At 39.7% G+C, this 72,089-nt stretch overlaps 3 protein-coding genes across 6 annotated transcripts; 1 reads left to right on the top strand and 2 right to left on the bottom strand.

The window, feature by feature from the left end:
* The first annotated feature begins 33,235 nt into the window (after positions 1–33,235).
* Positions 33,236–37,082, top strand: LOC122038222 (heat shock cognate 70 kDa protein 2-like). 3 transcript variants are annotated; one of them, XM_042597865.1, is made up of 3 exons: positions 33,236–33,473; positions 35,440–36,678; positions 36,844–37,082. In XM_042597865.1, the coding sequence occupies exons 1-3, from the start codon at positions 33,260–33,262 to the stop codon at positions 37,080–37,082; spliced, it is 1,692 nt and encodes a 563-aa protein (XP_042453799.1). In that variant the 5' UTR covers positions 33,236–33,259. The 3 variants fall into 3 exon arrangements, with proteins under 3 accessions (XP_042453799.1, XP_042453800.1, XP_042453798.1); XM_042597866.1 differs by having other exon boundaries at positions 35,440–36,404; positions 36,795–37,082; XM_042597864.1 differs by having other exon boundaries at positions 35,440–37,082.
* Positions 37,083–40,299: 3,217 nt separating this feature from the next.
* On the bottom strand, positions 40,300–45,219 carry LOC122038223 (telomere repeat-binding protein 4-like). Its single transcript, XM_042597867.1, has 10 exons — positions 44,971–45,219; positions 44,308–44,453; positions 43,357–44,230; positions 43,069–43,206; positions 42,849–42,911; positions 42,637–42,716; positions 41,987–42,231; positions 41,374–41,697; positions 41,222–41,285; positions 40,300–40,925 (listed from the first exon to the last, which is right to left on the bottom strand). Exons 2-10 carry the CDS (start codon positions 44,401–44,403, stop codon positions 40,767–40,769), a joined length of 2,043 nt encoding a protein of 680 aa, XP_042453801.1. The 5' UTR covers positions 44,404–44,453; positions 44,971–45,219; the 3' UTR covers positions 40,300–40,766.
* A 14,610-nt stretch (positions 45,220–59,829) lies between these two features.
* Positions 59,830–61,859, bottom strand: LOC122038224 (uncharacterized protein C24B11.05-like). 2 transcript variants are annotated; one of them, XM_042597868.1, is made up of 8 exons: positions 61,525–61,859; positions 61,387–61,452; positions 61,227–61,324; positions 61,111–61,148; positions 60,932–61,034; positions 60,542–60,817; positions 60,408–60,473; positions 59,830–60,317 (listed from the first exon to the last, which is right to left on the bottom strand). In XM_042597868.1, the coding sequence occupies exons 1-8, from the start codon at positions 61,547–61,549 to the stop codon at positions 60,162–60,164; spliced, it is 828 nt and encodes a 275-aa protein (XP_042453802.1). In that variant the 5' UTR covers positions 61,550–61,859; the 3' UTR covers positions 59,830–60,161. The 2 variants fall into 2 exon arrangements, with proteins under 2 accessions (XP_042453802.1, XP_042453803.1); XM_042597869.1 differs by having other exon boundaries at positions 60,932–61,019; positions 61,525–61,702.
* Positions 61,860–72,089: the final 10,230 nt, after the last annotated feature.

The following is a 72,089-nucleotide window of genomic DNA, read 5'->3' on the forward strand; positions in this document are numbered from 1 at the left end:
CGTCCGTGTGCTTGTCTATAATAGATTATTAAACATTAAATTAAATTAAAATAAAATAAAAAAGTACAAGGATAACAAATCTTGTTTATACACACTAAAAGAAATTGTAAGAAATAGAGATTGAATTTATCCATTGATATTTCGTCGTTAAATACATTTTGTGATGGAATAGTGATGAAAAGCGTCCTGTCATGCATATGTCAGTCCTTGATGCTATAACGACAAATATTTATATTTCCATCGTCATATATAGTGATAGATATTTTAATTTAATTTCTATCGTTATTAGCCAAACAAAACATCTCTGTTAAACTATTTGTAATAAAAAATTTAAATATTCGTCACTATTAGAGATAGATATTTAAATTTTCCGTCATTAATAGTGACGGATATTATTATTTTCTGTCGCTATTAGCATTGGATAGTGAAAATTTTCATCTCTAATAGCGACGGATATTTAAATTTTCCATCACTAATTGCTTGGTTTAGATATCAAAACGTATCGTAAAGGGTATCGTATCCATGATAATAGTGATGGGCATTTGACTTTCCGTCGCTAATAGCGACGGTTTAAAAAAATCTATCGCCATTAGTGACGGAAAGTCAAATGTCCATCGTCTATTTTTTTTTGTGTTTTCCCTATTTCCATAAAAACCTAAATCACTCCGACCATTACAAGTGATGGTTTTCACAATAAAATCATAATACTTAATGATATGGGTTATAGTGAGCAGATCCAGAAGATAACATGGTAATCAAAATCAAGGTGATGTGACGGTCAAAGTCAGGATAGAGGAGCATTCTGTACTTGGTTATGTTGATCGCCTAGCCCCAAAGTTTTTAGGTTTTGCCCGCACGGCCTTAAAGCAGGACGCTCAGATAAGGCTGACCGGCTACAAATCCGGTTGGATATAAGAACTCTAGGATTTTACTTTGGAATTAAATAAATAATACGCTTAAGCGATAAATGGCCAGACGGGTTCAAAAGAGCCCGGCCGGAAGAAAGGTCGATCAGGCTCTAGGTACTTAAACCTTCTTAAAACTCTTTATGCTTACACGGCCGAATGAAAGCTAGTCGAACATAAGACTTTCTGTATACGCCTGACCAGGCAAAAGGTCAGTCGAGCAAAAGGTTGGCCGAGCTTAGCTCCCTTAGCGTAGTAAAGATCTTAATATACGATCACCTGGATAAGGGTCGGTCGAACATAAGGCTTTCTATGTACGGCTGGCTGGGCAAAAGGTTGGCCGAGCTTAGCGCCCTTAGCCTAGTAAAGTTCTTAATATACGATCGGTTGGATAAAAATCGGTTGAACATAAGGCTTTCTGTATATGCCCGGTCGGGCCAAGTCCGACCGGGCTCAAAGACACTTAGTCTTATAAATATCTTAATATATGATCAGTCGGATAAGGGTCGATCAAACATAAGGCTTTCTGTGTATGTCCAACCGGATAAAAGGTCGACCAGGCTTAGCGCTCTTAGCCTAGTAAAGTTCTTAATATATGATCGACCAAATAAAGGTCGATCGAACATAAGGCTTTCGGTATATGCCCGGTCGGGCCAAGTTCGGACCAACTCAAAGATACTTAGCCTCATAAAAATCTTAATATACGATCGTTCGGATAAGGGTTGATCGAATATAATGCTTTTTGTGTACGCTCGTCTAGGCAAAAGGCCAGTCGAGCTTAGCACCCTTAGCCTAGTAAAGTTCTTAATATACAATTGATCGGATAAAGGTCGGTCGAACATAAGACTTTCTGTATACACTTGGTCGAGCCAAGTCCGGCCGGGATAAAAGATACTTAGCCTCACAAAGATCTTAATATACGATCGGTTAGATAAGGGTCGATCAAATATAAGGCTTTCTGTGTACGCCTGACCAGTCAAAAGGTCAGTCGAACTCAAATACACTTAGCCTCACAAAGATCTTAATATATGATCGGCTGGATAAGGGCCAATCGAGCATAAGACTTTATGTGTATGCCCGGTCGGGCTTAACTCCCTTAGCCTAGTAAACTTCTTAATATACGATTGGTCAAATGAAGGCCAATCGAATATAAGGCTTTCTATGTACGCCCGGTCGAGCAAAGTGTTGGTGCAATCGACCTCCAAGGTTTTAATTCCGACAAATATGTTTAAGTATGTTTAATTGAGCTTGATCATGGGAAGCCCTAGTCGTGGCTAAGTAAGGGTGGGAAGTTAACCGAGTGACTAGCCCTAACTATGGTTAGGCAAAAGAAGTCTTAGTTGCAGGCTAGGGAAATCTCGGATATCATGGAAGCCAGGTGGATTCAATAGGTCTGGAGGACTTGATCTGTGGGTAGCCGAATACTGAGGCAAGGGAAATCTCAGTAAATCGTGGAAGCCAGGTGGATTCTGAATGATCGAAAAGAATTTAGATATCTCCACAATGGTATGATATTGTCCACTTTGAGCCTAAGCCCTTATGGTTTTGCTCTTGGGCTCTACCTAAAAGACCTCATGCCAATGGAGATATCTTTTTCATATAAATCCATGATCTTTCCCATGTGTTTTCAATGTGGGACTATGTTTGCAACCCCAACAATCCCCCCTCAAACAAAGGACCACAGTGTAACGACCCGGCCCCTCGGCCCCTTGGGTGGCCCATTTGGCAGCCCCTTGGCGGTCCCTTGGGAGGCCCAACTTGTGACCCATTTGGCGGTCCCTTGGGAGGCCCAACTTGTGACCCATTTGGCGGCCCCTTGGCGGTCCCTTGGGCGGCCCAACTGGCGACTCCTTATGTCGTCGACCGATCACCCTCGGCCATGCCATTACTCACTAGGACTTCCCACCCCTGACCATTGGATTTTTGCCTTCCCCAGGATTCGAACTCTAGACCTCCAGGCTAAGTACTAGAGTTTATGAATCCTGGTAGCCAAGTGAGCGCCAAGGATTCATAAACTATAGTATTTAGCCTGGAGGTCTAGAGTTTGAATCCTTGGAAAGGCAAAAATCCACTGGCCAAGGGTGGGAAGACCTAATGAGTAATGACACGGTCGAGGGTCGTCAGTTGATGACATAAGGGATCGTCAGTTGGGCCGCCCAAGAGACCGCCAAGGGGCCGCCAAATGGGCCGCTAAATGGGTCGCCAGTTGAGCCGCCCAAGGGGCTGAGGGGTCGGGTCGTTACAATAAAAAGGCTTCTCAAGTCAAATCCTCGACCCACTAGGTTTTCCTATCCCTCGGTCCACCCGACCTACTAGGACTTCCTTGCCTAGCCACAACTATGACTTCCTGCCTGGTGTCTGGTCCTCTTTATTCGGATACGAGAGCCCCCACTTCCTTTCTTCGAGGCTAATATTTTACTCACATGGCTCAATTAAACCATATCTCTTATGCATAGTCAGCGGTTAGACCTTCTGGCAGTCCGGGTTCTGATACCAATTGAAGGATCGAAAAGAATTTAGATATCTCCATAATGGTATGATATTGTCCACTTTGGGCCTAAGCCCTCGTGGTTTTACTCTACCCAAAAGGCCTCATGCCAATAGAGATATCTTTTCATATAAACCCATGATCTTTCCCATGTATTTTTAATGTGGGACTATGTTTACAACCTTGCAACCCCAACAGATTCGATAGGTCTGGAGGACCTGATCCCTGGGTAGCCAAATACTGAGTCTTGGTGAGTGAAGCCAGGTGGAGAAAACCCTAGGGGGTGGTAACCTTAGGTGTTGGTAAGTGAAGCTAGATGGTGAAAATCTTAGGGGGAGATAACCTTAGGTAGCGAGAAGTTTTGGAGAAGTGAACTCTAAGCAAGGTTGATCGCGCGGTCGACCGGACCAGTGGATCTCTGTAAATCTAAGTTTAAGTTTACCATAGTATTCTGTATTACTATTATTGATGTTGGCTAATATAGTATTGCAGAAAAAGTCTTAGTGGATCAGATGATCAGACATAGAGCAGACAAAGTCCAAACATGTCTGGAGGATCAATGTTTGGCAGGTAAGTTGAGGTATGCAACTGGAGGAGCAACAATGAGGTCGTGTTCTTGAAAGGAACAACCTAAGGTCGTTGATCCAACTGAAGAAATCGGGAAGGTTTTCAAGTTGAAATCAAGACAATTCTACTATCTAATATTACTCATGCATTATATATATTACTGTGTTAATCTTTGTGTTACAGAAATACTCTATTTAACTCCATGTTGCAGGTTCGACCTGATCAATCGACCGAACGTAGGGATCGATCGACCAAACCAGCTTGACTCAGATTAGAGATCAGTTCAGACCAAAGCAAAGCACGTTCTGATCTAAGCTTGATCGATCGACCGAACCAGAGGATCGGTTGACTGAACCCTAATAACTCAGAACAGTTCAGATCTAGCAGAAGCAATGAAGGAAGAGCGACTGATCGGTCGACCGAATCAGGGGATCGGTCGACCAAACAATCATCACTTAATGGCGCATTAATTCTAGATCTTGACGAACATGGAAGGATCTATGTTCGGTTGACCGAACAAGGGGATCGGTTGATCGAACACTTTAATATCATTAAATGCCAAAGATTGAATCATCATCAGATCTCAACGAAGATGGAAGGGAGATGATTCGGTCGACCGAACCTGGGGATCGGTCGATCGAACGTCGACGACTCTTATAAAAGAGAGCTCGAGGTCTGAGGCTGCCAAACACAACAAAATCTATTTTGGTTCGATGTTCATCTATGTGCTAGCTACGACTATTCGTGCTACTGCTCTACAACTCATGCAAGCAACTATTTCGTTCAAGCGTTGACCGAGCATCATCTTCCACATAAGTGTCGGTATATTTTATTTTTAAAATGCTTGCATTGTACTTAAACTCACATAAGAGAGTAGGTTGTTACTATCTTATATTCCTGCATATTGTACACACTGCTTCTTTCCGAGGTTTTCGGAAAGAAGAGTCTTAGTTGATTGCCCATCTATGCGATCAAGGATCACGGGCCTTGGAGTAGGAGTCAATCTAGGCTCCGAACCAAGTAATCGAACTTGTTGTCTACTTTTCCGCTGCACGACTTTGATTTAAACGAGTAAAAGAAAAGTTTTTAAAAGCGCGATATTCACCCCCGTATCACACTCTTACGATCCTACACAAAGTTCGGTCGGGCCCAAAGACATAGCCTCACAAAGACCTTAATATACAATCGGCCGAATAAAGGCTAGTCGAGCAGAAGACTCTATGTGTACGCCCAGTCGGGCAAAGACCGGGCGAGCTTAAAAATACTTCTCCTTAGGAAACTCTACATATATGGTTGACCGGGCAAAGGTCGATTGGGTTTAAGTTACATGATGTTATATTGTTCCTAAAATAAATAAAGACTCTAACATACATAATTTATCATATGGTTCCTTGAATAAATCTTTGGCATATTATGGGCATCATACTAGCCTCTGAATATATCTTTATAGTATTTAGCACACGACAGAGCAAATTGATACTAATACAGGTTAAAGATGCTTCATTTCATTCAGTTTACTATAAGTGCCTGGCCAAGTGAAAGATCAGCCTAAAACAGATTCAATGAAAGACATTCCAGTTAAGTGGTCAGCTTAAGGATCAACCGAGATATATTTAGCAGACAAGCAGCAGACAATATTCTAACAAGATATCAAAGTTATCGGGGAATATTCTTTGGGAATTTCCTCACTAATTGATCTATTACAATAGTATATCTCAACAACCTTAGCAAAGGCCTAAGGCATAAGCGACAAAAAAGGTATATATGTGGGTAGAAAAAAGATTCCTCGAACTATCATTGCAGATCACCCAGGCTGTACTCTTTCCATCACCTAACAAATTCTGACACAAGGGGTTATCTCATGATCACAGAGGTTGTGATAGGTGGTATATAAAGGAGAATCCTCTTCATTGACAAGGTACACAATTTGCATCATCTAGACCTTACTCTAGTGCATATCTACTACAGTTCTTCTTCTTAGCCCACTAATCAGAAAGTGTACTGGCTTAAATGTCAGAGGGCCTTGCTAGAGACCCCTTCCCTGGTATTTGGTCACTAATGCTTTGTTGGATCGTCTGACTGTGTGCAGGATTGGAGGACGACTCCACTCTAAGCTAAAAAAGTCTTCTGTCGATCAACAAATCATCCACTAGAACCAGCGCACCATCTCCCTAGCCTTCAGATAGGATCACTTAACAACAAAACTCAAAATAAATTCACTACACATCAATAATTAAAATACAACAAACTCACAACACATAACAAACGCACAACACATCACAAACAACACAAAAATCTAGTTGAAATAAAATGAACTAGATACATAATAGTAAATCCAAACATAGGTCCGAATCTAATACAAGATAAAGTTTGTCTAATACAAAGTAATCCAATACAATACATCATAATCAAAATAAGGAACAAAATCATCTCTGCGTCCTGCATGAAATTTCATTGAGATTAATTGTGAATAGAAAATGTGATATTAAACTACCAAAGATATAACTACTTATCTTAAACTAATAAGTAGTTTAGCTAATAGACATTTTTTTAAAAATACATACCTGAATCTTTGGGATAAAAATATGTCAAATATGAAAATAATTATAGAAATATATAAGACAATCAGATATGCATATACTTATTAAAAAATAATATTATTTTTGACTAAATTAAAAGTTAAGATAAATGATACATACCTCAAAATAATCTACTCTTTAGGGGAATCGTCACGATCATAGGTGCCCTGAGACTCCAAACGATGTGAGATAGTCATCTGTGAATCTGGAGAGAATATCGCTACAAATGCTTGCATATGACGAACTTGTTGGGACCGAAATGTAGCTAGAGGGGGGGGTGAATAGCTCGTCGCGTGCTCGTGTGCTTCGTTGCTTGTTTCTTCAAAGATGTGCAGCGGAAATACAAAGAAACAAAAGCATACAACGCTAACAAATGGATTTTACTTGGTATCCACCTCACAAAAGGTGACTAGTCCAAGGATCCACGCACACACACACCCTCTACTATGAATAACACTCCTTTATGGTAACTACCAAAGGTGGAGAAGCCCTACAACACTCTTAATATAAGAAGAAGGAAAGGGAAACAAAATACAAGCAAAAGCTTACAAGTTATGCAGTAAAAACCCTAACCCTAACTTTTTGTTGTTGCCTGCCTCTTGATCTTGGATCACTAGCAACCTTGCTCCAAGAACCCTTCAAGAACTGGCGGTGGAGTGGAGAATAAATGTGGAGAGCTGCTGGAGAGGATCGGAGATGAATCGTAAAGTGTTGCCGAAGGAATCGAACGCTTGCGGCTTTTATCGACGCTAACGGTCGGATCCCGATCGATTGGATTGCTCCCAATCGATCGGGGAGGCTTTGGATCGATCGGCTGATCGATGATCGATCGAGAGCACCTCTGTGCTCTCGGTAACTTGCCTAGATCGATCGGTCGATCGATCCAGGGCTTATCATGCGAAATCGCAGCTCCCAATCGATCCACTGATCGATTGGGGTATCTGGATCGATCGACCGATCGATCCAGCATTGTTCTGTGCGATCACGTACTTGTCCCAATCGATCCACTGATCGATTGGGAGGAGGTTGTCGCGAAGACTCGCCCAATCAATCGGCCGATCGATTAGGCATGAGCCAATCGATCGGCTGATCGATCCAACTCGTGATTTCTCCCTAAAATCAAGTCTAAAGTCTCCTTAACCAACATCCGGTCAACCATGACCTGTTGATTCATCGTGCCTAGTATCCGGTCACCCTTAACCTGCTAGAACTCGCTCACCAAGTGTCCGGTCAATCCCTTTGACCCACTTGGACTTTTCTCCTCTTACCAAGTATCCGGTCAATCCCTTTGACCTACTTGGACTTTTCTCCTCGTGCCAAGTATCCGGTCAATCCCTTGACCTACTTGGACTTTCACCAGATGTATGGTCAACCTTGACTCATCTGGATTTTCCCCGTGCCTGGCTTCACTCACAAGGACTTCTCATCTGCCTGGCTTCACTCACCAGGACTTCCAATTTGCCTAGCTTCACTCACTAGGACTTTCACCTGGCTTCACTCACCAGGATTTCGTTCTACCTAGCTTCACTCACTAGGTCTTTCACCTGGCTTCACTCACCAGGATTTTCTCACTGCCTAGCTTCACTCACTAGGACTTTAACCTGGCTTCACTCACTAGGATTTCCTTCTGCCTAGCTTTACTCACTAGGACTTTCCACCTTCTGCCTAGCTTCACTCACTAGGACTTTCCACCTTCTGCCTAACATCACTCACTAGGACTTTCCACCTTCTGCCTAACATCCCAGTTAGGACTTCCCAGTCAAGTATCTGGTCACTCTTGACCTATTTGACTCTTCTACAACCAAACCTGATCAAGCCCTGATCAGTGGAGAATTGCACCAACAACCTCCCCACCATGAATAACTGCACCTGCATTGTTCATGTGTTGTCTGCATGTATTGGTAAAAATCGAAACCATGACCAAGACTCAAGCTTGGTCAACCAGGTCAACCTTGACCTAAGGGATATTTCTCCAACAGAACTATCGCCTTAGTCTGAGCCTGTCGTTATCATATTTCTCGTATCTATACGTCCCTCCCAGCCATCATTTGCTCCAATGAAGATAGTTGAGTCCGCAAGTCCTCATTTTCCTCTCGCAATTCTTGTACCTCACTATATGAAGAGGAGGAAGTAGGACGACCCCTGATCCATAGAGTTCTCATACGCTCATACATAACTTTGGCCTGAGAGCCAAGCCCATAGAGGGATGTCTTCTTCTTTCCACCGACGACATCATAATAAATGTCATTAACTGCATCGGTGGAAAGAGACTGTGACCCCTCTCCCTCTGCCCTAGGTTGAGACGCCTCAACAACTCTAGTGGACATTACTTCCTGTATTAAAATAATAATTTTAGTAACCTTCACATAAAGTATATAAATATATTCACAAAATTTAATATTCTTACATTAATTATTGAGAAACGCTGATTGACAAATGACTCATCTTTCTTCTTATGAGTTTCATTAAATATCTCCCAATAAGTTAGAGGTCTCTGTAATTCAACGGTCTGTGTACAAAAAATGTAAATACATTAAAACTAATAACAAAACATATATAAGAAATATTTATATAACTTAATTTTAAATATATCAAGTGAGAGGCATACTCCACCATTGAACAGGATCCGGTGGTATGCTTTATGGATCCGATGCTTGGCCTGGTAGGCTTTGAATTACGATTGTTGCTTGCAATCGCTGAATTATCCTACTAATGCTAGGCAGCCCAAATGACACTCCAAGACTGTCAAACTACATCAAGGACCTCAGATGGCCTAGTGCTCATCTGCCTCCACTTGTTTAGCATGTCCTTGTATAGTTTAGAGCAGTAGGCATTCCAAATTTTTTTAAACATTTCCTCCTGGTCCTCCGAAACATATTTATTCTATAATAATATATTTTAACAATTAATATCATGTTAGCTACAAATATGTTTATATTCTAATTACTTACCAAAAAATCTTCATAATAAAAATTCTTCATATCTTGGTCTACGAGCCACCATGTAGTACCAGCAAGAAACAATCATTCTTTAAACTTTTTTGATATATATGTTATTGCCTAGTGACCATCTAGGACAAAATTGCATGGAAAAATATTGTATTAGATATGTTTGATTATTAAACAAAGCCAAAGTAATGAAATAATTACTAAATACATAATTACTTACCAGTCACCAACAACTTGCAAAACAATCTGCCCACCATGAGGTCTCTATGCTGGTTGTATGACTATATATGCAAAATCATAGGATAAGATATACACAGTTGATATAATAAGGGAGATGAAAAAATAAAAAGAAAATTCATAAAATATACCATGACATTGTTAAAAAATTTTAAGCACCTGATATCATTTTGAATCAACTAAATTAACATCTTGTAAGTTATCATCGCTAGACTCCATTGGTATATCAATTTCCTCACTACTAGACATCTCTCCATCATCTATTTCCTCATAAGTGACATTAATATCTATAAGTAATTGTGATGTAGATTGTATTTCTAAATCAACTGAGTATATCTCAACTTCATTATTTTGATATGCATCATGGTTTTGGTTAGTTATGGTGTTCAACATTTTTATGGTTGACCAAGGTTTTATCTGACACATTACTAATCATTCACTAGGTGTTCTTCTCTTTATTGTGTACTCAAGATAGAATAACTGATAGCTTGTACCATAAAGATGAAGGTCTCAAACTTATTGAATCTTTTATTTATGTTAACCTTAACTAAATTGTAGAAACGATGCATTCTGGTAACTATTCTTAGAGTTGGATCATATCATGAGCATATGAATAATACACATCTTTTTAAAGGTAAAGCTAGATATTCAATCTCAATGATTTTCTCAAGTCTACCATAATAATCAAATTGAGTATCATTATTATTTATGGATCCTTTTATGCAAATATCAGAATTATACGTATGCCTTTATGAATCACGTTGGACCACATGAAATTTAAAGCCATTAACATAATAACTTGAGTAGACTGTTATATTATGGAGAGATCCTGATGCAAGATTTTTTAGTCTTTCATCCTACACATTTAATATTCTATGGTCATTCACCTATAACATTAGTAATTATACAGATTAGAGGCATGTATAATACAATTACATTATAAAATAAATAATTTAATCGCTAACTTATATAAATTTAAAACAATATGCAAACTCATCCTCTAATTTTGTCTCTACCTCACTTGCACTTATTGATAGATTTTATAGATGTAGTTGTTGTTTGTACAAGCTATCAAAGAAGGTAATTTCAAGACATATTAGATATCATGTCAAATATTCTTCAATACTGTATTATATTTATACCTGAACTATTACCTTATGTATGGTTTGATCTTTTCACAGTTCAAGAGTATATATGTCCTCGTAGTATGATATTCTTGTTCATTTAACCGTCTAGTAACAGTTGCACCCATTGTCTTACCATGAAACTTGAAAATAAAAAGCATCTCTTGGGTTTGTTGGTTGAGTATCATCAGAATTTTGAGGGCACTTATGATGTCTCATTTTCAGATGATCAACAAAATAATAAGAGCAGAAAAAAGTTGCTTCTTCAACCAAATATGCATTACATATTGATCCCTCAACTCTGACATCAATTGACATATTTTATCATAACATCATTCAAAGAAATGATGTTCTACCTTCATGTTTAGTAATCTTGCAATAACTGATAGTTGAGAATGACCAGAAGAAATGTCTTTCCACAATTCTCTCTCATTAGCCTTCAACATGTCATACATTTTATGAACTTTAGATGCAGGTGTTTCCTCTATACTTGATTGATCATATGCATTCATTCCGTCATAAACCATTGATTGCATTGCATTCACATGCATTGATGATTCCTCTGGAGCAATTGGGCAAGATGACAAAGCAACGGAAGGTCCAATTTCTTCAAATACATATGACTCTCTATGACAATACCAGTTGTATTAATTTGGAACAAACTCATACCTACATATATGAGTTTTCACTGTATTCTCATCACGGAAAGTCATATTTCTAAATATGTACTAATTATATAGATACTTTAACTTGGCACCATTCAAACATTCTGAATGAGACTTAGCAAAGTTCACAAACCTTCAACCCTAGTAAAAAATTCTTGACTGATAATTCTATTGTCTAACCTATCATTCAAGTCTTGTTCAAATACATTGTATCCTAACGGGAATAAAATTTTAATTTTAACATGGTTTATCATGTCAAACTAAGCATAATCATATTTTCAAACATGGTTAATCATGCAAGTAATATCAATATGATTAATCATATGAGTAATATCAATCTGATAATTATATTAATATTCTAAATCTGATAATTATATTTTTGAATGATGCAAATATAATTATACTTTTGCCCGATCAGTGTTGGACGCAGTCGAGTAGTGTCGGTCGAACCCTGGCACTGATCGATTGTGGCCTGGCAGTGCCAACTGCGGCCTGGCAGTGTTGGTTATGGCCTGCTAGTGGCTACCGACCGCTACGTGGTAGTGGCGGCCTGCCGCGCCCGTAGCTTAGCAGTGGCTGTCGAGGGAGGAGAAGCCAGAGGAGGAGGAAATCGCTGGAATAGTAGGAAATCGTCGGAGAAGCCGAAGGAGGAGAAATAGCAAAGTTTGCATAGGCAAGATCAGCCACGAGCGATCCCTAATATCTCATATATAGCGATGGGTTTTTAATCTGTCGTTATTAGCAACGGATAATTAATTATCCATCGCTAAAAAGTGACCGATAATATAATAATCTGTCACTAATAGCGATAGATAATTAATTATCCATCCTGTTAGCGACTGATAATAAATTATCCGGTTTACAGGCAAAACTTAAGTCTACATACCTATAAAATATAGCGATGGATAATTTATTATCTATCACTATTGGCGATGGATAATTTAATAATTCGTCACTAATAGCGACAGATAATTTAATGATCCATCGGCAATAGCGACAGAAAGTTTAATAATTCGTTGCTATTAATGACAGATTATTAAATTATCTATCGCTATTAGCAACAGTCGTACATCCGTCGCTATCCCGACAGCAAAAGTTAGAGTTTATTGTCTAATTGTTATTAGTAGCGACAGATATTTTAGGTCCGCCGCTATTAGTGACGGTAAATAATAAGTCCGTCACTACATAGAGATGGAAATTAAACGTCCATCGCTAATAGCTATTTTTTTTCTAGTGACATCTTAGCATCCTAGCGATTGGACCACTATCTTTTCTCCCTCTCGAATACCTTCCAAAAGTAGAGAAATTTCTTACAAACTTATTTTTACAAAGCAACACAAAATAAAAACAAAGATACAAATAACAATGAATACAATTGAAATAACAAGTTTATACTAATGTAACTTTTCTTTGAGCTCTTTTAGTTTCCTTGGATTTGCCTCTTAAAGGTCTCGAATCCACAACACTTTCCCTCACAACTTTGAAAGAATTAACATTTGAAATGCTCAACAAAACCTCTTTTATAAGCTTGAACTCATGGCTAGAAATTATCCAACAATCAACTGCTAACTTGAATAAGTCAATTGTTCTTTCAAAATTCAAATGTTGTATCTATAGAATGACTCTTTCCACTTAGAAATGACCATAAAGTCGACAAATTTACCCTATCAATCAATTATTGGATTAGCAATCAAGTTTTCAAATCAACTCAAAAACTTTGTTCAATCTAATAGTGTCATCAGTTAATGACTCATAACCAACAGTCGATTGATATATAACAAATTTCTTAAACCTCACAAACTCTAAATTCACGGTTTAAGGGCTTATCGGTTGATAGTACTAATCCATAGTAGTTGATTGACACCTCTATTTCAACTTTACTAAAGTTAAATTCTCATTTTTCCTAGTATCCGATTGATTTCAACCTATCAGAACTTTCTTGTCCTAGCATCCGAACAACTTTGACTTGTCGGAATTTCCTTTGCCTAACATTCAATCGACCTTGATCTGTGAGGATGTTGCCATTACCTAGCATACAGTAAACCTTGACTTGCCAGGACTTCTCATTTCATGTCTACATTTGATTAATTTTGACAAGGAAGAACTTATCTATTGCCAAATATTTGATTCTCCTTAACATGTTTGAACTTCTCTCATTATTAAGTATTCGATTAATCTAGACTCATTTGGACTACATGTTTGATGTTAAGTGTTTGGTCCTGCATGACTTACTTGATCTTCACTTCTTATGACAACCCTATGTTGTATTTTCAATCACCAAATATTTGATTAACTGTGACTCAGTTAGACTTCTTTATTATCAAGTATTTGATCAACCATGACCTATTGGACCATCGGGAATTTAGAGGGAGGTGAATATCAATCGCGATTTCTTGTTTTTTATGTTGTGGTTGTACATGTATGAATGTGATTGATCATGTTGCTGCTCGAGACCTTCTTATAAAGCCCATTGAGGGCACCTTCAACCTCCTTGAGGGCGCCCTCAAATCCACCGATTCCGCAGCGAAGATAAGGGATGAACAGGTCGCAGCCTATCCTCTTGAAGGTGCCTCGATCTCCCTTGAGGGTGCCTCCAATGTCGTCCGAGGTGCCTCAACACTCCTTGAGGGCGCCTCCAGCTTGGCTTCCTGCGCAGCTTCTACCAAAGCATCCGAGGCACCTCCAAGCTCCATGGAGGCTCCTCGAACACTATTTATCCGGGTTTTAAGTGTCTCTTTTGCTTCCTGCAAGATACGTTAGTCCCAAAATACCAAGAATATCCTGCAACACAAAGTTAGCATATAATAATAAGAAAAACAAAGATATTTGACAGTCACCAAACTGTCCAGTTTTGACTTCGGATTTTTGACCAGAAATCCTAGGTCGAACCGACACCTACTGCTCCCTCAACAGGGAACACGTCCTCACCTACTCCACTCAGGAGAGTATACCTGTTGTCAGTCGGTCCTCCAGACCGATTGGACTTTTGCTCAGCGCCCGAGTCTTTAGGTCTTTCCGCTGGACGTCTGCTCCACGACTCATCCAGACTTTCCACCTGGTTCGTGATACCAGGACTTTCCACCTAGAGTATCCGACTCTAGGACTTTTGCGCGAAGACCTCGACCCGCTAAGGCTTTCCGACTAGGGTTACCACCCCTAGGACCTAGGGTTACCACCCCCTAGGGGTTTCTTGCCTACCTAACTATAGTTAGGACTTTTGCCTAAGATACCTTAGGACTTTTCCGACTAGGGGTTCTTTTGATATATGGCAAAGGGGAAGAGCATATGAAAATTCAAATATTCAAAAAAAAAGAGGAGCCTTAATTAAGGAGGATTTTTTCACTTAACTTTTATTAAGGGGGAGCTTTGCATTTAAATTTTTTTTCCTTAAGCTTTTATTAAGGGGGAGCTTTGCTTTGCATTTAAATTTTTGTTGTACTGTCATTCAGTTATGTTTGCGTTGTTCTAAAATTCTTTACAACATTATTTCTTTATTTTTTATGTCCTTTTACTTAACTTTGAATTTTTGTTGCCATAATCAAAAGGGGGAGATTTTTTGGTGCGGGAAGCATCCAACGATTGAACTTGGATTTTGATAATGATAGACTTTTGCTCAGCGCCTGACTCTTCAGGTCTTTCTGCTGGGCGTCCGCTCCACGACCCGTCCAGACTTTCCACCTAGTTCGCGACACCAGGACTTTCCACCTAGAGTATCCGACTCTAGGACTTTTGCCCGAAGACCTCGACCCGCCAAGGATTTCCGCCTAGGGTTACCACACCCTAGGACCTAGGGTTACCACCCCCTAAGGGTTTCCTGCCTGTCTAACCGTAGCTAGGACTTTTGCCTAAGATACTTTAGGACTTTTCCTACAAGCTCATTCAGCACATTAGAAAATAATCTTAACTTTGACCGCCTAGGGTTACCACCCCCTAGGACCTAGGGTTACCACCCCCTAGGGTTTTCCTGCCTGTCTAACTGTAGCTAGGACTTTTGTTTAAGATACCTTAGGACTTTTCCTGCAAGCTCATTCAGTATATTAGAAAATAATCTTAACTTTGAATCATTTTCAATTATCAAAATTCAGATTTGATCGTTGGATGCTTTCTGTACCAACACAAGTTTCCTTTAGATAAAGAATCTCGACACTTTTCTCATACTTATTATGCTCAAATGTTACCAAATGGTTAGTGTACTTGAAGGAGTTGGACAAAGTATTTTGTATTTGTTGTAAGTTGTTTAAAGTAATATACACCAAAAGTAATTTAGTAAGAGAAGGAGTTAATGACTGGAAACATTTATGTGAAACTTAAACAATATGAAAATAGTGTTGAACACCTCACTAATCTAAGAACTTTTGTTGAACTACCAATGAGATTAAAGAAAACATTAATAATTGATAAGAAAATGGAAGAACAAATTAAAAAGGGCACAAAACATTGGAAACACATTATGCTAAAAATAGTTGATGTTGTCAAATGTCTTGCTATACATAATTTGGTATTTCGTGGTACACATGACAAAATTTATGAAGATAGTAAGGGTAATTTTTTAGGTCTACTTGAAATGATTGCAGATTTTGATCCAATAATGCAAGAACATTCTTAACTTATTCAAGATAAAAAGATTCATTATAATTATCTTTGTCATTAAATTCAAAACCAGTTAATATCTATTCTAGCCTCCAAAGTCAGGAATGCAATAATTAAAAAAGTAAAAGAGACAATATTTTTCAATAATTCTTGATTGTACACCGGATGCAAGTCACAAAGAACAAATGACTCTCATATTAAGATGTGTAGATGTTTCAAAGACTCCAATTAAAATAGAAGAGTATTTCTTAAAATTTATAAATGTAAAAGATACAACTAGTTTAGGTCTTTTCAATGAATGGAAATTTGTTTTACAATTTTAGAACTTGATATTGATAATGTGAGAAGGCAAGATTATGATAATGGATCTAATATGAAAGGTAAAAATCAAGGTGTGCAAAGAAGATTGCTTGACATTAATCCTAGAGCATTTTACATGTCATGTGATTCTCATTCTCTTAACTTAGTTGTTTATGACATGGAAAATTCTTGTGCTAAAGCAAAATCAATTTTTAGAGCATGTCAATGTATGTACACTGTGTTCTCTAATACAACAAAAAGATGAAATGTTTTTCTTGAATATATTGATAGATTAACTTTAAAATCATTATCAACTACAAGATGGGAAAATCATATTGAAACAGTCAAAGCAATACTATCTCAAGCTTCCCAAATTAGAGAAGTCTTGTTCAAATTAGCAGAAATAAGTGAAGATAGCAAATTAAGTAGAAATGTGAAAACGTTAGCATCTGGTGGATTTTTAAGTTTTGAATTTATATTAAGCCTTGTTATTGGCATGATATTTTGCATAAAAGTAACTTAGTAAAAAATTACAGTCAGAGGATATACGTCTTGATGTTGCTGTAAAACAATTGTCTGGTCTTGTTTCTTTTTTTTGAAAAATATAGAGAAAATGATTTTGCTTCTGCTATGGTTGATGTAAAAAAATAACATTTGATATGGAAATTGAGCCTGTATTTCTACAAAACATAAAATTAGTAGAAAGAGACATTTTGATGAAATTGCTAATACTAAAAGGGAAAATCAATCACCGAAAAAGTCTTTTCGAATAGATTGTTTTATCTTAGTGGTCGATATTGCTCTTGGGCAAGAAAAGTAGGTTTGAACAGTTGTAATATTTTGAATCTATATTTAGTTTCTTGTATGATGTTGCAAAATTAGTTTCAATGGATAATGATGAATTGATGAGTTCTTGTGTGAATCTTGAAAATACTTTAAAAAATGGTGACATTTCTGATATTGATGCTAAATATATGTTTTTAGAATTACAAGTTTTGTAAGTTGATCCCGTTCGAGAGTTGAGGTGATGGATGCTGGGGGGCGTGGTGCTCCTGTTGACCATTGGTGGATTCTGAGTTGGAGGGTCCTGTAATCACAGCAGTGTCAGTGCTGAGCTAGGGAGGGGTTCCCCGACGATGGCCCTCCAATGCTCAAGTCAGTTTCCGGCGAATGGTAAGCAAAGAAACGGAGAAGTGGAGTAACAATGTAGCTACAGTAGAGATTATGCATACCTCCGTTAAAGCTTGGGGCCCTTTATATAGGGCTCCGAAGGCTCGTGTGCACGCTCCTCGAGGCATACACGCTTCTCAAAGCTTGCCCTGAGAGGGCATGTCAGGAAAGCGTCCATGACACCATACCTCAATGACTCGAGCATATCTCTGATATAACAGTGGAAACTTTCGTCATACGATCCTCCGCCTGGCCATGCCGCCAATCATGCCGTCTGTCGGTGGCACAAATTCCCATAAGGATATCGACCGATCCTCCTTTTGTCTATTACTGGGCCGAGCTGGATGGACATTCGGCCAGCCCTCAACCGTCCGGATGGTCTGGCCCTTGGGCCGAGTAGAGTGACCGCTCGGCCAACATTCCACTATCTGAGCTCCATTGTTGTGACAACCTATACCTAGGTGTGACTACTCGGTTGCGATCCCGTTTCGCCGGTTCCAAGGTTCGATGTAAGTCCGAGCAAACTGGTCGCTCGGCGTATGCCTTGCTAGAATGATTTTCTGAGCGTCGGGAGCTTGGTATATGACCGAGCTATGGTAACATTGGGTTGATATCGGCTTGGCTATCCTTCACCCCAGTCGGGCAAGTGGGTTGTCCGACCAGCCAGCGATGCAGGACCGTTGACCGCCTAGACTTTGACTTCCATCATGGCAACGACCCCCTGAGGGGTGGGCCCTTATCATCGGATGTGACCAAGCTGTGGTAACATTAGGTTGATATCGGCTTGGCTATCCTTCACCCCGGTCGGGCAAGTGGGTTGTCCAACCGGCCAGCGATGCAGGGGCATTGACCACCTAGGCTTTGACTTCCATCGTGGCAATGACCCCTTAACGAGTGGGCCCTTATCACTGGATCACATGCCTCCCCCTCAAGTCTAGTCGAAGGAGGATGCAAGTCCGACTAACTGGACAAAAAGAAGCATAGATCTCAGCTGACCAATCGGCCATCATACTGGTAGGACTCCAATCGGTTCGCTAAAGAGTGTCGGTCAGCCCTAAGACTGACCCTGGGAGCCGATCGACGCTTCGAGTATTTGCACTTGGGCTTTCTCCCTCAGTGTCTTCGGACGTGTGCGGTCAATGCTGACATCACCCGAATCTCTTCGGAATTCATGCAAATCACCACCGTTAAGGCCGAGCACGCGCCCATTAAATGTACACCAATGAGGGAAAGCCACGTGTCATCGCCCGAGTCGCCACGTGTCATCGCCCGAGTCGCCACATGCCCGAAGTGACAGGCTCTGATGCGACGTCTGACGGTTTGAATTCCACGGCTGGATATGCGTCTTGAATTCTACGCCCTAGATCTGACGACTCTGCTTGGCCGAGCCGCAGGCTTATAACCCCGTAGTGCCCCCTTCTCCCTCACCTTTGCGTTCCGCTCTTTCTGCTCCAGCAATTCCCCTGTGATCAATGCTCCAGCGGCTTCCCATCTTTTTCTGCGGCAACTCTCTTTGCTCTTTCTGTATGCTCTTTTCAACCTTTCGCAATTCTTTTGGATCCTCGCCTCTTTCCCATGCTCGTCATGCTTTCTATCCATTTTTATCGCAATCCCATTTTCTTGTTTTTCGGCATGGCTAGCTCTTCTCAGTCATCTGACCCCGCTCTTGGTCTCTGGTACAGTACCATGGAGACCAAGTTTAACGCAGGCGATGCTGAGAGCCTTAGGAATGTCTTTGATATCCCCTCTAATCATGATATAATCTTAGCCTCCCCATCCAATCAGCCGAATAATCCACCGACCGACACTATCTATCTTTTCTGAGATCAATTTGGGACCGGACATCTATTCCCGATCCACCCCTTCATCATCAAAGTTTGTAACTATTTTCGTGTTCCCCTTCCACAACTCGTACCAAACTCTTTCTGTTTGATGTGCGGCGTCGTAGTTTTGTTTCGGCTGCACGACATTTCCTTAACCCCACGTGCCTTCCATTACTTTTACTATCCTAAGCAGTCCAAGTTAGGGACTTTCCTTTTCTAATCACGATTCGGGCTGGTCTTTTTTGACAAGATGTCTACTTCCAACAAACATTGGAAGGAGTATTTTTTTTCTTTTTGCGTCTTCCCGAGTGGCCCTGTTTTCGGACGTGCTGGCAGGTCAGCTTGCCCCCTCAACCCGATCTGAAGAAGTACAAGAGCCAGTCGAACTATCTTCATACAACAACCATGCTGGTCGGCCAAAGATATGACATCCATAAGTTGCTGTTGGAAGGTGTCATGTACATCTTTGGCCTGAGTCTAATCTGATCCCATCTCCCGCGTGGCTTAGGTAAGAAACTTCTTGGGCTCTTTCCTTTGAGTCTAACTGATTTCCTTTTTCCTTTTGTAGCTCGAACCATGATGCGAGCACGAGCGACCGACTGTAACAAGCTGAAAGATGCTTAGATCGAGGCAGTCGCTGCAAAGGAGCTGGCGAGCCACGACTTAGCGTCGGTCGGCTCCCAAGAGGGCACGCCCGCTGGGAGCGGGGAGACGCCCACTGTAGGTGAAGGCACCGCCGGCCAGACATCTAGCATTGAAGCGGCTAGTGACCTGCTCCCAACATCTGAAGCATAGCCAACCGCTTGGACCAGAGGCTTCGAGTCTTCGGGTGATGAAGTGCCACTCACTAGGCGCAAGAGGCGACGTACAGACAATCCATCCCGCTCCGCCACCTCGGCTGTGGGGGTTGCTGAGCGGGTCGGCACCTCTTCTCTTGTGACTCTCCCTACAACGACGGAGGTTACTTCGTCCGACCGGACCCCGTCTCTGGCCGAGCTATCACCCGAGGCCCTTGATGCCCAACCAGTCGCATCTCTACCGCCAACCCAATGAAGACCATTGTAATCCAAGATCGATCCTACGTTTACTATTGCACCTTCCAGTCCGGCAGCCTCCTCCCTATCGGACCCGAGCGGTCGGCGGTCCTCAACCTTCCAACAGAGGACTATCTCGAGCAGAGCGTCCATCCGCGTATCCCCGAGCACTGGATTTTGATCCACGGGACACTCGCCGACGTTTGGGAGGACCCGAGGGCCCGAGTAGTAATGATGTCGCCAAGAGCGCTTGGCAACAGCCACCTACAGATGTCCACTGGGATACGTGTTTCATTAACAATTCATAATTTACCTCTGATCGGCGCTCAACATTTCCCTGTATCTGCAGTACTAGGTGGAGAGCGTTGTCATGTGCCAAAGACTCGCTCTTGTGGAGGAAGAGTTGAAGAAGCTCAAGATCTCAAGCGGCGCCTCTTCCTCCCAGGGGCCATCGGTCACCGAGTTAAAGGTCGATCTGGAGAAGACCCAGAAGCTCCTTGAGGCCGAGCAAAATAAGTCCATCGATCAGGAAGTCCGGCTGGGCCAGCTCGAGGTGCAGGTGAAAACCTATGAACAAAAGATTGAGTTGGCCACGACAAGGAAGAAACGAGTCATCACCGATCTAGAGCTCAAGAACCAGGAGGCTCAGCGGCTCTTCCAGAAGCTATCGGAAGTCGAAGACTTCCTGATTACCGAGCGGGCTTGTCGCTCGACCGAAGAAGCCTCTCTAAAGGGGAAGCTCAAGGAGGCTGAGGACACTCTGGAGGCCTCTCGCTCGGCTCTGGTGACCTACCAGGAAGCTGAGCCGACTAGGTTCGAAGCGATGAAGCAGACATACCTTCGCTTGGACCAGTTTACCGACAAGGTTGTCTAGTGGATCACCCGTGTCTTCGAGCTGGCGATCGACAGGACACTCCAGCAGCTTAAGACGGATGGCCACCTTCCTTCTGAGACAACGGACATCATCATCAGTCGTAGTAAACTGAACGACTCGATGCCTGACGATCTTTATGATTATATATAGCGAGGTTGAGCATCTATCTTGTAAAAGTTCTTTTTTAAAGTCTCCTTGTATGTGCGTCGATCGGCGTTTCTTCAATGAACTATCTACCCGCTCGGCGGGTCTTTTCTTTGAAATGTTCCTCATTTGTTTGCATGTCTAGTCTTGATCCTCCCGTTCGGTTGTAACCATTGTCTATATGGTTTATGATCTCGATTTTAAGGTTGTCGCTCGACCGTCGATGGAGACAGGGGTTTAACGTCACCGCTCGACGATTTGACGAAGACTTGAGTTTAAGGTCGTCGCTCGACCGTCGATGGAGACAGGAATTTAACGTCGCCGCTCGATGATTTGACAAAGATTTGGGTTTAACGTCGCCGCTCGATGATTTGATGAAAACAGGGATTTAACGTCGTCGCTCGACGATTTGACGAAGATAGAGGTTTAACGTCACCGCTCGATGATTTGACAAAGATAGGGGTTTAACATTGTCGCTTGATGATTTGACAAAGACAAGGGCTTAACGTCGCCGCTCGACTATTTGATGAAGACAGGGGTTTAACGTTGTCATTCGATGATTTGACGAAAACAGGGGTTTAACGTCGCTGCTCGACGATTTGTTGTGTCGTTCGACACAGTGTTCGGAATTTGACTCCTTTATTTCTGCCTTGCACACCAAGGGCACAGGGATATAAAGATACATTTGACTATTACATCAGTGCACCTCTCATCCGGCTCGGTAAGGCTGGAGATAGTTTGTGCTCCATGGCCGTTTCAGTCGTCGCCCATTCTCATCCTCCAAGTAGTAGACGCCCGAACGGAGCTTCTCCATGACCTTGAAGGGTCCAACCCATGGGCTTCTAGCTTGGTGGCATTGCCAACTGGCTTTACTTTCTTCCATACCAGATTGCCGACCTGGAATGACCTCGGTATCACCCTTTGATTGTAGTTCTGCTTCATCCCCTAGCGGTAAGCCATCAGCCGAAAGGCGGCCTTAACACGCGACTCATCTACCAAGTCTAGTTCTAGCAGCCTCCACTCGGTGTTATCTTCATCGTAATGTCGTAGCCGATCAGACTCAACTCTGACTTCGACGGGGATGACTGCCTCACCGCCATACACCAGGTGGAAAGGAGTTGCCTCGGTCCCTTCCTTAGGAGTCATGCGGAGTACCCACAGCATGCTGGAGAGCTCGTCAACCCAACTGCCTCCCATATGATCGAGCCGAGCGCGCAGGACTCGGAGGATTTCTCGATTGGCGACCTCCGCTTGCCCGTTGCTTTGAGGGTAGGCCACTGAGGTGAAAGCTTGTTGAATGTCATATCCCCCGCACCATTCTTTGACTCTCTAACCGGCAAACTGCCTTCCGCTATCTAAGACGAGCCGACAAGGGATGCGGAACCGACAGATGATGTGCCACCAGATGAACTTCATGACCATCTGCTCGGTTATTCTTGCCAGCGGCTCGGCTTGCACCCACTTGGAGAAATAATCCATTGCGACGAGCAGGAACTTCCGCTGACCTGTTGTCATGGGGAATGACCCAACAATGTCCATGCCCCACTGGTCGAATGGGCAAGAGCTCGTGGGTGCCTTCATTTCCTCGGTCGGTCGGTGTGATAGGCTATGATATTTCTCGTAGGATAGACAAGTGGCCACCATTCAAGGGGCATCCTCCTAGAGGGTCGGCCAGAAGTATCCAGCCAGTAGGATCTTCCTCGCTAGTGAGCGGCTGCCCGGGTGTCCTCTGCAGGATCCTTGATGTACCTCCTATTGTATGTAGTCGACGTCTTCCGACCCGACACATTTAAGTAGAGGCCTAGAGAAGACCTTCTTGTAGAGCTGATCCCCGATTAGGGTGAACCGACCAGCCCTTTTTCTTAATAAGCGAGCCTCCTCCCGATCAGACGGTGTAGCTCCCGACCGCAAAAACTCTGTCAACGCCGACATCTAATCGTTTGGGAAGGTAAGCCCCTCCATCCGGTCAATATGAGACACTAGGGATACTTGCTCGATCGGTTGTGTTATGACGATCGGTGATAGCGAACTGGCTAGTTTGGTCAGCTCATCTGCAGCTTGGTTTTTCGATCGAGGGATTTTATGTATGACGACCTCCCGAAAGTTCGCTTTTAGTTTTTCGAAGGCTTCAGCATAGAGCTTGAGTCGCGCGTTACTTATCTAGAATGTCCCGGTTAGCTGCTGAGCAGCCAATTGAGAGTCTAAATGGATGAGGACCTTGATAGCTCCAATGTGCTGGGCAGCCTGCAGGTCGGCTATGAGTGCCTCATACTCAGCTTCATTATTCATGACTTTGTAATCCAACCGTACGGATAGCTGCATCCGCTCCTCGTGGGGTGAGATGAGTAATATGCCTATTCCGCTGCTCTGTCGAGTAAATGAGTCATCCACATATATCTTCCAAATGGCTTCCAGCTCAGGATTTTGTACCTCAGTGACGAAATCCGCCAAGGCTTGCGCTTTGATGGCCGTTCAGGGATGGTACTGGATGTCGAACTCGCTAAACTCTGTTGTCCATTTGATTAGCTGTCCAGACACTTCTAGATTGAGGAAAACTCTCCCCAAAGGACTATTGGTCATCACGATGATGGAATGCGCAAGGAAGTATGGGCGGAGCCTCTGGGCGGCGAGAACCAACGCATAAGCCAACTTCTCGAGATTGGTGTATCGAGATTCAGTGTCTTTCAATATATGACTTAAGAAATACACTGGTTGCTCCTCGCCTTTCTGCCTAACCAGTGTCGAGCTGATCGCGTGCTCGGTCGAGGACAGATAAATTCGAAGGGGCTCGCCAACAACTGGCTTAGCTAATACAGGTAATGAGTTGAGATACTCCTTAAGTTCTCCGAACGCCCGGTCGCACTCCTGATCCCATTGAAACTTGGTGGCTTGCCGCAATATCTTGAAGAATGGTAAGCTCCGGTCGGATGATTTGGAAATGAACCGAGACAATGCTGTTATCCGACCGATGAGACGTTGGGTTTCCTTCAAATTCCTTGGCGGTCGTATGTCTTACAACATTTTTACTTTGTTGGGATTTGCCTCAATGCCCCATTCGGTGACGATGTATCCCAAGAACCGCCCACTCTTTGCGCCGAACAGACACTTGTTAGGATTCAGTTTGATTCCGTATGTCCTGAGTGTCTGGCAGGTCTCCTCGATATCTGTACACAGGTCAACTACTCGGAGGGATTTGATTAATATATCGTCAACATATATCTCCATATTGCGGTCGATCTATCATCGGAATACTTTATTCATCAGTCTCTGATAGGTGGCTCCGGCGTTCTTCAATCCCAACGACATGACATTATAACAATACGTGTCATCGGCCGTAATAAAGCTGACCTTTTCTTGATCTTCCCTGGCGAGCGGCATTTGGTGGTGTTGGAACCCCAAGGTTGTTTTGATGTGATCAAAAAAGTTAAGTTAGGTCCTGTTTGGTTTAACCCTTGTGTTTAAGTGTGCAAGAGCTTAGGAGCACAAGAAGTCGAGCGGAAGACGCGGCTAGCGAGAAGGACCGCACGGGGAGAGAGCTGACGGGCTCGGTGCGTCCGAGGGACAAGGTGCCGTAGAAAAGTACACCGGTGGATGAGAAGAACGTACGCGACGTTCAAGGGACAAGAAATCGGGGAGAAAGGCTGCTCGAGGAGAAGGTCGGAACTTAGATTCGGGTGAGCCCTTTTCCAGATGGACGAGATCACCCAAGCAAGCGGAGCCAGAGCGGAAGACCCGGATCGAGGTGAGGTGAACCAGAGCAGAGGGCCTAAATTGAAAAAGTCAACACTGTTGTCCGGGAGCCCGGAACCAGTCCGGGAGCCCGGAACCAGTCCGGGGCGCCCGAACCTGGATTTTATCCAGATCGCGGTCAAACGTGATCTATGCGAAAAGGGATAAAGTTGTATCTCCTCCCAGGCGTCTGGAACCCTTCTAGGTGTCCCAACTAAGGCTATAAATATAGTTTTAGTCCAAGAAGCTGAATAACAACTTGTAATCCTTTTTTGTTTATTCTACTTTTCTTTGTATGTTGTTAACGCTATAAGAGGCTACTCCGCCTGAAGGAGATCTTCATATAGTACGCTTCATTCTCCTTGGATTAGCAATCTTCTGATTGCAAACCTAGTAACTTCTTTGTGTCTATTTCATGTTTAATTAGTCTCTTTATTTTTAATTACAAGTATTCTTAATTTAGTTATAAGCCGAGAAAGGGTTGATTTATTTTTTCAGGGCAATTCACCCCTCCCCTCTTGTCGACCCCCAAAGGGACCAACAGGCGGTACCCTTGATACACGTCAAGCATGCATATCAGCTCGCACCTGGTCGTGGAGTCCACCATTGGATCAATCCGAGGCAGCGGGTAGAAGTCCTTTGGGCATGCCTTGTTAAGGTCCCGGAAGTCGATGCAGACACGTCACTTGTTGCCCGGCTTCGAGACTAGCATGACATTTGTGAGCCAGCTCGGGAATTAAACTTCTCGTATGTGGTCGGCCTCCAGCAACTTCTCTATTTCTGCCCGGATGATCAGATTTTGTTCAGCGATGAAGTGTCTCTTTTTCTGCTTCACAAGTCGAGCATCCGGCCGGACATGCAACTCATGTTGCGCGACGCTCCGGGAGATCACGGGAAGCTCGTGCATCGACCACGCTAACACGTCGTGGTTTTGTTGGAGACAGGTGATCAACTCCACCTTCTGTTCGGCTTCTAGATCGGATGCTATGAAAGTTGTTGCTTCCACTCAGCGAGGATGGATTTGGACTTCCTCTCTTTCTTCATAAACTAAGGTGGGAGGCTTTTCAGTAATGGCACTAACCTCTAACCTCGGGTTCTTCCGAACGGATTTGGCCTCAGTCTTAATCATCTCGACATAGCATCGCCGAGCGGCCAGCTGGTCACCCTTGACTTCCTTGACTTGGTCGTCCACAGGAAATTTGATCTTCTGACAGTAGGTTGAAACTACTGCCCGGAATTTATTGAGGGTCGGTCGGCCCAAGATGACATTGTAAGTCGAGGAAGCGTCTAACACAATGAAGTTTGTGGTCCTGATTTTCCTAAGAGGCTCCTCTTTGACTAATATGACCAACTTGGTTTGGTCGATCGGCAAAACCTCATTGCTCGTGAATCCATACAACAGGGTTGTCATTGGTAGCAGCTTGCCTCGATTGATCTAGAGATGATTGAAAGCCTTCTTAAAGATTATATTCACCAAGCTCCCTATGTCAACAAAAATTCGGTGGATAAGATAGTTGGCGATTACCGCTCGGATGATGAGGGTGTCATCATAAGGGACTTCCACTCCCTCGAGGTCCCAGGGCCCGAAGCTGATCTCAGGCCCATTTGCCTTCTCTCGGCTGCAGCCTACTGCATGTATCTCCAGTCGATGAGCGTATGACTTCCTGGCTCGGTTGGAGTCACCGTTGGTCGGCCCATCGACGATGATGCTTATTTCTCCCCAAGCGGTATTGCTTCTATTTTCCTCCTCCTGAGCGGATGGTCTGTGCTGCTCGCGAGAGGCTAGGGGATGATCAACACTTTCCCTCTGATGATGGTGTCGTTGCCCAGGTGATCTTCTTGCCTCCTCCCGTCGTCCGACAAATTGATGCTCATGTCGTCTGTCGGGAGAGGGAGATCGACAACGATAGCCCCTAGGGGCCGGTCTGGCGATTAGCATCAGACCGCGGCAATCGCGTGTGTTGTGTGACGTCGACTGGTGGAAGGAGCAAAACATGAGTGTACATACCTTGCCTTTCGATGTCTTTGGCCGGTTAGACACCACATGTTGCACGCCTTGCGTCCTTGTTTCATGGTGAGGTCGGCCTTCGGCTCTTGTCCCTTTCGGCGATTGGTGGTCGCTCAACGGTCGTCGTTCGGTCGGTACCGAGGGTTCGGCTGGCACCTCCTTCCTTCTTGTCGCCTGGGTCTCCTCCACATTTATATAATCATTAGCCTTTTGAGCATGTGGTCGCAGTCGCGGGGCGATTTCCTGATGAGCGACCAGAAGAAGTCTCCCTCGATGAGCTCCTGGGTGAAGGCATTCATCATGGTCTCAGATGAGACCGAGGGGATATCTATAGCTACCTGATTAAATCGCTGGATGTACGCCCGGAGAGCTTCTCTCAGTCCTTGCTTTAAAGAAAATAAACTGACGCTTATTTTTTGGTAACGCCTACTGCTCGTGAAGTGGTGTAAGAAAGTCGTTCAGAAATCCTTGAAGCTCTGTATTAATCTGTCCGATAGCCTTCTGATCCAGCATTGCTCCGAGCCAGAGAGTGTGGTGAGGAAGACCCGGCACTTTACCCCATCTGTGTATTGGTGAAGTGTAGCTGCGTTGTCGAACTTACTCAAGTGATCATCTGGATCTGTCGATCCATTGTACTCTATGATCGTCAACAGAGCATTGTGCCTCGGCAACGAGTCCTGCAATATTGCTTCGGAGAATTAGCGATTGGTCCGCTCGGGGAACGCGTCACCCTGCGACGCTTTGCCTCTCCTGGTATCCCGAATGGGCACCTCGTCCAAAGAAGATCCCCGCTCTTGATTCGCCTGTGCGATTTCCGAGGGTGTTTGGAACAGAGCCCGGTGGAATGGTATCGGCGTGGGAGGGTGCTTCTCCTTGTGTGCTGGTCGGCCCTCTATTTTGTCCTTAGATTGAGAGTTGCTTCGGCTGGTCCTCTTGCGCCGCTCAGCCTCCTGACGCTGACGTGGCCTGTTGCGCCAGCCGATCAGTCGACGCCTTTTGCTGCTACTGCTCGACTATTTTGGCCGCTCGAGCTTGCACAAGCATATCAAGTTCTTCTTGAGTGAGCGTCACGGTGTGAAGTCGTCCAACTTCTTCCATTTTTTCAGCTCGGATGCAGGTGCTTTCCCACATACGGCGCCAAATTTGATCCTGTTTGAGAGTCGAGGCGATGGATGCTGGGGGGCATGACACTCCTGTTGATCATTGATGGATTCTGAGTTGGAGGGTCCTGCAATCACAGCAGCGTCAGTGTCGAGCCAGGGAAGGGTTCCTCAGCGATGGCCCTCCGACGTTCAAGTCAGTCTCCGGCGAATGGTAAGCCAAAAACGGAGAAGCAGAATAACAGTGTAGCTACAGTAGAGATTATACATATCTCCATTGAAGATTGGAGCCCTTTATATAGGGCTCTGAAGGCTCGCATGCACGCTCCTCGAGGCATGCACACTTCTTAAAGCTTGCCCTGAGAATACATGTCAGGAAAGTGTCCCTGACACCATACCTCAATGACCCGAGCATATCTCTGACATAATAGTGGAAGCTTCCGTCGTACGATCCTCAGTCTAGCCATGCCGCCAACCATGGCGTCTATCGATGGCACGAATTCCCACAAGGATATTGGCTGATCCTCCTTTTGTCTGTTACTGGGCCGAGCGTGATGGCCGCTCAGCTAGCCCTCAGCCACCCGGATGGTCTGGCCCTTGGGCCGAGTAGAGTGGCCGCTCGGCCAACATTCCATTGTTTGAGCTCCGTTGTTATGTCGGGCTATACCTGGGTGTGACTGCTCGACTGCAATCCCATTTCACCAGTTCCAAGGTTCGATGTAAGTCCGAGCAAGCTGGTCGCTCGGTGTATGCCTTGTTGGCACAGTTTTCTGAGCGTCGGGACTCGATATGTGACCAAGCTGTGGTAACATTGGGTTGATATCGGCTTGGCTATCCTTCACCCCGGTTGGGCAAGTGGGTTGTCCGACCAGCCAGCGATGTAGGAGCGTTGACCGCCTAGACTTTGACTTCCATCGTGGTAACGACCCTCTGAGAGGTGGGCCCTTATCACCGGATGTGACCAAGCTGTGGTAACATTAGGTTGATATCGGCTTGACTATCCTTCACCCCGGTCGGGCAAGTGGGTTGTCCAACCGGCCAGCGATGCAGGGGCATTGACTGCCTAGGCTTTCACTTCTATCGTGGCAACGACCCCCTGACGGGTGAGCCCTTATCACTGGATCACAAGTAATGTTACCAAGTGAATCTTATGAAACAAATAAAAAATGATCTTCCATTCAAATATTAGAGTTTTTAAAAACAATGGATATGTTTCTAAATGTGATAATTGTTTATAGGATATTATTGACAATACCCGTGACAGTGGCATCTGCCAAAAGAAGTTTTTCAAAATTAAAATTAACAAAATATTATTTACGGAACATAATGACTCAAGATAGATTAAATGGATTAGCAATTTTATGCATTAAAAAGAATATTTTGAAAAATATTGAATATGATGATATTATTGATGATTTTACCTTTAAAAGTGCATCACGAAGACACTTTAAATAAGTTGCCTCCATGTTTTTTTTTTTTTAACTTTTTTCTTTTTGTCTTAGCGGCCCTTCTACACTTACTATTTTCATAGCAGTATATACACTTTTTGGACCTACATTTCCTGGAACTTATGACAAAGATAGAGGGGCATACATCTTATTTTACCCAGTATGTCTAATATCCTTAGTTTTATTTTTTATGCTTTTGTTTGAAGTGTTTGCTTACATGAATTGATTTCCTATCCCTAGCCAATATGCATATTACTGCCAGAATGCATAAGGTATTAATCAATTAATTATTTTTTTTATGTTTGTCAAGTTACCGAAGTCAGTACTTTGTATTGATTCCCTCAGTTCTTTTTTATTGTTTCAGTCTCAACTAAGTTGTCTCTTGAATTTCCTGATGGAACAACTCCAGTAACAAGGCAGGTTTGCATATATGATGGTTCTTTATATAGTAAAGTTGGTGTAGGATCACTTTAGACCAAGCTATAGTCCCTCCATTACCTGATGGCAGTCTATACATGGAAGAAGTGCACGCTAAGGTTAGTATGTGGTCTTAGTTGGACCCTCTCCTATTTGATATTGCTTCTAAGTGATGCTTTCAAAACATCAATAACATGTTATTACTTAAGTCTCTTGTTTTGGCTTTATTTGTGTGATTCTAAAACATTCAACCACCACCAGTGACATTCATTTCGTCGTTGAATATGTGGATTGAAAAGATGTAGAAATTCTAAATATTGATCCATTTTTGTAAATTCCCTATAAATGAGCTTCCTTTTTTTGTTCCCTGTAGCTTGGAGAGGAATTATGGTTCATTGTTGGAGGTCAGCATATTCCTTTTGGTGCATCACCGCAGGTGAGTTTATTTTTCCTTTCTCTAATAGTTATGGTATTCTTCCTTAAATTATCTCTCATCATCTCTAGTGGAAATATTGTTACTATATATCTAGGCATCACTTCTTTTTGACATGCCCCCTACACATCTCTATTTTCCTCAATAAATTGCAAAGTTTTATCATTTCTTCCAAATGTGTTTCCACGACTTACAAATTCTTATAATTTTTATAGGATATCTGGACTGAACTTAGACCTCCTTGTGGAATCTATCAAAAGCAGGTGAATGATTCTATAGTTCAAATATCTTTTTCTTGTGCTTTACTATTATGAACTCCTGAATACTACTTTATAGGGACTAGTGTTTGGAAAAGATTTTAATTCTTAACTTCTCTACTGAATAAATTATTTAAATTGCTCAAACTCAAAGTGAATATATTTGTGATAGGTCTTCCTGATGTTCTCTTCATTCTTCTAAATGCTGATTAGGCTACACTTTTTTATTATTTTCTAGTTTAGTGTCAGGATTTTATATAACATTACCCTGCTTATCTCTTTACATTCTTTGTGTTACATTACTCTGGTTACCTCTTTGCATTCATAAATTAAAATTGTCTTCGTCGTTAGTGTTATTTTGTTAAAAATTCAAGTGATTGCTCTTTACAAACACCTCTTACATTCTAAATTAAATTGATTGCAAATAGAATTGTTATTCTTGGATAATTTAATAGTGTAGAAATGGAAAAAAAAACTTTATATCCATAGTTTTAGAATTTATCTTCATTCTTATTTCTATGTTAAAATGGTAGGAATTTATGCGTAAATAAAAAAGAAACAACCATCATAGACAAAAAAATCTTATTTCCTTATCCTATTTCTAGAAACAAGATTTTATATATTAAAATAATTATTACTTAGATTGGTGGAAGAATAGAATTTGGGCATAATTAATAATTTCACCCATGACCTTTAAATAACCAGGACTGATTCTGTGTGCATGCATGAGAAGGTAAAAGAGTTTGAAGAAGAAGAAGAAAATTTGCCTCCGTGCAAGAAAAAAATAATTATACCTTCACCTATTTCCACGGAACCTTGTATAATCATGGACAAGAGCGGATTTAAAATTTTAAATTTAGAGGAAGTGGAAAAAAATAATTATTATATATTGTATTCGAATGTTGCGCAGTCGGGACGATGAAAATATATTTTTTAAGCTACTTAATTTTATTTTATTTGTATAATAAAATATTAATCTTTATATATTATTGGAGGTTACATAAAATTTATTGATTTAGATTAATAAATCAATAGTTATGCACGTGAAAATATCAATTATGACATTGAATTATCTAGAATTAATTTAGATATAAAAAGAAATAGAAATGGAAGTAAATTATCAATAAATTAATATGATTTTTTTTGTCTTAATTACCTTTTGCTATTTTTTTTTTCATATTTGACTTTGGTCAAAAAAAATTAAATGTTATTTTTAAAATACAAGAAAATAAAATACTATTTATAAAAAATAGAGGGTTAAAAGTTTTTTTTCCTTTAATTACTATTAAAATTTAATATTCTTCAATTCCATAGATGATTTATACCTTCTATATATGATAGAGTCTATGGGTGTGAAACTTCAAATTGACACTAAAAATTAATACAAAAAAGTTTTTAACGTCGCAAGATAAAGGCCATTAATGAAAAGGGTGGATGTCAAAAGGTGGGAAGATCACACAATTAAATATCATCCCATAATTTTAGATGATTAAATATCATCCCAATTATAAGAAGCTCGGGAAATATTAAACTTTTCTTCAATAGAGAATTTATGGAAATATCTTTGATTTTTAATTTATACAAATTATAATAGTTAAATGATTATAAAAGTAGTAATAAAGTATAAAAGGAGATATAAAAAATATATTTGATAACTTACTAAAAGAAAATGTATTATGATAACTTACAAAAGTTCATAAATAAATTTAAAAATAAGCATAGTCGTGAAATATATAAGATAGAATAAAAATATATATTTTATCATTAAGTATAAATTATTAATAAAATTAAATAAATATTCTATCATATTTAATTAATATTATTACACCACTAGATAAACATCCCTTCAATCTTATCTTAAATGTTAAAATAAATTAATTTAATATTTTTTTAATGCAATTTAATCAACATGATGATACATGCAATAGTGTCATGTATAATAATTTTAATCAGGTGAAAATAGTTTTTCTTAAAATTAAAGTATTTAAAAAAATATGTTAAATATTGTTTTATTTTTTTAAAAAAAAATCCTCTTTGAAAAAAAATAAGAATTAGGGGAGTCTTTTTATTTATTTATTTTAAAACAAAAATGTTAATTTCTTGAAAAATAGCTGGAATATAAATTACTATATTTTTATTTTACAATTTCTTAATTGGAAAGACCAAATTGACCCAGCGGAAATCTTCTCCGCACGTTGCCGTTTTTAAACGCCGCGGCCGCCATGCCGCAGCGTTTAAAATTCCCTTGATTCCTAAGAAACCACCAGAACATTCCGGAGAATAACATGTTCTCTTTATAAATTCCCTTGATTCCTAACCCTAGGAAGATTAACCATTGGCAAGTTTCCAACTTTTTCGGCAGTTCGGCTCCTCTCTTTCTATACGTCTTCTGCGCCGCTATAGTTCTAGATCCCTAACTATGGCCGGAAAGGGTGAAGGTCCCGCTATCGGCATTGACCTCGGAACCACCTACTCTTGCGTCGGCGTGTGGCAGCATGATCGCGTCGAGATCATTGCAAACGATCAGGGCAACCGCACCACCCCTTCCTATGTTGCTTTCACGGAGTCCGAGCGTCTCATTGGCGACGCCGCCAAGAACCAGGTGGCCATGAACCCTATTAACACTGTATTTGGTGAGTATGGTCGTTTAGATTTGCCCAGAATGCTGATATTCTGTTGGTTTGTTCATGGAACTTTTTTTTAATGCTTGCCATTTGGATCTGTTATTACGCTGTTATATGTGTCCTTTACATGTACTTTGTGCCATTACATTTTCATTTCTTACGTGAGGTACAGATCTATAGTTGTGCTGGATATCTGTTAGTGTGCATTGTTTGTGGTCATATCTGGATTTGTTTTTATGGTTTTTTTTTTGTGTGTTGAGACCAGTTGTTATGTTCGCTAATGTATCCGGATCAAGTGTTTTTCATGCGATGTTTTCTTATTTTTAATGCGAGGGACAGATCTGTAGTTCTGGTGTGGTGCAGCTGTGTTCAATGGCCATGGTCTTTGCTTATATTTGTATTTGTTTTATATTATCGTTTTATTCTGTGATTATTTGTTTTACGTGATATAGATTTGTATACTAAAGTCTCATGGATATCTGATGTATTGTCTAGGATCATGATCGCTAAATCTATGCAATTAGCACAAAAACATGACTGAATTATCTCATCTGAATTTTTACAGTGATTATAATTTCCAAATATTGTATTTTGATTAGAACAACTTAGAGAATTTTTGCTCAGTATCTTTTGCATGTGGATACATTGTTCCTTTTGCAATATGTTTGATCTCTCTGAGTAAACTTCAGCGTGAACTTGTATTTAATCTGGTTACATAGTGTCTTCTGAGGTGTTGGTTTCTCCTGTGTTAAACTGCAAGAGTACATTTTTATCAGGTGGAGATAACTTGTTTGGATTTGATAGCTCTAATGACCTGGATATTTACAATTATTTCCCCCGTAAAAGATGAGGATCGACTTGGGAAGATGTGTTGAATATTGGTTAATAAATTATTAAAATAAAAATAGAAGGCCAAGGTGAAAATTGGTTCCATAATTACTTGAGATAAATAAATATTAGCTTGGTCCTATGGCATACTGTTTAATACGCTGATGTTATAATATTATGCTGATCAAACATTTTTTTGAAAAACCATACTTGGAACGGTATTTTATAATTGCAATGTGGAAAGTGCTATTATGGTGTTGTTACAGTGTAGTGTAGACTGTAATTGATTCTTTCTACTCACTGTTATGTCCAGACTACTACAATTTCAAATTGTTTCGTTTTCAATTGTGGGGTTTATCGTTCTGTGCAGAAGCCTCGAGTATGGAAGTGCAAACAGTTGTGGTCCTAAGTGTCAAAACACTTTGTCGCCGCTTACCTTTCCATGCTGATTGATTTACTTGACGTCAGATTGATAGATTGATAGTATCCTCCCTGATTTATTTTTTTCCCTCTTAAGATTACTGAACTAAATAATCCATTCCACCTCATGTTTAAATGTTTAATATTTAGTGACTTCTGAATTAGTTAGTTCTTACCAGTAATAAGTTTGTTGATAATGTTTCAGGTTCTTCAATTCTCTCAATTGCATTAACTTTTAGTCCGATCTTTGATTCTTTCTAACGTAACCTAAACAAATAGTTGCACTGCTCAACTTTTGCATATAAGAATGCTGAATTTGCCAGTTATTTGTCATAAGGTTGACTACTCTTTTCAATCATTAATGCTACATATTTGTTAATAATTGCTCTCAAGAGGGAATTGAATCAGTCTTTCTGATCACTCAATGCATTTTTCTTTGCCAGATTTCATTGGTTACTCCTTTCTATATGCTTCACTTTTGGCTGACTGCTAGCTTCTGTATCATTATGACTTTCATTGATTCTTCCATACTGTTTTACTGGTTGATGAAGGAATCAGCTCTTGGGTTGCTTCGATATTTTATAGGAAAATACAACTTGTTAATTAGTATTTTAACACATTTAAATGCTTGAAGTTTCAAGTGTGCTATGTTGCTGTATATTGTTGTTGCTTCTGTGGCTTGATATCTTATGTTTCTATCTTTTTTTTTTCTTTAAAAAAATTGCAGATGCAAAGCGGTTGATTGGAAGGAGATTCACTGATCCATTTGTTCAGAGTGACGTCAAGCTCTGGCCGTTCAAGGTTATCTCTGGTCCAGGTGATAAACCCATGATTGTTGTCCAACATAAGGGTGAGGATAAGCAGTTTTTTGCTGAAGAAATTTCTTCCATGGTCTTGATGAAAATGAAGGAAATTGCTGAGGCCTACCTTGGTACTGTTATAAAGAATGCGGTTGTCACGGTCCCTGCTTACTTCAATGACTCACAGCGCCAGGCCACAAAGGATGCTGGTGTCATTTCTGGCCTCAAAATAATGAGGATAATCAATGAGCCAACTGCCGCTGCTATTGCTTATGGTCTTGACAAGAAGGCTACCAGCGTTGGTGTGAATAATGTCTTGATATTTGATCTTGGCGGTGGAACCTTTGATGTCTCTCTTCTTACAATCGAAGAGGGTATTTTTGAGGTCAAGGCTACTGCTGGTGATACTCATCTTGGTGGTGAGGATTTTGATAACCGCATGGTTAACCATTTTGTCCAGGAGTTCAAGAGAAAAAACAAAAAGGATATCAGTGGTAACCCTAGGGCTCTCAGGAGGTTGAGGACATCATGTGAGAGGGCCAAGAGAACACTTTCCTCCACTGCACAGACTACTATTGAAATTGATTCCTTGTATGAAGGCATCGATTTCTACTCCACCATTACAAGAGCCAGGTTTGAGGAACTTAATATGGACTTGTTCAGGACGTGCATGGAGCCAGTGGACAAGTGTTTAAGAGATGCAAAGATGGACAAGTGCACTATTCATGATGTGGTTCTTGTTGGCGGTTCCACTAGAATTCCTAAAGTACAGCAACTGCTGCAGGATTTCTTCAATGGAAAGGAGCTATGCAAAAGTATCAATCCTGATGAGGCTGTTGCCTATGGTGCTGCTGTTCAGGCTGCTATTTTAAGTGGTGAGGGCAATGAGAAGGTTCAGGACTTGCTTCTTCTGGACGTCACACCTCTCTCGCTTGGTATTGAGACTGTAGGAGGAGTCATGGCTGTTTTAATCCCAAGGAACACCACCATCCCCACAAATAAAGAGCAGGTCTTCACCACTTCTGCCGACAACCAGTCTGTTGTCTCGATTCAGGTTTATGAGGGTGAGAGGACCCGAACCCGAGACAACAATCTACTTGGAAAGTTTAATCTTTCTGGCATCCCCCCTGCGCCAAGGGGTGTCCCTCAGTTCACAGTGTGCTTTGATATTGATGCCAACGGTATCTTGAACGTCTCCGCTGAGGATAAGACTACTGGGCAGAAGAACAAGATTACCATCACTAATGACAAAGGCAGGCTCAGCAAGGAGGATATTGAGAAGATGGTGCAGGAAGCTGAGAAGTACAAATCAGAGGACGAGGAGCACAAGAAGAAGGTGGAAACTAAGAATGCTCTGGAGAACTACGCCTACAACATGAGAAATACGATCAAGGGTGATAAGATTGCATCGAAGCTTGCTGCTGCTGACAAGAAGAAGATCGAGGATGCCATCGAGCAGGAAATTCAATGGCTTGATGGCAACCAGTTGGCAGAAGCAGATGAGTTCGAGGACAAGATGAAGGAGCTGGAGAGCATTTGCAATCCCATCATTGCCCAGATGTACCAATAGGTCTGTTCAACCGGTTGGTTAACCGGTTTATCAGTTTATCGATTTTGGTTAATTTTGATTTATCATGATTCATTTAAAATCGGTTAATCGATCGGTATCTTACCGGTTCTACCGGTTCTGGTTGAATCGGTTCCGATCAGTTAACCGGTTTCAACTGAGAACAGGTAAAAATTATTAGACTTGGATAAGTTGACTTAGTAAAGTGAGTTATTGGATTTTTTTTTTAATAAATTAATTAATTTAAGGTCTAACGTAAAATTCTCTAAAGAAATTATATTTTTATCGATTAGCAACAGAAAAAAATATATAAATCATGCTCTTTATATATGTAACATACTCCCATGAAGAAATATTTCAAATTGTCACTGATAATAGGTGGCATAATAGTTGTTGCTCAAGACTAGGTCCATTTTGGCACCAAATCTAACTCTTATAAACTTATTATCATCAGATTAATCCATGATGAACCTTGGCACCTTGCCATCAAATTGATGTATGTTTCAGTGCAAATATGATTGTCAACCTTTGAATAAGTAAAAGAAATTCACAGGCTACTTATTAATTGTTTCCAGTTTTATCGGTTTACCGGTTAAATCGGTAAAAAAAATCCAAAATTGAGAATCAATCGGTAAACCGATTAACCGGAACCGATTAAAACCGAAACTGATAAACTATTTCATTTTTGAGGAGCTGGTGCCAATATGGCTGGAGGTGTGGTTGAGGATGGTCCTACTAGTGGTAGCGGAGCCGGTCCCAAGATGGAGGAGGTGGATTAAATATTATAATTTCTCATGGGTTATCCATTTTGGTTTTCTGCTGGAGCTTGGCCTTATCATATAGGCCTTGCCCGATTGATATTGAATGTCATCTAAACTTTTAGCGTTTCAATCGTTGCTTGCAAGCTAGACACTTATTTTTCATCGTCTTGGTAAAATTTCCTACTATTTTACATAATTGTTCCTTGTCAATGAACAGGTAGTCCATTTCATTTGATTGTGGAACCGGTGTCATATCTAATTCTTCCTTCTTTCTTTACGATATGACTTGACGACTCCTCCAGCTTCAAAACAGACTCGTTTACACATCGGTCGTGAGGCATGTATTTTTAATGCAACGTCTACCAATGCCAAATCTATAAATCTCATTCACTCTTCTTCGGACTCAGCTCTTTTGTGAATCACCTATCTTCCTTTGCAAGTCACGGCTTCAATACCAAGAACATGACATTGCTGCAGTCTACTTGATAAACTATGCAACATTTTCATCTCTCTTGGCTCCATTCTCACCTAGCCATAGCCTGTTGCTTCAACATTGCTAACTTTCGTCATTTCACCGAACACCTTCACATCTATATATTCCATTTTCTGCCATGCAAGTTGCAAAGACAGAGAAAACGACCAAAGTTGAGATCTCCCGATTGCCTTTATCCCTTCAACATTGCAAACCTTTGTCACTTCTCCAAAACACCCTCACCTATGGTCCATTCTCTGCCATGCAAGTTGCAAAGGGAGAAGTTGTGGTCTGGCAATTGGCTTTTTGACATGCACATCTTGCTTGTAAAAGATGAATATATTCATTTTTAGCGCTCTCATTAATTCATCTCAAGACCAACACTGAGAAGATAAATTACGGACGATTACTAGCCTTTAGAATAATCGCCCCCAGCACCCCGTCAATCCGTCCAGGACCAATACGGAGGAGGTAAATCACGAACGACTACTAACCTTTGAAATAATCACTAGCACATAAGGGAGACACTTACCTCATCTTTGTCGAGATTCGAATTTCAAATCTTATGATGATAACACTTCATGTACTAGTCATTAGACCATTCCGAGAGGATTCGACATGCACATCCTGATACAATACGACATGCATATCTTGATACAATACGAGATGAAGAGCAGGCCCGGCTCAAGGCATAGGCCATTAAGGCCTATGCCTAGGGCCCCAATTTTATTGGGGCCCATCCTATTTATACTTTCTATTGGGCCCATTGATTAATTAATTAAAGATATTAAAAAAATTAAATTAGCATCATTAATATTAATTAATTATAAATGTCTTGTTAATTCATTAATGACACCTTGTCAATTAATTCATTATCGATTCCACTTCCTATTTATACCTTGTACTTATCTTTATTTTCTCATTAATTGCCTACCATAATTGTATATGAGATTTTATTCTACCTTAAATATAATTCATTTTTAAATTGACATATTTCTTTCTTTTTTTATTATTACTTGGATTCCCATTTTATTTTACAATTAGTAATACTATTCTTACAAAACCTAATGAATTCTTTTCTCCTCAATATTTCTTAAAAATCTTAATAGTTTTATCATCAGTGCATTGTGCCATTTTCTTTTTTCATCAGCGATTTTACATGTTTCTCCTTCCTCACCGATGATACTTGCAGAGAACGTCCTTCTCTTCCTTTGCCGATAATATTTCTTCCTCGCTCTTTCTTTTTATTTCTCGATAATAATATGAATTAGAGATTTTTGTATCATAAAATTCAAAGTAACATGCATTAGCAAAAATAAATTTTTTAAAATTAAAATTAATAAAGTCTATTTGACATTCTAACTAAAAAGATTAAATAATTAATAATTTTATTAATAAAAAATAAAATTATTATCAAAATACCCGTCAGAAAACTAAATTTTATATAAAAAATTATCTTTTTTTTTAAATATTTAATTCTTTTTAATAACTAATTTTAAAAATATTTATTTTAAATTATTATTTTCGGTCCCAAATCTAAATGAAAAATGTTTAAAAAAAATTAAAAATATATTAAAAAATTTTGTTTTTTTAATTTTTTTACCTAGGGCCTCAAGAAATCTTGAGACGGACATAATGAAGAGTGACTCTTCTTCGCATAATGACTCTAAGGGAGTCTTCACATACTGACTCTAAGACGAATGTAATCATCTTTACATAATGACACTGAGTGACTGAGAGACGTACGAATGTTTACTTTAATGAAGAGCGAGTCTTCACCAATTTTCTATACTATTTGGACGAGACAAATATGGGAAACGTGTTTCTCTATTGACCTTTTGAATTCTTCTATTGCTTTTTTTAAAAAAAAAACTCTTTTATTATAAGATTTTCCCAAGCAAGGTTTCACCTGTTACCAACTTGATAGATTTGATCCAGTGATTTGCAACAAAGTAAATATCACTTGAATTCGACATTAAATTGCATGTATCACAACATCAAATTAATGTTATAAACGAATCAATTGTTACAATTAAGCGCTTGAAGGGAACAAGAAAAACAGAAATCAATACAACATTGAATGAGAAGAAAATAAAAGAATCAATTTTGACATCTTCCGCAGCATAAGTAGTAGATCCCACAGAAAAGAATGTGTTAAACAAATGAGAAGTCACCGGTTTGTGATACAAACTGTCTGGTTTCTTTTGCTCAGTTAATTCTCTTTCCTGGACATATAATCACAGAAGAACGATCATCTTTTCCTCCTCCATTCTGAAGAACTTCCGCGTGAAAGAATAGTGGTGAATAATGATGGCGGTTAATGAACGAAAGTTAAACAGTTCTACCAGCTATGAACTTGTTTCTCCTTTTTTTTATAAAAAAAAATTGTTCATCTGTTTATCTACATTAATCAAATAGCATCTACTTTCCTGGTTGAGTGAGAGGAGCAAGAGTTTAAGAAGCAGGAAGCGGTTTCACTTGGAGATTCATTTGTTGCTTGGTCCAATAACAGTGGGCTGACAGAACCCTATCTAAAAGCTCTTGAGGGACGGGTTCTCCTCTTCTTTGTTGCGGAGAAATCCTGGCTGTGTGTACTAACGTCTTCCATTTATCCTGTGTCAATCAGAGGAGTTCAGCATGGTTAGCATGCTGTAAAAGATGCTTTTTCCCAACAAATTGGATTTTTACAGTAATATGTTTGCTTGCTCATTTATTCATTTGTTGTAAAGAAGGATTAGTACTAAAAAGTTAAATGTCATCAGCATATAAATGCCCTAAGATTACCTTTAGATGTCTTATACAATAAGGAACACAGTCATTCTAAGATAACAAGTACAATGATATCCTTGAACAAACATAGTCGGTCTTAAATCACTTGGAAATCAAGTACCCAAGTCAAGTGCATGTACCTTTAGATCCACGTATGTCCGGTGCTTTTCATTCTCAAATTCACAGAGTTTGACATCTCTCCACCTAAACATAGATACATGGAAGCAGAGAACGTGAGAAATTATGTTTGCAGAAACAACTTATAGCATCAACTTTCACATGCAAAACCAACCTTCCTGTTCCAAGCTTTTCCACTGCCTGGACCAGGGCTTCCACTTCGGCAACAGTGAATGGCCTTCGAACCCGACGTTGACCAACTTGACACGATTTGCTCTTAGGTTTGTTATGAAAAGGAACCACGGCCATTGCCTCCTCATTTAATGGCGGTGGCACAACAACCAGAGGTAGTGAACTGGCAATTTGCTTTTCAGATGATGATGCATTAGTTTGTGACTGAACTGAATCACGATCGCTTTCAGGAGCGGCCTTTAAACAATTTTGAGTAGCATCATCCAATGCAAATCGGTCTATGGCAGAAGGTGTTACAGGTGGAAATCTATCCAAAGCAAAAACAAATAGACAATGATACATTTCATTAAACATTATAGGCAGCAAAAAAAAAAAAAATCAAACTCCTCATAGGAAGAGAAAAAACACAATATCTCATTGTAGACACTTGCATACATGGATCTACAATTTCATTTTGTTAGTATCGTTAGAGGAAAATTCATGTCAGTGAATTGAGTGACACTAAAACATCTGACAGAACCTTTTCCCAACTATAACAGAAAACTCGGTCAAACTACTAACCACTACAAATTCAAAGGATTATGTAGTTAACTTACTTATCCAGTTGATCAGGAGCACAACCAAGACTAAGGAGATGAGAGTCTCTTGGGCATGTCAGATTTTCTGGAACATGTCTAATATTTGGTTCCAATATAAAACCTAAGTCACCAAACTTATCACTTTGTGAAATCCCAGCCTGTTGCAAGGTCTTGCTGTCATCTGTAACCTTCTTTCCTTGAAGAAGAACACCGACATGCAGCTTGCCTCCAAGGATAGCAGTTATAGCCTCCCTAATGGTCCTCTGCATAAAATGTAGATACATGCAATGGAGACCGTGGAGGATAAGTAGAAACTCTAAATTTGTTGCCAACAAAATGCACAAAAATCAGAAAAAGCAAATACCGTACTAAGTTGGAGTGGACGATATGAAACACAAACTAATATAATAGCACGCATGATTAATGCTGGCTTGTTGCAGAAATAATGGTTTCAAAAAATATTACAGTGAGTCTGTAATAAGTTGAACCAACAATAAATATTCAACCAACTTTTGTATTATCATTTCCACGCATAATCTCACATGCATATCATGATAACATCATGACCATCATCAAACTATGTTTATTCCAACTATTTGGGGTTGGTGATACTGTCAAACGCACTACTGAAATTAAAACATTATAATGGTGCTGAAATAATTATATACCTTTAGTGAGCCAATAGTAGTTGTTTCAGGAACTTCAACAATAAGTTCTGGCACCTCAAAAGACTTGATTTTGAATTTAACTGAACAAAAAGATAAATAAAATACAACACCCATCAGGACTTGACCAAATCAGGATTGGAATTAAAAGAAGAGAAATAAAAGGAAAATAGAACAAAAATAATGACACATGGTTTATCCATCCAATAATTTACCATGGTAGTCTGAAGAACTATTGCATGACTTTGTTACTTTCATTGAAGACCACGTGTCATTTGCTGTAAAGACAAATGATATTTCTTAACACTCAATCCCAAACGGAAGTACTCATGTAGATATTAGCCAACTTAAATTGACAAACAGTCAAATGATGTGTCATATGGTTATTTGTTTTCTAAATCGATATCATCCTTTCAACGAAACAAAATGACACACCTTCACAACAAATCCCTCCATCAAAAGCTGACGCAGAATAATGATCAAACAATTTTCTTTTCCTGAAGGACTTCATCAATGTTCTTGGACGTGTATAATCCATTTTCTTACCACGTAAAGAAGTCTTGTTTTCCATGGCTGAAGTGAAAAAAATCCAATGGTGAATTGCATTGCAGAAATAAAGATGTAGAAACACATGTGCTTTAAAATAAGATTACGTGGTCAGTCAACGAAAAGAGTATTTGTTGAATAAGTTAATGGGATAATTATGGGGAGTAATTGAAGTACCATAGCTAGCTCTCTTTCCATCCTGCAAATTTGCTGGAGCTACTTTTCTCAATCTAGATGCTAAAAGCTTTCTTATCCTCTGGCTTTCACCTGTGTGCTGAAACCTAGAGGCCTTGCAAGTAACAACAGATTGAGTACATTCAGAAGAATTCACAGAATTGTTATCTGCAGCAGGATCCATGTGATCTTCTGGATTATGAAAGAGGAGCTTCTTGCGAATGTTGTTCTTGTCCAAGGGAATATCAAAATTGTTGTCAGAACTAACTGAAGCAGCAAAATTTTCAATACAATTTTTTAGATTGTTTGCATCACTCATGTATACATCTTTGTCATCTTTTACAGCTCTGTCCAGTTGTTCAGCTCGGAATGTTGCCTTGCTCCTTACTTCATTTAGATCATGCAACTCTACGGTACTAGAATCAAGATTCTCTGTGCCACATTGCTCAGAAATGACATAGGAGCCATGCACAAATTTATCATTCTTACCAATGAAATTCTGTTCTTGAGCAATAGCATCCTCATGTAATATTTCAGATGTTGCAAAGAGAGAAGCAGGCTCTGGCGTTGTGGCTTGTAAGGCCATTGAATGATTGCTCAAGTCATTTGTTTTCATCCTTTTAAATAAATTTTCAGGATAATGTACATCCTCGATATAACTTAGCAGATCACAGGCCTCAAATTTTAACGAGTTCTGGGCATCAATTTTCTCTCGTTTAACAGTATTATGTATTGAAACGGCGGGAGATGTTTGAACATTGTAATCTGTAGTTGGCAAAATTTCCCTTTCTGACAACAAAGTGCTTGCTAGATTGGCGAGCAAATCAATTGCACACATCTGCTGGTCCTCAGTCTTCTTTCTTGCCGATCGCTTCCCCTGTCAATAAACTTGCAAAGTTAAATCAACAATACAGATCAAAGCTCACCATAAGAAAACTGGATTTGCAAACATACCCTAGCTGATCTCGGAAAATGTGGCACCATAGGGACCTCATAAGCACCTGATCCGCCTTGCATCCTGTTCTGAACCACCAAACCCCAAAGATTCATCACAAGTAGGGGCAGCAATTTCAAAATAGAAGAACCATTCTTTCCTAAATCTGTTACAACAAAAGGCAAGCAGCAAAAATTCAGGCAGGCCATATGCAACTATAGTAAATCAGTGAAATTCGGCGATCAAAGTTAAATAACTAGGCGATCCACGAAAATAAATTAAGATTAAAATTCGAGAATCCGAGTTCCACTGCGAATGAAATTTGACAGCGGACTCTCTGTTTAAAATGCATCCATAAAGCAACTGACTGCATGTAGATTAGAAGGAGAGGAAAAACAAATATCCAACCTAAGGAAATTTAAGCGATCAAAAAACCTGATATGACAAGGATAGAGAACCGTAAGGCAGAAGGAATTCAGGTTCGAGATCCAAAACCACAAGAAACAAAAAAAAACCGACGAGATCAGATCAATAAAAAAAAACGCAAAATAGGCAAGAAAATCAATTCAAGACGTAAAAACCTGAGACGACATTACTTTTGCCAGGACGAATGAAGAAGCAGAGGAATCCGCTCTATCAGAAAACCAGACTAGAGAAAATGGAGCAGAGATGGATCCAATCACCTTCGGAGAAGACGAGGGAGTTGTCCCTGCTAAAACATCTCCAATTCCGACAAGATCGCCAGCGATTCCTACTAAATCTTTTCCCAACTCAAGCGGAGGCGAGACCGGAGGATGACGAGGTGTCAAACCACGAATTGGCAACCAAATTCCCTTCCTCCCTTCTTCAACCCTTGTTCCTCCCAGGAACGTTCGCTCTCTCTCTCTCTCTCTCTCTCTCACAGATGGCTAAAACCCCCCTATAAACCATCCCATTTTAGGCAGCTTCAATGCTTCAGAAACTTTTTGATTCCCTCCCACGACCACCGGCTCATCCGGTAACCGCACACGGATTCGCATCCTATCCGAGATCCAATTCTCCCCTCACATAGCCTCTTCTTCTGCCACGTGTTCTATCATGCGGATCCCACGGTCCAAACCCTTCCTACAGTCACGCAACTATTTCGTTTCAAAATTTAAATCCACGAAATAACGCGTCGGGTTTGGATAAAGGGACGATCCTTATCCGGTATCGCCGTTCCGCGTCCGACCGGCAATCCACGTGTCTAAAAGCCTGCACGCTGTAGATGACTAACGACGGCTTCGTTAAAATGTATTCCACTTGCGGCGGCGGCGACGGGGGCGGCGGTAGTTGGTTTTAACGTACTTAAGAAGGTTAATTAAGATGCATTAGCAAATTAATCGGAGGGGAGGATCACATGGGGATCACGTGACGAAGCTAGGCTGCCATGGGAATCTTGTAACGTGTGGAGTCGGACACTGTTGCCTTACGCAACCGAATCCTGAAGGAGACGATCAGGATTTGCATAAATAATCTCGCATGGAGACAGAGTCTCAACGTTACTTTACAGCTTTTACATAACCATTTCTTTTAATATGAATATTGTACAGATATAAATTAAAATAAAAGGAGACGCATCCAATAAGTAGGTTAGCTGAGTTAGTCGAATGAGTCGATCAGATCGGAAGAGAAGGATATGGATCACAGATTTTATATGTTATAAATGGTAAAGAAGTTGGTGGTGGTGTGTTAATTTGTTGCTTTCTCATATACCCAAATACTATATATAATTCAAGTATTTGGGTCTTGGACGTAATTATGTAGTAATAGATGATTCGTCAGTCCCAGTATTTTTGTTAATTATATTCGTCCCTAAATTAATAGGGAGAAGATAAAAATCATAAAATACTATTAATAATTAGTATAGATGATCTATGAAAAAAGAAATACTAAGACTTAATTAATTTGCCATTTCCGTAATTAATTATCCATATTTTTTTTTAGAAAAATACCTTATTAGTACGTCATAGCTATGACGAGAACTGTGAGAGCCTGAATGCAATTGGTTGCTTTCTCATGTTTCAGTCTCACACGGTGCATGTTCCGTATGGGATTGCTAGCCAATTAAACGATATCGAAGAAGCATATGAAACTTTTGACCATAATTTTTATTTGACTGGGAATTTGAGTCAATTGTCCTTTTTTTCCAATAAAGAGCCAATGACTAATAAGTATTCACAATTGGTTGACGTAATTTTTGTTTCATTGAAAGGAAGAGAGATCCTTCTATTGAACTGTTTTTGTCCTCGAAATTTACAGATTGGGATGCAAGGAAACAAAAAACATCAGTAAGGAAACAAAAAACATCAGCAAGGAAGAAGATTGATTGCACAAGTTGTTGGTGCAACATCCCTCAGATCAATATTGACCTGGTTGATCAAGCTTGAGTCTTGGTTTGGGTTTCGATGTTTGACAATGCAAGATTGATTGAAGAAGAGTCAGGTAGGTCAAGGATGACCGGATACTTGACTGGGAAGTCCTAGTGAGTGAAGCTAGGCAGGAGGAAAATCCTGGTGAGTGAAGCCAGGTGAAAGACCTAGTGAGTGAAGCTAGGCAGGAGGAAAATCCTGGTGAGTGAAGCCAGGTGAAAGACCTAGTGAGTGAAGCTAGGCAATTGGAAAGTCCTAGTGAGTGAAGCTAGGCAGGAGGAAAATCCTAGTGAGTGAAGCCAGGCAAGAGAAATCCAGATGGGTCAAGGTTGACCAGACATCTTGTGAGAGTCCAAGTAGGTCAAAGGGATTGACCGGATACTTGGCACGAGAAAGAAAAGTCCAAGTAGGTCAGAGGGACTGACCGGATACTTGGCAAGAAGAGAAAAGTCCAAGTGGGTCAAAGGGATTGACCAGACACTTGGTAAGAGAGTCCTAGCTGGTCAAGGGTGACCGGATGCTAGGTCTTATGTACCAACAAGTCATGGTTGACTAGATGTTGGTTTAGGGGGCTTTAGACTTGGTTTTGGGGAAAAACCAAGATCTGGATTGATCAGCCGATTGATCCAGCAGGTTTGGATTGATCCGTGGATTGATCCAGCAGGTTTGGATTGATCCGTGGATCGATCCAGCAGATCTGGATCGATCAGTGGATCGATCCAGAAGATCTGGATCGATCCTCCGATCGATCCGGTGAGTCCCCGCGAACAGAACCCCTCTGGATCGATCCGTATATCGATCCAGAGGTCCCAATCGATCAGTGGATCGATTGGGACGCTGCTGCTTCGCGCGATAAGCGCTGGATCGATCCGTGGATCGATCCGCCAGAGCACAGAGGCACTCTGGATCGATCCGTGGATCGATCCAAAGCCTCCCCGATCGATTGGGAGCAATCCAATCGATTGGGATTCGACCGTTGGCGTCGTTTATAGCTGTTGGCGTGCGATTTCTTCAGCAGAACTTCACAGATTAATTTCAGATCTTCACCAGCTCCTCCACAACTCTTCTCAAGCTCGAGATCGCCAGTTCTTGAAGGTTCTTGGAGGCTCTTCCAAGTCAAGAGACGGATCAAAGCAAGAAGAAGAAACTAGGGTTAGGGTTTGTGCACTCATTGTAAGCTTGTAAGCTTGTATTTCTTTACTACCCTTTCTTCTTCTTGTATTGAGTCTTATAGGGCTTCTCCGCCCTTGGTAGTTACCATAAAGGAGAGTTTCATTAGTGGAGGGTGCGTGCGTTGTGTGGATCCTTGGATTAGTCACCTCCCTTGGAGGTGGATACCAAGTAAAATCCAAGTGTTAGCGTGTTTGTATTTGTTTCTTTGTATTTCCGCTGCGCATCCTTGAAGAAACAAGCAACGCCGAGCAACGAGCACGTGAAGAGCTATTCACCCCCCCCCCCCTCTAGCTACTTTTCGGTCCTAACAAGTGGTATCAGAGCTAGGCCGCTCTTCACCGGAATCATCGCCGGAAGGGTCAAGCATAACAAGAAGAGTTAGAGGGTGAAGAAGTTGAAGCAAAGTTGTCAAATTCAAAGAAATTCAAAAGCTCAACTTCTACAATGGAATTCCGAGATGGGCTCGGATTCGACACAAGGGTGGCTCCACCATACACTTCCACGAGCTTCGATTCTTGGAAATCAAGAATCGAAAATTTTCTTATGATGGAGATAGAGCAATGGTTTGCTCTTATGGAAGGCTTCAAGACTCCAACAAACTCAAAGCGCAATGTTCTCAAGAGGAGCAAGTGGAGCCAAGAGCAAATCCAAAGGTGCGAGGCAAATGACAAAGTGACCAAGCTTTTGGTCAATTTATTGCCAAGCACCATCCTTTGCAAAATTGGAGAATTTGAAGATGCAAAGGAATTGTGGAACAAATTGATCAAGCTCCATGAAGAGATCCCCTTCACTGTACAAGATCAAGAAAAATCCAAAGAGGGCGACTCATTGGAGCAAGATCAAGAGGAGGACTCCGAGGTTGAGAAATACTCAACCTCTGAAGATGAAGTCCAAGAAGAAGCCTCATCTTCAAGGGAAAGCAATGAAGAGAACAAGGAGGGAGCATACTCCTTGTTCCATGAACAAGATGAAGATGAGGAAGCCTCCACCTCTAGGATTGAGGGGGAGAGATCTTCTTTGACCCCGGAGCAAGAAGAAGTATCGACATCCGGGTCAAGAGAAGAAGAGGATGAAGAAGCTTTCAACTCCACAAGTCAAGCCAAATCAAATGGAGAAGCTTCCACATCCGGAGCTAGTGTCATCCCTACACAAGAAGGTATAAATGTTTCAATTAAAAATAAAAATCATATAATATGTTTTGAGTGTAGGGAAAGTGGGCACTACAAGAGCAAGTGTCCCAACTTGGCCAAGAAGAAGGGTCAAGTGACACAAATGGGCAAGGAGAAGCCCAAGGAGACCACCCCCGGGACAAAGAAGAGCAAGGAGCACATTGTGTGCTTCTTGTGTAAACAAAAAGGGCATTACCGAAGTCAATGCCCCAAGGGGAAGAAGATGGTCAAGGCTCAAGGAGGCACTAGTCAAGGGGGAACCTCCAAGGTAAAGAAGAAGGTAACATTTATTGAGCCTACCCCTTTACGTTATGGTAAAAAGCATGATAGTTCAAATTTTTATCATTTTAATGCTATTTACCATAAGAATAGAGAGCATGGTAAAATTAAGGAAAATAATGTAGCTTACCATGCTAAAACTACCACACCTAGGATTAGGAAGGTAGATAAAAATCTAGGCAAACACACTAAGGACCTTAGCTACAAGCCTAGAAATAAAAATGCTCATAAATTTAATGAAAACCCAAAAACTAAGGACTTAGTGATAGAAAATCAAGTCTTGAGGTCAAGGCTTGATAAAATGGAAAAGACCCTAAAAAGGATGAAAAATATCCTAAAAGGGCAAAATGAGCATAGTCTAGGTCTAGGAGCACAAAGGTCATCTAATGGTCATAGGGGTTTGGGATACAAACCAAAGGCTAAGAATGATGTAATCTCTTACCATAGGGTTCCATATAGTTATGGAACCAACCCTAGGTCTAGAGGTCAAGTCAAGGATACAAGGGAAGATATCCCTAGAAGTATCTTTGCAACCAAAGTGACTAAGACTTCTAAGAAGTCTAAGAAAGTCACTAACAAGGTCACAAGGGAGGCTATCCCTAGAGTTGACCTAGAAAATGTGACCAAGGCTTCTAAGAAGCTCAACAAGGTCACTAGGAAGGTATCTAGGGAAGTTATCCCTAGTGAATACCTAGAGCATCCAAGGAGCACCAATAGGTTTTGGGTTTCTAGGAGCATTTTCTCTATCCCATAGATGGGTTAGAGAGTGTCAACTCTGAGAAGAAGGGTAGTTAACCCAACTTTGAAGAAATTGACACTCAAGGAGCATTTTCAAGGTTTTTGTTAACCTTTGAAAATGAAATGGATTTATTGTTACTCTTGGAAAGAGTAAAATGTGCTATAAAGGAAGAAATTTGAGATGACTTTAAATGGCACAAGAAATCAAGTGTTAAGAAATACCAAATTGGGACTTTGGTATTGTCTTAGGAATTTAAGGCAAATCTAAGCCTTAATTTAAAGTGATTACTCTTATGGGAAAATGAAATATGTCAACATTTGAGGAATGTTTTAAATTTTTAATTGGCATAATTAATTCAAGAGATTAAAGAAATGTCAAGTTGGGTTTTGGCATTTTCCTAAGGAAATTGGGCAATCTAGGGTTTATGCTTTAGGATTAGCTAAGGGTTAAGGATATTTAGATAGATAATCTAGGTATATTTTAATTATGTAAAATCTTGCCATGTTTGGTTGCCCATTATATGCCATGACATCATGTTTTATTTTTACATTTATGTTTTATTATGAAAAATTCAAAAATACCATGTCATGACATTCATACATCAACTAGTTATAGGATATTTTCTTTTGAAAATTATTTCATCTTGATATATGCCATAACATAATCATGCATTAAGTTTAAATTCCTTGAAATTAAAGACAAATGGCATTTAACATCACTTATTAACAAGTGACATCCTAGGTGGATGTTTAATATCTTTAAAATGCCTAGATAGATATGCATGATCCCTAGAATAGGGTAAAACCAAAATCTCACATCTCACAAGGACTGTAAGGTGACTTGTATGTGTTTAAGTGCACATTAGATACAAGTGAGATGTTAGGAAGATAAACAAAACTCAAGATGTTGATTTAGTGCATTCTTCTGAGTTTTAGGTTCATCAAAACACATAGTTATGTGTTTTCCCATCATTGGGAAAGCTAATGTATAAGTCATGTGCATTAAGCCCAAGGAACATGGTGGGATATTGGTTTTGAAAATGTTTTTAAAAAAAAATTTTGGAAAACCTTGGTAAATGCTATCTTTTGATAGTAATCACCATTGAATAGTTAGACACAAACTTGAAGAAAACACTAAAATTTTTGCAAGTTCTCAAGTTGGTGTCAATCTTTGAAAATATGATGTATTTTCATAGAAAACTATTTTTTCATGATAAATTATACCCTAAATAATGTCTACACAAATTTTTACGATTTTTGAAATTTTGTAGAATTTTCTAGGATTTTCTGAAATTGGCTGAAATTGAATTTCAGCAATTTCAGGCCTCCAATCGATCAGTGGATCGATTGGAGTGCCTCAATCGATCAGTCGATCGATTGAGAAGGCATTTCTCGCGAGCAGAAGCTCGCTGGATCGATCAGCCGATCGATCCAAGAAGACTGAATCGATCAGTGGATCGATTCAGCAGGGTTCAATCGATTGGAACCCAACTCCAATCGATTGAAGATGCTGATTTTGGCTGGAAAGCTTATTTTCAGCATTTTGAACCTATTTTAGTCTAGGTAACCATTCCAAATCCCTGAAAATACATTTGTATACATAAAAAGGGTGTTTTCGTGTGGAAAACAAGGATGGATTGGTTAAGGAAGGCTAAGTTGAAGTTTAGGTTGAGGTTTGTTTCAAATTTTGAATATATGAACCTCAAAACTTCTAAAATTGGGTTTCCTAAAGTTTTAGGGATTCCAAGTCATTGTTGGTGCAATGACAGAAGTTACCACCATGTCTTTAGGCGGAGGGACTCTTTAAAAACATGAAAATTATTATTTTTCATGAACCTTGGAAGGTGGTCAACCTTCCGTTAAGAACATGCTCAAGGTTGAGCGTTTGAACTTTAATGGGGAGTGGATATCCTCATGGTTCAAGTGGCTTCAAGTGGATAATGCTCAAGGATGGGCATTTGCCTACATTGGGGGAGAATGTAGGGTTAAGGTTAATGAAGGGTGTGGGTCCTTCATTATCGTGTTGATCACAACGAGTGAAGTTGTGAACAACGATGAACAACTCTTCAGGGGGAGAGTTTTCAACAAGTGAATTTGTTGATATGTGCCCAAAAATGGGGCATGGTTTGATGTGTGCCAATAGGGGGAGAATGAAAGGGAGTAAGTTAGGCTTTCATTACCTAGAGGGAGTTTGCCCTCTTAGGGGGAGAATGAAGGGCTTAACTTATGTATTCATTACCTAGTGGCATGAAGAAGGTTTAGGCTATGGGATTAGCCTAACTTACATGTGGTATTGTAAGTGATAGTGTTGGTATTGTCAAATATCAAAAAGGGGGAGATTGTTGGTGCAACATCCCTCAGGTCAAGGTTGACCTGGTTGACCAAGCTTGAGTCTTGGTTTGGGTTTCGATGTTTGACAATGCAAGGTTGATTGAAGAAGAGTCAAGTAGGTCAAGGATGACCGGATACTTGACTGGGAAGTCCTAGTGAGTGAAGCTAGGCAGGAGGAAAATCCTGATGAGTGAAGCCAGGTGAAAGACCTAGTGAGTGAAGCTAGGCAATTGGGAAGTCCTAGTGAGTGAAGCTAGGCAGGAGGAAAATCCTAGTGAGTGAAGCCAGGCAAGAGAAATCCAGATGGGTCAAGGTTGACCAGACATCTGGTGAGAGTCCAAGTAGGTCAAAGGGATTGACCGGATACTTGGCACGAGAAAGAAAAGTCCAAGTAGGTCAGAGGGACTGACCGGATACTTGGCAAGAAGAGAAAAGTCCAAGTGGGTCAAAGGGATTGACCAGACACTTGGTGAGAGAGTCCTAGCTGGTCAAGGGTGACCGGATGCTAGGTCTTATGTACCAACAAGTCATGGTTGACTAGATGTTGGTTTAGGGGGCTTTAGACTTGGTTTTGGGGAAAAACCAAGATCTGGATTGATCAGCCGATTGATCCAGCAGGTTTGGATTGATCCGTGGATTGATCCAGCAGGTTTGGATTGATCCGTGGATCGATCCAGCAGATCTGGATCGATCAGTGGATCGATCCAGAATATCTGGATCGATCCGCCGATCGATCTGGTGAGTCCCCGCGAACAGAACCCCTCTGGATCGATCCGTATATCGATCCAGAGGTCCCAATCGATCAGTGGATCGATTGGGACGCTGCTGCTTCGCGCGATAAGCGCTGGATCGATCCGTGGATCGATCCGTGCATCACAGAGGCGCTCTGGATCGATCCGTTGATCGATCCAAAGCCTCCCCGATCGATTGGGAGTAATCCAATCGATTGGGATTCGACCGTTGGCGTCGTTTATAGCTGTTGGCGTGCGATTTCTTCAGCAGAACTTCACAGATTAATTTCAGATCTTCACCAGCTCCTCCACAACTCTTCTCAAGCTCGAGATCGCCAGTTCTTGAAGGTTCTTGGAGGCTCTTCCAAGTCAAGAGACGGATCAAAGCAAGAAGAAGAAACTAGGGTTAGGGTTTGTGCACTCATTGTAAGCTTGTAAGCTTGTATTTCTTTACTACCATTTCTTCTTCTTGTATTGAGTCTTATAGGGCTTCTCCGCCCTTGGTAGTTACCATAAAGGAGAGTTTCATTAGTGGAGGGTGCGTGCGTTGTGTTGATCCTTGGATTAGTCACCTCCCTTGGAGGTGGATACCAAGTAAAATCCAAGTGTTAGCGTGTTTGTATTTGTTTCTTTGTATTTCCGCTGCGCATCCTTGAAGAAACAAGCAACGCCGAGCAACGAGCACGTGAAGAGCTATTCCCCCCCCCCCCCCCCCCCTCCCCTCTAGCTACTTTTCGGTCCTAACACAAGTGATTAATTATTAGAGTGTGTTTGATTTAAATTATTATATGATAAGATTATGAAAAATAAAATATAATCAAATGTTATTTGATTTTATTTAAGTAATGTAATAAAAATTATTTATTTAAAACTTTTAATGATTTCATTTTTCTCTTATCAATGAATATTTTTAATAAAAAATTTCGTTAATCCAAATAAAAAAAAATCTCACTTTTTCAAAATTTTCTAATTCAAAATTGCATGTTCTTTTTACTGATATCTAGATTATTACTCGAGAATCATCGATTAACTAAATTAAATAATATTTTTTTGATAATTTTAGAAGAATAAATAAAACGCACCTGTTTTGACAAGTAACTCTGCCAAATTAAAGAACTTGTAAAGGAAGTCATTCAAGTTTAAGAAATACTAAAAATAATCACCTAATTTAAATATTTATTAAAGGGCACATTTATTTTATTCCCTAAAATACCTTTCCATTTATTATAGTCTTTAGATCAAATCAAATGAGTTTTCTCTTATCTAAACCAATCTCTTCTCTTCTATTCTCTCTTTGCGTCAATAAACTATGGAAATCCTCCTTTGACTGTAAATTTGTGGTCATCATGATTTAACAATCAGATCATGAGCATTCACGGTTGTCTGGCTGATCATGGTGGAGCTCACAACTACAAAATTACAGTCGTCGCTCGATCGCAATTTCATGACAAGATCACTAGCATTCGTGACCAGTACCACCACAAAATAGTGGAGTTCATAATCATGCAATTGTAGCTAATTAAGTGACCACAAATGTTCATGATCTGTCCAAATTTCGAAGCCAATGGAGGGGTTCCATGATCCTCACAGAGTGAGAAGAGTAAGAGAAGAGAGTTTTTTTTTCTCTTTAGATAAGAATTTTTTTTAGTTTAATTTAACTTGGGGTGTAATTTGGTGGAGGAGGCCTGGTATTTTATGAAATAAGTGTTTCGTTTAGTAAATATCTAAATTAGATGCATATTTTTTAACTGTTTCTTAAATTTAAATTTAAGTGTGTCTTTAGTAAATTAACATCTCCTCCTAGTGTAGTAAAAGCTTATATTCATTTTAGACGTTACTCTTATAAAATTATGTGAATGAAGATAAATTATAAGATCAATTTATATATCGTCAAGTGGCTAAGTGGTGGGAGGAGTTTTCCTCCAAAGACATGTGCCTGACGGAGATTGATTCTTATTTTATTGTAATAAATTTGTCACCATCTAACTAATTGAACATCCTATTATGATAAATTAACCCCTCCGAAACTAAATATGAAATGGTTTGGGATCATTTACCTTTCTTTTGCCATCCTAAGGGGTCATCGACGTGATTGTTTCACTTTTTTTTTCCAATTAATTAACAAATTTATTGAAAAACTTCATGAATTAAAATGCAACCGTCCATAATATACACCATCAACTTAGACATTAATGGTATGCCCAACAACCCTTAAAAACTTATCCTTTTTGAGTAAAATAAGTGATAGAAGCAATTATGACGATAAACAAGTCAAGCTGAGCTAAAATTTAGGGTATCCAATCTTGTTTGATAAGGTGACCGAATTAAGTCAAGACGGACCTAAAATAAATCAAACATTTAAAATTATCATTCAAGCTTGGTTTGGTTTATTTTTGATAAGCTTGAGCTTGACTTGTTTAGATGTTATCGAACTTTTAATTTAAACTTGGCTTGAGCTTAGTTCGTTTAGATATTATGGAGTTCTCAATTTAAACTTATTTGACTATTTAAAACTTTTGTTTGTTTGATTGATTATTGAGTTTGATAATTTAAATTTATTTATTTATTTTAAAAGTTTTTTTTATTCAGCATATTAATAAAAATTTTATTAATGAGCATGGTTCACAAACATGATTTACGAATGATGTTCATGAATATTAATGAGTTGAACACATATATGTTCAAGTTTATTTATTTAGTTTAACGAGTTATTCAAACATATTTATTTAATCGATTTTGTATGTATTGAACGAACATGAATAACCTCTTACTAAATTAAATATCAAATTTGTTTATGAACCCTAGGTTCATATACAGTCCTATAAGCAATAACTTATAAGCTTTACATGAATTTAAGAAATATTTAAAATGAAATTATACATCCATAATACACCTAAAGAAAAATCTTAAGCAACACGTCTCCGCCTTCTAGGTTCATCACTAGGGAAGCAAAATTTGTTTTATCATGAATTAAACTTGAATTAGAAGCAAATATAACACTCTTGTTTTTCAGTACCATACATAAAAGAAAAAATAAATAAATCAGAATTTGAATATATTCTGAAGATTAAATCTTCGAGTGCCTATAAATTATACTTCAAATTTATACATGGTCTATTTTTAGGATTAATCAGGCAAATTCCGAATATCTAAATTATAAAATAAATAAATACATAAATATGATGAACTAAAAGGTCTTGCAAATAAAATTATTAATATGATGGTTGTTCAGATCATATCAGACAGATTCACACTATAATCCATCCTAATTTTTTTAATTATTATTATCTATATAAATTTTATTAACTATTAAATTTTTTAACAAAATAAATAAATTGAATCAGTAATCACAAAATGAATGTGTTGATTTTAAATTGGCTTGAGATGAAACAAAATTCATATACGTGAAAATAATAAATATGTTAGTCTAAATCGGAGTTAATTTAATTATGACTAGACCAAATTTAATCGATTTAAAATACATTAATAATTTTTTAAAAAGATTTAATTTTTTTTTATTCTTTTTCATGTAAGTAGTTCACCAAACCTACACGATCGACTCTTTCTTCTTCACTTCACTTCTTTTTCTTTATTTTTTTCCTTTTTAACCATAATTTAATTATTTTTTTCTTCTCCTTCTCTAACAACAATTCTTTTTATTTTCTTATTCTCAAAGCAACAATCCTTTTCTTCCTTTCTTTCTTTTTATTGTTTTCAAGCCAACTAATACCAATCCTAATTCTTCTTCTATGAAAAAACAGCTCTTATTTTATATGTTTTTTTTATCGTCAGGGCTAATTGAGACTGACAGACAAGAGACTACAACATTTATTCTCTTTTCTTTTCATCTTTATGCATATATAGTTTGTTTTGTTAGATAATATAATATAATATAATATTATTGGATACAAACAATTTATAGTCGAAAATTTCAGTGACTTAATTGAATTTAAAATTACATAATTTAAATATAATTTAAATTTAACTTACAATAAAGATGACTTGAACCGATAATTTCAAATAGTCAACAGGGGTTGATTTCTGTTACGTGCAAAAGAATAGTAGATCAGACCAAGTCATTGAGCGGGCAAATCTGTTGAGCAATAGGTCTGTCTTGCCAAGCCGAGCAGTTGGGAGTACCGAGTCCGATCAGACATAGCAGCCGTCCGAACACTACTGTCGGGCGAGCAGACAGGTCGGGCAAATAGACTGGCCGACCGAACGAGCAAATAGGTCGGGTGAGCAAATTGGCTGACCGGGCGAGGAGACAGGTCGGGTGAACAAACTGACCGACTGGGCGAGCAAACAGGCAAACAAGCCGATCGGACGAAGCAGTTTGGCCGAGCGCGGACAAGCCGGTCGAAGCAGACAGGTCGGGCGGCAGACAAGCAAAGAGCGGACAGACCGATCGAAGTAAACAGGTCGGGCGACAGACAGGCCAAGAGCGGACAGACCGATCAAAGTAGACAAGGCGATCGGTGCGAAGTAGACAGGCCAGGCGCAGAGATGAAGCAAGTGGGCGGTCGGGCTTCGACGCCGAGCGAGACTGGCAGAACAGAGCGAGCAACAGACCGAGGCCTGCGAGAGTCGTAATTTCCTTGAAACAGATTCATCCCACCTCCGGCAGTGCTTCGAGGCTTACTCGGGTCGTCTGTTTCCCAAGATGCAACAGTTTGACCATGAACCCCACCAAACACTAGTGGTCACGGCGAACTAAGTAGTACCCGATTGCTATCACGGGCACTCTGCCGAGCAGGAGTTGCACGATCGATAGAGGATGAGGGAATGAAGTGTTGCTGTGTGTGTCCTCTCTGCTTGTGATCGCAACCTCCTTATATAGGATATCAGATCAACGACAGAATTAATGGTCGATTAATGACCTACCGTTTCACTCATTATTACTCGAATGTTTAGATTCTACATTACTCTCAAATTTAATGCATCCATTATACAATGGCAAAAGGTTTAACTTGGGTGAAATTTACCTCGATCAGTCCAACATTCGATGTGCATAGGTCATGCCCACACACAAGTCAACATAATTCAATGCAATCTGGGTTTAGGTCATGCCCGCACACAAGTCAACATAATTCAATGCAATCTGGGTTTTGAATTTGCACCCTCCTACACATTCACACGTGAAAGAGAGCATTTCCACATGCATTTGTTCACATCCTTAATGCATGCAAATCAATATAAACTAACCATCATATCATGAAACTCTAATGTGGGACTAAAATCTCATTCAAAATAAAACTTTTTTTTTTCTCTTCCCCTCTTCTCCATTCACTTACATTCAACAAATATAATATAATAATACTTTTTTATTATATTTATATAATTTTTTATATGTTTTTATAATAATACGAAGGGGAGCCTGTTGTGTGACTTAAAAGTTACGAGTTTGAGTTTCAAACATAATCACGTGTAAATCAAGTAACAGTGTGTACAAGACATTTACTGATATCTCATATTAACATGAGCTTCATGTAATGAACTATTATATTAAGTTTAATTTGCGGATCCTTCCTGTACCATATGTCATGATTATTTATTTACAACCGGTGGAAGGTCTTCTTTCTGTGTAAATAATCAATCTGACCCCGTGAGTTGGTCAAGCTGTGAAGTGAGCGAAAGGAATAAAATAAAGAAGAAAAGATGTTGAAATCAATTTGTTCATGGCTGCCATTCTGCTGCCAATAATGCGCAACAAACGTAGGTAAGTAGATCTCGTCGACGATGCGGATCCTTCGCGGAATAAAGGGTAGTAAAAATATTTTTAAAAAATCAATTGGGATTTTTTTTAAAAAAATAATATTTTTAAGAATAAAATTTGTGGAAATATATGAAATAATTTACTTGGCTAATTTAACACGAGCAAACGTCCTAAATAAATGGCAACTCTTCTAAGTCAAAATTTAGTACTTCCATCCTCAAATGAGAAAATATAGAATTATAATTTGATAATTATCTATATTTTTGTTTAGTAATTTAGATATTTATTTTTCTATCCGAATAATTCTACATAAATTTTCAAAATAAATTAGAAAGTACGAATATATCCTCCGAGTTAATAATTATCTTAATTGTATGATAATGCCCTGGTCAAACAAAGGTCAAAATCAAATAATTGAGGGAAAGTAGCTCCTCCTTTTAGAAGGCTATTGGTTCTAACTTTAAATAATTGAGTCAAAGTAACAACTTGAATATTTGACTCTCACTCTAACTTTCTGGTCAGCCATCAAGCAGATCAGAAATTGTCTTTCTTTTTCTTTCTCGAAATTGTGTTCATCTGGACAATTTCATCTCTTCATTTTTCTTCATTAAATTTTGCGTCCCACGGATAGACACAACTAATATCTATACGAATGTTTAATTTATTTTAATAAGTCTTGAGATTAATTTACAGTGAATATAAAATATCTTGTTAGTTGATATTTCTCATAATTTATCTGTCTGTATTTTATCTGGAGACCAGTGATATTGAACTGCTTTTGTTCTAATAAATTAATAAATAAATTTTTCATATTGAGTGATTGACGTAACAATATTGAATTGATGGGTCTTCTAGTATAAACATTTTTTAATTTACTAATTAATAGATTTTTTTTTTTTAATAGACAGTTGACTTAAGAACGTTAGACTCATGAATTACTCGTTGCGAGTACTTCTCAGTTCATAATTAGCTTCATTCACAACGATCATATCTGAGGTAGAAAATGAATCAGATGGAAAGCAAAGAGCCCATTGACTCTAATGAAAATTGAAAAGAAACTAAACAATAATCTCCATTAAAGTTATTTAGAAGTGAAAATGTACTATCTATGGAGGTTCTTATATATGCTGTTGGTGATAGAGTTATGAGATTATTAAAACAATGCGACCATTGCTTTGCAGAACAGACCCAAGAGCTTTGCAACCAAGAGCACAAGATTTGAGTTGAGAACAAGACTCTCATTTACTTTCGATTAACAAACAACCAGCTGATTCCCAAATCATGGACAGATTCGAACTGTTAACAATATGATTGCTGCAAATGTCTCTTTTCGTGGAGGGAGAGGAATCAAGCAGAAACTGATGTTTCCAGTCCAACGCTTCCTGAGTGTTTTATCACGTCAGATTTCTCATTCTCCGCCAACAGTTCTGGGAATGCTTCCTTGACGTTATGAATACTTTCCAGGGCATGGTCTGCACCTTTGACTCTATGTGAAGTGCCCACCTAAATCCATTCAAATCATCAATGTTCGATCGAATCCGATACAGAAAACTCTCAAGAGAAGTAAAAAAAGAATTAATTAATTAAAAATACCAGTACGGTGTGTAAGCCAACGCGTTTTGCAGACTGGATATTGCGAATGCTGTCGTCGAAGAAGATCTGGAAGAGAATCTATTCAGTTAGAGAAAAATCTAAGAAGTGAAATCCAAGCGAAAAAAGAATCTCACGGTTGTTTCAGGATTTATGCCAGCAATTCTGAGAGCATGCTCCATGGCTTCTACGGATGGCTTGCAAAGAATTGGTGTTTTTGGTAATTCTACTCCAGAATTTGGCCGAGAGAAGTGACCGACAATGTCAAATATGCCATTAACAACGCTTTGTTGATCGGAATCCGAAGGCTGCAGATTGAGTGTCTCAAAGCATATGATTCCCTGGAAACAGTCCTCTAGACCAAGCCTTTTCAGCACTTTAACAGCATGAATCTTATCAGCATTGGTAAATATCTGTTTTTGAATCAATTTTTTAGAAAAAAGGGAAATTCATTTGAGTATTCTTCATAGTTTATGTTAATATATAAAATAAATTGAGAGAAAACGAAGCTCTAACTTGAAACTTACGACTTTGCGGATTGGAAGGCTCTGCAACAGGTGTCTGAGAACAGGGTCAGGCTTTAACTTCTCATAAGGTAGTCGGCCATGAACAAAACTGTTAAATAGAAAGCTAAAATCGGCTGATTTTTTTTTCCCAGTAATTACAATCAGAGAAAGCAAACAAACAAACTTATCAGAACTGAAACCTGTGATAATCGTCGTAGTTAAACTTGTAGCCAATAGCCTGAGCAATCAATCGATACACATGAGAACAGAGGATTGATTCAAGTGAAAATCAAAATAAAACTGACGGATTAACTACCCTCAATCCTGCCATTGTTGTGCCATAGTTCTTGTATAGCAGATAGCAGAAGTCTGGAACCTTTCTCGGATCGATTCCGAGTCTTTCGATCATGTAATCTGAATCATGATCAGAGAAATTAGCAGTGAAATCAAACAGACATAACATGATGGAAACTTACCTCCGATATTTCTGAGGCACTCAGTTGAGATGCCAGAGCTCAGAGGGTAGAGCGTGTCGTCCAAATCTAGTTCAAGGACATCAAATCAATATTCTGTTAAAAAGTAACTTTTAAATCCAGCTAAATCTGGAAGCGTACCGAAAAGAAGACAGTCATATTTCATCTTGATCAGTTGCAATCTTAACAATTTCCAGGAATCGGTTCGAACAATTCCAATCGCTAAAGTGAGAATGTGAATAAGGTGCAGGCAAAGCGCAGCAGAGATGAGTGCAGAGTACAAATACTGGAAATGGAGGAGGGAGAGGGGGAAGGAGATAGGTGGGGTTGCTACTGGTTAAATAGGCTAAATATTGCCTTTTTAGTCAAATTATTTCAGGAAAAAAATATATTTGATTTAAATTTAAAGTCCAGCTGTCGTTACGCGATTGGATGAGTTGTATGGGTTTCTTTTTCCGGCTTTTGATCCGGTCCGGACTATGAATTCACGCGTTTAGATTCGGACAAAATCTAGTTTGGCTGCGAGTAGGAGACGAGGACCGTCCACGGGATTCAATGGTGGAAATCGGACGGCGTGGCGTGTCCACTCAATGTTACAGAAAATTCTCGTCCTTGAAAAACAAAAAAACGATGTAGAAATTGTACAATTTGGAAAAATTATGGAAGATTGTTTTCTTTTCCCCCCTTCTTTTCTAGAATCGCCTTTTCTTATCGCTTAGCATTTCATATACCACTAATGATAAGTAGATAACATAAAAAATGGTAGATGGGGGAGTAGTTTGGAGGAGAAGCTGGTCACGTATCGCTATCTAATTTAACGTTTGAATTATTGCTAAATGGAGATGGACATGTAGAGAATGAGAGAGACTGGTTATGCTACATTTATGCCAATTATGAGAATAATTTATATTCATAGTTTGTGATTAGTTCACAATTTGTTTTGATTCTTTCCATCTTTTTCTCTGCTACCTTCCCTCCCAGACATGAGAGATTTATTCGTCGTGCTGTCTGTAGTCACGTTCGATGATCGCGTGTTGGTTAACTGGCGATGCTAACAATCTGGCGAATCATCATTTGGTTTTCCATGTAGTTAATTTGGTGTCCTATGAAGCAAAATAATGATCCAAATTCAATCTGTTGCTTGCACAACACATTTTGAGGTAATTTGGCCTGCTGTCGTGTACCAATTTGGGCCGGTCATTAGATTAATTAACTTTCCAAATGCCACCACTTAATCTTGCTCAAGTTCTAGAGCCTTGAGACTTTGATGGGATTAGCAATAATTTGGGAGCAAAATAATTGAATACAGATGGCAGCTTAATGTTTGACGATCCTGTATAAAGTAATTAAGTTAGGCTAAGTAGATCCAATAATGCAATAATTGGAGTTGCATACATGCTACATGATTGACGGTGTACAAAGCACGATAGAAGAGTATAAGAACACGGAAAGAAATCAAGGAATGTGATAGGGATTAACTTGAAGAAGCACAAGTTAAATTCTCTTTTCATTGTTCTGCTTCAATCTTTAAAACATTTTTTTATGAAACTTATTCTGTAATTCAATGAGCAAATTGCAGTCATATATTTTTTTATTATTGTTCTTTTGTTTTTTTTTTAAAGTATATGCCAATTGATAGTATTATAACTCGTCACTTGCATCTGCTAGTTTAGGAATGTGGTTAATTGTCTTTTTCTTGCCAATAATATCAGGAAATTTGTAAAGATGTCACAAGAAAGACGAATAACCACAAACAATAAAATTAAAAATAAAAAATCAAAGGCAAACAAAAATGATGCAACCAGTCGCTGGAATAATGTATATGCAACAAATAGAAACCTACCACTCTGGAATAATAATTAGGGGAAAGACCTTCATTTGCTTTTTTAAGTAGCATATATATGCTACAGTCACTCTGGAATGATACAAAGAAGCTACTGAATTTAGGCGACCGTGATTTAGTAAGAATTGTCAATGAAAAGAACTGAAAAATTTTAAGTTGTTACTAAAATTCTCTTGTTCTTTGACAATTAAAGAAAAAGATCATAACGTGAGGAAATTTTTTTTGGTCAGGGTGAGAAATTCTCTTTTAAATGCACAAAATGAAAATTGCTTCGTTGGTTGTAATGTCAAACTGCTTACTGGTGCTTTCCACGAGGGGAAAACGCTGCAAATCTCAGTGTTTCATCTCCTGCTTCAGTCACTATAGTTTGCAGGAAATGTATATTTCCCAATCAATCTAGCCTAGAAAGTATTGTAGAGTCCAATAGACTAATGATAACGTCAACAATCATTGATACTTCTGTTGATCATTTTACACTATAGAGATAATGGGCCAATTTTTAAAAGAACAAAAGAGAAAAAAAAAGAGAGAGTCAAATTACTACCTGCCCATCAAGTGACATGGCAAGATACAAAACACGAAGCGTGTGGCCTGTTAGAGTACTACCTGTTTTGTTATGTCTTTTTAGTCAAGTGAGCAATGCAGTAAATGTCTAAAGGTGCACTGTAAATCTGGAGAACAAAGGAGGAAAATAACAAAGTAGTCTACTTCATTAGCTGTGAGAACAATGGAACAATAACAATGAAATAATTGAGATTGCTTTGCCCTAAACCTCAAAGATTAGCAGCAGACTTATGAAAACCATATATACTTTGGTAAAAGTCGGGCGTACATATAATCCACTGAACAAGAGAAGCAAATCATATACCCTAGTAAAAATTAGTGCCTCCAAATGAAAGGGAGAGGGACAATCTGATCAAATTAAACATTATTTAATTGAAATATTCAACAACTTTCATTATACCATATATTCAAGGAAAATATAATATAATAGTGTAGAGTTTTTTTTAATTGAAAATGTTTGTAATATTCTGAAGATTATTGTGTTATCAATCAATAAATTATTGTAATGTTCTAGCTAGATTGGCTTTATGTGGGTGTAATAACTAATCAATGAGAATAGTGTTCCGGTTGCCTAATGCAGGGTTCCTTGCTAAAATCACGAGTGCCACATGATCCCAATGTATGATTTTGATCATGTTAACTCTACATATGTATGATTTTCACATTTTAAAAGTGGTGTCCCTTAAGTAATACAATATATGATTTTGACCCTGCTAACTCCATTTTATGTAAGCATCTGGTAAAACGGAGAGCTTTAGCCGCTACACTATTGTTGAGTTTGTCATCAAAATTGGACCGAGGGAGGCATCCTCTGCAATGTGTCCATCGGTAGTAGATATAATTTGCTTACACTAAACCAATAGCTTAGCTTCGCCCCTGCTTTCTGCAACCCAGGTGGTCGTCCAGGCATTTCATATCTCGTCTGAAACATACGCCGGCCTCGTGCCCTTCTTTCTCATATAGTAAAGAATGTCTTTGTACAGTTTTACACAATATATATTCCAAGTGTCTCGAAATTGTGCCGCATGACCTTCCTACCACGTATATTTTTCTATAGTTATAAGTTGAAAATTTAGTACATTAAAGGATAAATATATTATATAATACCAAATATATTAAATTTACTTACCATAAATTCATTATAATAAAAAATCTTCGTTTCTTGGTCTACATGCCTCTTTCTAATACTAGAAATACATACTCTTTCTTTAAGTTTTTCTGTGATATATGTCATCACTCAGGGGCCATCAAGGGTAAACCTACATGAAAAAAATATTAAGATATGAAAATTATATTATAAATAAAGTCATATCAACTTGAATTACTAATAAAAAAATACTAACAATCCTAAGCACTTTATGGTCACGGAATGATACTGCCTGCTGCTCTGCCATGATAACATCTACAAAATAATATTATAATATATCATAATAAAGTTTACTAACATGATAATATAAGCAAAAAAAAAAAAATGAAAGCATAACTTGATGAATAATAATATAAATGTTTAATCATTATTTACATTAGACTAATCAACATTAACAGTTTATAAGTTTTTATCACTAGACTCTATTAATTCTGCAACATCTTTACTATTGGACATCTGTCCATTATCTATCTTCTCATAAGTGACATTAACATTTACAAGTAATTGAGATGTGGATTGTGTTGGAACCCCAAGGTGTTTTGATGTGATCAAACAAGCTAAGTTAGGTCCTGCGTTGTCTAACCCTTGTGTCTAAGTGTGCAGGAGGTTAGGAACACAGGAAGTCGAGCGGAAGACGCGGCTAGCGAGAAGGACGGCACGGGGAGAGAGCCGACAGGTTCGGTGCGTCCGAGGGACAAGGTGACCGCGGAAGAGTACACCGGTGGACGAGAAGAACATGAGCGGCGTTTGAGGGACGAGAAACCGGGAAGGAAGGCTGCTCGAGTAAAAGGTCGGAACTTGGGTTCGGGTGAGCCCTATTCTGGATGGCCGAGATCACCCAAGCTAGCGGAGCCGGAGCAAACAAGACCCGGACCGAGACGAGCTGAACCAGAGATGAAAAAGTCAACATCTGTTGACTTTAAGGCTCAGGGCCCCCGGAACCATTCCGGGCGCCCGGAGCAGCCGGGGGTGCCCGGAACCCTTCCGGGCGCCCGAAAGTGGATCTTGATTAGGATCGAGGTTTGACTCGATCTGAATGTTGGGGGATAAAATTTATCCCCCCCAGGGCGCCCGGAACCCTTCCAGGCGCCCCGACCAAGACTATAAATATAGTCTTGGTCCAGAAGCTAATTAATTCATTCAGAACAATGAACTTGTAATTCATTTCTTTCTGTGCTTTCTATTCTTTTACTGTCAACACTGTAAGAGGCTACTCCGCCCAGAGGAGAATCAGATAGTGCACCATCTTTTCCTTGGATTAGCAATCCTCTGATTGCAAACCAAGTAAACCCTCTTGTCTATGATCTTTTAATTTAGTCTCTTCTTTTTATTATTACAAGTTTCTGTTAATTAGTTGAATATCCGAGAAAGGTTTTTGGTTTAATTTTTGTAGGGCAATTCACCCCTCCCCTCTTGCCGGCCTCCAAAGGGACCAACAAGTGGTATCAGAGCAAGGCGCTTAGGGAGGACTAACCGCCGTCGAAGCGGCAAGATGGCCGGACCAAGCATCGTTCCACCAAAATTCGAGGGGGACTTCGCAGACTAGAAGCGACGTATGGAGGTATTCCTAAGAACTGATTTTGAAATTTGGTTTATTATGAAGTATGGTTTTGTAGCTCCGATGAATCAAGATGGAGAAGAAAAAGAAGAAAGCCATTAGACAAAGAAGGAGCAGAATGAGTCTGTAGCGAACAGCCGTGCGGAATATCACTTACTGAGCGTGTTGCCACCTCAAGAGGTCAACCGTATCGGAAGCTATTCATCTGCTAAAGAACTCTAGGAGAAGTTCCTAGAACTCCATGAAGGCACGTTCGAAGCGAAGCTCGCTAGAAGAGACATTCTCCGGAACAAGTTGATGAACATACGTCTGGAAAAAGGTGAGAAGGTAGCCAGTCTACACGCTAAGGTAAAAGAACTGATTACTGGTCTCGAGAACCTCAGAGAAACGGTAACAAATCGGGAGACAATACGCTACGCACTCAATGCGTTTCCCAGAACTTCAGAATGGACATCAATCGTCGACGCCTACTACATTTCGAAAGACCTGGAGGTAAGTACTTTAGAAGAACTATTTTCCACTCTTGAATTGCATGAAACCAGGTGTGCAGGAACAAAAGAATCAAGCTAAATGATCGCACTAAATGCAACCAAAAGGGATGAACCCAAGTCAGACTCAGAAGATGATCAGGAAGCATACATGGTAAGAAATTTTAAAAAGATTTTTAGATCTAATAAATTTAAAGAAATGTAGAGTAAAAAGAATCCAAGAAATAGAAGAAGGATGCGTTGCTACCAGTGTCAAAAGGAAGGACACCTAGAAAAAGATTGCCCAAAACTAAAGAAGGACAAAGGCAAGATTCCCAAGAAGCACAAGAACCTAAAAACTACTTGGGACGACACTTCTTCATCTGAGTCCGAGATTCAAGAATATGCCGGGATAGCACTAATGGCAAGCTACGAAGGACAAAGTGCATCAGAACCCAGCATCGATGAAGGGGGAGTGACCTCAGATGGAAGTAGCGAAGCACAGGAGATTAAGGCTTCAAGTCTGATATGGTAAGTGAGGTATGCTTCTTACCCTTTGATGAACTTTACTTTGGTATTACGGCAATGACAAAATCCATGTATAAATTAGAAAATAAAAATACCAAATTAGAAAATGAAATTTTAGAAACAAAAAGAATTTTGACAAAATCATGTCTTATAGAGGATTTTGAAAAATTGAAAATTGAAAATGAAAAACTAAAAGAAGAAATAGAAAGATTGAAAAATCTAATAGTTCAAATATTTCTACTTTTAGAAATTATAGAGGTTTAAATTGGTATTATAGATTTCATCAAAGTCAAATTAGAAATATATCAAAAGTCTATGTACCTAGGAAATACTTGGTTAATCCTGTAGGTAGGAACCTCTATTGGGTTCCAAAAAACTATTTAATTTAAAATTAAAATTAAACTTAGCAATTTCAGCAAGGAAATTAAACAACTAATTTCTTTATGAGGCTTTGTCTAAGGAAGTGGTTGTTGCTCCAATATCCAAGAAGACCTAGTGTCTCGCCACGACCTGGAAGCCAATTATCGAAATGAAAAATTTAATTGACTAACTGAAAAATCATTAATTTAATTTACTTAATGCTTTAAAAAAAAAGTTATTCAATTTGTGTTAGAAAATATTTAAAATTGATTTAGAAATTTTTACCTTAGAAATTTTTTTATGAAAATTACCTTTGATTTTTTTTTTAAATTTGACTTAGAATTTTTTTATTACCTTAAAGTTTTTTTTTAAAAAAAATTACCTTAATTTTTTTTTACTAAGAATTTTTTATAACTGCCTTCGAATTTTTTTTTTAAAATTGACTTAGAAATTGTTTAAATTAGAATTTTTTTTTAGAAATTGTTTTTAGAACTTACCATAGAATTTTCTTTTTTACCTTAGACTTGTTTAAGAACCCCTATTTTTTATGTGATCAAAGGGGGAGAAGGATGTTAAGTCTAGGGGGAGGTAATATATTTTTTAATTGAAATATCTTTAGACTTATTTGCAAATTAATTACAAATTAACTGTTTTTATTGCATTTGTTTTACCCTAACTTAACTTGGGTTGCTCACATCAAAAAGGGAGAGATTGTTGGAACCCCAAGGTGTTTTGATATGATCAAACAAGCTAAGTTAGGTCCTGCGTTGTCTATGTAAAATACCGAAAATAGGCGAATATTAATAAGGGAATTTTTTGAAATTTTTGGGAATTTTTCGGAGCTCGTATGGACGAGTTAACGGGGATAAAAAAAGTTGGTCCCGAAAAGACCTGTTTAGGCTACCCATTTAAGCGAGGAAAAGATTTAGTTATTTATTTATTTTCTTTTCCTTTCTTTTTCTTATTTATTTTCTTCTCCTCCCGTGCCCTCACCGAGCCTCACACGCGCGGCGATCTCTCTTCCTCCTCCTCGCGCCGAGCCGCCGAACCACCTGTGCCCTAACCGCCCTCTTCTCATCTTCTTCCTCACCGATTTTGTGCCCTAGCCGCCAGGAACCCCAGCGCCGACCGCCGTCGCGAGTGCCCTAGTCGACTCCTTCCCGACGCCTTCCTCTCCTTTGCCCGACGCCGACGACGCCGGGGAATAGAGAGCCGACCCGCGACTCCCACACCCTCCCGAGACACCGCCGGCCACTGGAATCCAGCGCCACCACTTTCCCTGGCGACGCCGCCGTCTTCGATCCCAGCGCCGACCTCCTCCACTTGGCCGTGCCCTAGATTTGCAGCGACACCGAGCCCTTTCTGCCTTGGCTCCGGCAGCAGACCCTGTCTTCAGCTTCTGCCTTAGCGTCGGCCGTCGCTCTGAGACATAGATCCATCTCCACTGTAGAGATCAGAAACACGCCGAGACCCCCCTTCTCTTTCTCCTTGCCGATTGCCGATAGTAAGCGTTCCTCTGCCGGACTAGGTACCATATCAACCCTTACCAGATTTCTTTTGTTTCTCTTTCTGATTGTTATTGCAACCTCCTCACTGTGCCCTAGGGCCTAACCGTGCTATGTTCAAGTTAAAGGGAGAGGAGGGTCGGCAGAGGCATCATCTCTATCAGAAGCTCACAGATTTGGATTTGGGTAAGTTGTTAGCATAAAGGTTATGGGAGTAAGGTAAGGGTTTGGTTTATGGATTGAGTTGACACGTTTTGATACATGTTTTAGGTATGAATTGATACATATCTAATTTGGTTATAGGGTGATTTAGGTATGTTATGCTATGATACATAATAAATTATAGTCATGTGTCAGTTGATTAGGTTTATGTGTTTTTGGAATTAGGGTTTTTGCCCTAATTTAGGGTTAAAGAACTTATTTAGCTATTTATAGGAATTTAGCTAAATAATTGTATATATATTGGTGACACAGGACTTTGACACGAGACGAGTATCTCAGAGTCAGATTTGGACCAGTTTGGACTTTTCGATTGGAGGTGGGTACTTTTTACTTATATCATTTGATATGCATAGTAATGAATTTAACAAATAGCAAAGATTATGTTTCTTATTTGTTTCGGTTAATTACTACCCAATACCTGTTATATGCTTGGTTGATTGCTTGTTTTGCATCTCATACTATTCCTTACCTGCTTATACATGCTTATAGGGGTAGTGATATACCATGTTTCACCATGTTCAGGACCTAGATCTGATACCTTACTTGATATGTGTACCCTTGATATGATTTATTTGCTATGGTGCACATCATATATGTATATAGATTGATTCAGTATATTATCATGCTTAGTGTCATGCACCATTCGCATGATTGCATGCTGTGTGATAGGATTGCTCAATTATTGTCGAGCACCTCGCCAGTTTCATCACTGTTCGGTGCTCCGTTGTGACACTTATGGATAGCGTGACACAGCGTGGTAGCACGTCAGTTTGCTCTTCCGGTGCTCCTTTGGTCCGCTCATGGGTAGTGTGACGCAGCGTGTAGCACGTTAGGTACCCCTCCCCGTCATCGTGTACCGGAAGATGAGAGCATTGCGCTCCCCCATTTATGATTTGGGGTAGGAGTATGTGTGTACTCCGACAGTATCCCGTCCACTCGGTCACTCATCAGGAGTAGTGATGCAGAGTGCACGGTCGTCACAGCCCTACCCACTCGTTCCCACGTTTGTTGTGAGTTGGCTGACTGGCGTCAGGGGTGATCATGACATTGACATCATATGCATGATACATTTATTGCTTGTGTTTGTGTTTGCTGCATTTATATGTTGCATATTGTTTGGGTGCCTATGATTGACATGCATACAGGATTTCTATACCTCTTGGACTGTTTGTCCTTATACCCAGGTCCTGGTTAGTACGGTTTTCTCCTGTTTACTTCAGTTGCATTTTATCCTTCTTATGTCAGGAGACTGTACACATGATTAGCGGTAGATGTTAATTCCTTACTGTGTATATCAGTTGTACCTGCTGAGCGTTGGACTCACCCCACCTCCATTGTTGATATTTTTCAGGTTGATGCTGTCAGGAGAGAGTTCCAGTTGCTAGTCCCCTGCAGACCACGAAAATGCTGGATGATCTTTTAGTTTTATTGTTTTAACTATGTCCGACCTATTCTGGTTTTGATACTATGGATTTTTTGATACTATGGATCTGGTATGATTGTATGTGTCGATGATTTTGGTGTTTGGATATGTTTTACTACATGCTTGCCTGGACGGCAGAAGAGGTAAGTTGATCTTATTGTCGGATTTGAGCTTTACGAGTGTAGTTGAGTAGGGTTGTTTTTGAGTCCTATTTCTGTTTCAGTTTGTTATCTATTAAACTGCGTGGAATGTCTATGTGTTATATTTTTATTTCTGTTATTATTCCAGCCGCATGTGGCTGAGGTATATGAGATGTAGAAAGTTTCAGATTGTCCGCCGTACAAGGGAGATGCTGTCGAAATTTCTTCGGACAGGGACTCCTCCGGGGCGTGACAGTCTAACCCTTGTGTCTAAGTGTGCAGGAGCTTAGGAACACAAGAAGTCGAGCGGAAGACGTGGCTAGCGAGAAGGACGGCACGGGGAGAGAGCCGACGGGCTCGGTGCGTTCGAGGGACGAGGTGACCACGGAAGAGTACACCGGTGGACGAGAAGAATGTGCGCGGCGTTCGAGGGACGAGAAACCGGGAAGGAATGCTGCTCGAGGAAAAGGCCGGAACTTGGGTTCGGGTGAGCCCTATTCCGGATGGCTGAGATCACCCAACCTAGCGGAGTCGGAGCGAACAAGACCCCGACCGAGACGAGCTGAACCGGAGATGAAAAAGTCAACGTCTGTTGACTTTACGGCTCGGGGCACCCGGAACCATTCCGGGCGCCCGGAGCAGCCCGGGGCGCCCGGAACCCTTCTGGATGCCCGAAACCCTTCCAGACGCCCGGAAGTGGATCTTGATTAGGATCGAGGTTTGACTCGATCTGAATGTTGGGGGATAAAATTTATCCCCCCCCAGGGCGCCCGGAACCCTTCCAGGCGCCCCGACCAAGACTATAAATATAGTCTTGGTCCAGAAGCTAATTAATTCATTCAGAACAATGAACTTGTAATTCATTTCTTTCTGTGCTTTCTATTCTTTTACTGTCAACACTGTAAGAGGCTACTCCGCCCAGAGGAGAATCAGATAGTGCACCATCTTT

The sequence above is a fragment of the Zingiber officinale genome, chromosome 1A (genome assembly GCF_018446385.1).
Source record: "Zingiber officinale cultivar Zhangliang chromosome 1A, Zo_v1.1, whole genome shotgun sequence".
Lineage (NCBI taxonomy): Eukaryota > Viridiplantae > Streptophyta > Magnoliopsida > Zingiberales > Zingiberaceae > Zingiber > Zingiber officinale.

What these genes read in the sequence shown, in the direction of transcription:
- LOC122038222 (XM_042597864.1), top strand. Translation starts at nt 33,260, where the DNA reads ATGGCCGGAAAGGGTGAAGGTCCCGCTATCGGCATTGACCTCGGAACC. An exon ending in CCCTATTAACACTGTATTTG is followed by an intron (nt 33,474 to 35,439) that starts GTGAGTATGGTC and finishes AAAAAATTGCAG; the next exon opens with ATGCAAAGCGGTTGATTGGA.
- LOC122038223 (XM_042597867.1), bottom strand. Translation starts at nt 44,403, where the DNA reads ATGAATCTTTGGGGTTTGGTGGTTCAGAACAGGATGCAAGGCGGATCA. An exon ending in TGGAAAGAGAGCTAGCTATG is followed by an intron (nt 43,207 to 43,356) that starts GTACTTCAATTA and finishes TTTTCACTTCAG; the next exon opens with CCATGGAAAACAAGACTTCT. An exon ending in CTACTATTGGCTCACTAAAG is followed by an intron (nt 42,232 to 42,636) that starts GTATATAATTAT and finishes CATTTTATGCAG; the next exon opens with AGGACCATTAGGGAGGCTAT.
- LOC122038224 (XM_042597868.1), bottom strand. Translation starts at nt 61,549, where the DNA reads ATGAAATATGACTGTCTTCTTTTCG. An exon ending in AACTACGACGATTATCACAG is followed by an intron (nt 61,035 to 61,110) that starts GTTTCAGTTCTG and finishes AGCCGATTTTAG; the next exon opens with CTTTCTATTTAACAGTTTTG. An exon ending in GCCTTCCAATCCGCAAAGTC is followed by an intron (nt 60,818 to 60,931) that starts GTAAGTTTCAAG and finishes ATTCAAAAACAG; the next exon opens with ATATTTACCAATGCTGATAA.